The 71062-nt window shown below is 49.2% G+C and overlaps 1 long non-coding RNA gene across 3 annotated transcripts; it reads left to right on the forward strand.

The window, feature by feature from the left end:
• Positions 1 to 32725: 32725 nt before the first annotated feature.
• On the forward strand, positions 32726 to 57146 carry LOC108176360 (uncharacterized). Of its 3 annotated transcripts, none has more exons than XR_016230411.1 (3): positions 32726 to 33127; positions 49716 to 49867; positions 55136 to 57146. It is a non-coding gene; the product is annotated as an uncharacterized LOC108176360 (long non-coding RNA). The 3 variants fall into 3 exon arrangements; XR_016230410.1 differs by having other exon boundaries at positions 32728 to 33127; positions 49713 to 49867; positions 55131 to 57146; XR_016230409.1 differs by having other exon boundaries at positions 32731 to 33127; positions 49713 to 49867.
• Positions 57147 to 71062: the final 13916 nt, after the last annotated feature.

The raw sequence follows: 71062 nt of genomic DNA on the forward strand, positions 1-71062 counted from the left end.
TCTCTCATTAGCCAAGTTAGAGTTCAAGCAATTCAGCAAATGTTTTTTGGTGTTTGCATGTGAAGCGCAGAGGACACGTACGTGAGTAAAGCCGTCTGCCTTCACAGAGTCCACATTTGAATCCAAGTGTTTTGGCAGCAGGTGCAGAGGAAAGGACACTGTGCCAGTTGTTAGAAGAACTGAGTTCCTGTCCTGCGCTTCCGTTGTACCTTGGCCATTCACCAAACCTTAGCTTCTTGTCATTGGAGATAATTGCATATGCCCTGGTCACCTGGTAGGTGCTACAGAGCTGGAATGATGTAAGGGCTGTACAACTTTGAACACTCGCCAAGGCCTGCAAAAACAGAGGAGGGGATTCAGGAACCCAGTGCACATGGGCACTGCTGTATGGCTCTCTCCTCGGGCCCAGCAGACTCAGTCCGAGTTATTATCCTTGCAACGCCTGCTGCTCTCACCATGACCTCGCTGGCACTCACTTTGCCTGGTGAGAACCAGAGGCTGCCATTCATTCAAGTTGATACCTATCTGCAGCATGAAAAACCCATCAGGGGTGTCTGCTTTGCAAAGGAAGTTTACCCATTTCTCCTAGTGCATGCCTCCCTGATCAGATAATGCTGCATTTGGTGCTAACTTCTCAGTCAAGTATGCAAGACTCCAACCAACAATAACAAAGACAGGCCCACAGATTGCTGAACATGGCGAGCTTTTAAAATGTATCCAGACGGTGTGAGGATATTAATAGGGAGACACATATCTCATTTCATGCTACAAAGTGGATCCTGCAAGGACACAGAAATGTTGGGTGCTTCGAAGTTAACTTGAACAGAGGAGAGGAACTCAGAATAGAGACAGGCCCTGGCTGTGCTCCATGGGCCAAGCAGCCAGTTCTGGGGCACAGCCCATTTACTCGTCTTGAGAGGGACATGGCACTCAGCAGTGGCCCCCAAACAGCAGGTACCTGAAACTGTGAAGCCGGGTGTCGGCAGTGAAGGAGGCAGAGAAGGATGGGGCAGGACAGGCCCTTTTGGGGGTCTTCTTGACCATTCTTCCTGTGCTTTACAGGTGAGGACACAGGGCCTGCAGGTCATGTTGTGACCTTGCTGTGACGTTGAGGCTTACGTTTCAGTTTCCTGGATCCCGCTGCAGTGTCATTGTCACCAGGGGTACGTTTGCCTCCTCTGGGGGCTCAGTTTTCTCAGCATGTTATCCCTTGCTCCCCTTTCTGTTTGACTGTGGCCCTCTGGACCTAGGGCTGGTGGAGTGGACACTTGGAGCATTTGGCGGCCCACTGAAGGGCAGGACCGTGTCAGCCACGGTGGGAAGACATTGGATAAGGAATCTGAAGACCTGGGTCTGAGGCCTGGCTCTGTCCTTATTTATTGGGTGAAACTTATCTTTCTGTTTGTTTTCTCAACTGCAAAACATGAAGTGTAGCTAAGACAAAGTGTGCTGAAGGGCTTTGAAAACACAAACTAGCCACGTGGATTTCGTGACTGGTGTTTTCCATCTCTCTCGCAGATTCCAGCCTGTCATTCTGAGGACGTGGTTCTGAATTAGGGATGAGGGCTCTAAGGAGGGGATGTGGGGATGCTGGCTGTCTCCACGTGGACCCAGCATGGAGCCTTGCGCATGATGTAGCACGTAGGGCCTTCAGCGCTGGTGAGTCCCTCCAGCACAGCTCCCGTCACACACCCCCGCCCCCCCGACAGCCTCACTGCTCTTCTCACTGGTCCTCACGTGCTCCCTGCCCTGGAGGTTGCCTTCAGGTTTGCAAATGTCTTGTCTTTGCTGGGAGAACTCTTCCTATCCTTTAAAACGGCAGTATCATTCTTGCCTTAAGACCGTCCCCAACCCTGCCAGACTTACTGGTCGCTATCCCCTCTGTGTGGCAGTGGAGGCACAGAGCCAGACCATGGGGCTCTGAACCCCAGCGCTGCCCCTTCCCCTGGCCAGGTCATTTAGCCTCTCTGTGCCTCAGCTTCCTCATGTGTAAAATGGGGTAATACAATAATCTATATCACAAGGTTATTCTGAGGGGCGAGTTCATATACACTACAGCACGCAGAACCATGTCTGGATCATGATAAGTGCTGTGTAAGTATTTTCTGTTATTAGAGTACTCTCCATATGTGATATGCAATGTGTGAATATAATATAGTGTACGGATTATGTGTCTGCTTCTCCAGCTCAGACAACTATAGCTACAGTGGAGCCTCATTTTTCTGCATTTTCTCAGTGCCCAACACTATGTTGGGAACATATTAAATGCCCAGCAAACGCTTGTTGGATGAATGGCTGGAATAGGCTCTGTGGTCACGGCAGTGACATCCTTCATGTCATTTTTCCCCCAGTAGACTTCATAGGAGAAGCGGTCAGCTGTACCTCCATGGCCTTCATATGAATTGTCTTGTGGTTTGTAAAAATACCCAGCGGTCTCATTTTTGTTTACACAACAAAGGAAAGTTGTTCTGGAATTGTAGTAGAGCTGCAGTGTTAAAACAAGTGAAACTCAGTTGATAATAAATCTTTCCACTTGGAGTAGGTATCCCCATCACACTGTTCTTCATGCTGTTTCATGTATGGAGTTCAAGGCCGGGGTTCATGTAAGATAAGAGTATTCCCCCCACCCCGCCAGTTGCCACCACAAAGTGGTTGGGAACATACAGTGTGACTGTGACTGGTTATCAAGGACCAAGACAGGTGAATGCAGTCCCTGGAGAGAGACAGACGAGCTAGGAAAGTGCAGTGTGATAGGGGTGAGAGTGGAGCTGGGGTTGTCATGTCCTGAAGAAGACGGTTTTAAGCCTTTGGTTCCAGTTCCTGTTTTTATCCTTGCTATGCACAATGTCCTGAAGCTGACATCTAGAAGGCCGTCCGTCTGCCAGCTGGTTGTAGGGTAACAGTGCTGTGGGAGGAAACTGCTATTTCCCTAGTCTGAATTTCCTATTATATACAGCAAAATACAATTCCTCCGAGGAACTGTTGGATTAAAATTCAACTACTGTCTCCTACTGACAGTCACTGGTGAAGATATTAATGGAACTGTGATCACATTTGGTAATATTTATATATAAGCTGAGGCAGTGATGTAAATACACAAGTTTATGAATATAATATGCAGCATGTGATTATATCAGCATTTAAGCAATTTACGTTAGGGATGGATAATCATAAATATTAACAGATGCCCTTTGTGTTTTATGATATGACTTTCAGACCAGAAGGCAAACAATGGGATCCCTCAGATGGGCTGAGTCAGGGGTGTAGTAAATTGTGTGTGACCATGACCTCCAGCAGTGCGTCCTCTCCCTAGGTACCACGGTGGGCCTTCCATCTGGAAGTGGAGGCTGCCTCTCTCTTCTTGAACCTGGCTGCCCTCGTGACTTGCTTTGGCCCAAAGGCCCGTCAGCTTCCACGTTCACCCTTGTGGAGCTTAAGACGTCACACAGGAAAGGCTGACTGCCTTGCTGGACAAGGTGGCTTGGCCAACCTCCCCACCCCAGCTGTTCCAGCCTCCCCAGCCACGGCATGGCACTGGACATGGATCTTCCAGTCCCAATCACTATCCATCCCTGCCCACTTGGAACACGGATGAGCTGGCACTCACAGCCCCATCTAAACTGCACCATCATGAGCAGATGGTCCCCGTTTCAAGTCATTATGAGCAGCAATGTTTTGTTACATCGCAGCCCGCAGCTGAAATAAGGGACGGTACTGTTCTCCCTCAGGGTCTGCGGCCTCACCCACTGTGGTCCCCTCTTTGGATTAGGACAGGTTAAGAAAAATCTTGAATATCCGTCTCTCCCCATTGCTTGCGGCAGACCCTGCTAGTTGACCACAGCTCTTTCCCGTCAGCCCCGATGCTGCCTGGAAGCTCCCTGCAGATCCCTGGACAACCACGGCCAGGCCATCTGTAGGTCCTTGTCCTGGAACAGTAGTGCCGCTCTGGGATAAGCCATCATGTTTCCAGGGACAGTGCAAGGAACGGGAGAGGCACCCCAGTGAGCCATCGCAGTCCGTAGAATCGTGGACTATGAAAGATGGAACTTCAGAGATCCTCCAGCCCGTGGTTCTGAGCCCAGGCTGCAGATCTCAGAGGTCCTCCAGCCCGTGGTTCTGAGTCCGGGCTGCAGATCACAGTTACCTGGCTGCTCTGGAAGTTGAGCTGGTACATAAGCCTCTCCCCAGAGCTGCAGATTCAAATGGGCCTCAGCATTTTCAAGTACAGTAGCCCCCTCCCTTATCCACAGAGCTATGTCCCAAGTCCCCCCACTAGTACCAAGACCTACCTACGAGGGTGCATCAGAAAGTTTGTGGGAAATGGAATTAAAAGTTAAATTTATTTTAGTCCAAAAAAGTTTTGAAACCCGTGCATAATTTTTTGGTCATACACATTTTTTTGTGAACTTTTTGAAGATCCCACAAATGCATGGATTTCAAATCAAGTTATCTTGTTATTCCATTTTATTTGAAAGGCAGAGGGAGACAGAGACAGACAGACAGATGAAAAGAGATCTTCTATCTGCTGCTTCACTCCCCAAATGCGTGCAATAGCAGAATTGGGACAGGTGGAAGCTGGGAACTGGGAACTTAATCCAGGTCTCTCCAAAGGGTGGCAGGGACCCAAGAACTTGATCCATCACCCACTGCCTCCCAGGATGCACATTAGCAGGAATCTGGATCAGAAACAGAGAGACCGAGGCTTGAAGCAGGCACTCTGACTTGGGATGTGGGAGTCCCTAGCAGAGACTTAACCACTGCAAAGGCCCACCCCTAAGAGGAGCTTACCTTTCAGTCCCAGTTTCTGCCATCTTTTGAAGGCTCCTCATGGACTGTCTAAGGATTCCTGGGTGGTGGTGACACTGGACTTCTCAGCCGGGGCCTCTGGGCATGGCTCACAGCTGACTGAGTCCTGCAGGGGAGGCCAGGCTGGTGCAGCAATTGTTGGGAGGGTTCAAGGACACTGGGTACCAGCAGGCAGAAGAGGGTTCCTCAAGGGGAAATTTGAGGTGAGGACAAAGGAGGGGAAGACAAGCCCCAGGAGAGGCTGCTCCGGGGCGGGAGTTGGACATCCCCTCCTTTCCGTCAGGAAGCTCCCACTGCAGCCACAGCTGCAGATGTGAGTGGAAGGTGCACTCTGTGTTTGGAAGTCTTTCCTGCGGAGAATTTCTTTTCTTCTCCTTCTCCTTCTCCTTCTCCTTCTTTTTATTTGACAGGTAGAATTATAGACAGAGAGAAAGGTCTTTCTTCCATTGGTTCACCCCTCAATGGCTGTTACGGCCAGCGCTGTGCCAATCTGAAGCCAGGAGCCAGGTGCTTCTTCCTGGTCTCCCATGCGGGTGACCAAGCACCTGGGCCATCCTCCACTGCACTCCCGGGCCACAGCAGAGAGCTGGACTGGAAGAGGAGCAACTGGGAGTAGAACCCGGTGCCTATATGGGATGCCAGCACCACAGGCGGAGGATTAACCAAGTGAGCCACAGTGCTGGCCCTGGAAGTCTTTCCTGTGGAGAATTTCTTAAGTCTCACCCATGACTGTCAAGAAGAGCTGTGACAGGTATGATGGGTGTGAGAGATGCCTTTGACCCGACAGGGTCAGCAAAGTTCAAGGCCTTCTCTTGGGTGAGCTGGGCAGGAATGCTCACAGCCAAGAGGGCCTGGAAGCACTGGGATAGCGTGATTTTAAGACTTCATGTTTTGGGGGCCAGCACCGTGGCTTACTTGGTTAATCCTCCGCCTGTGGCGCTGGCATCCCATATGGGCGCTGGGTTCTAGTCCCAGTTGCTCCTCTTCCAGTCCAGCTCTCTGCTGTGGCCCTGGAGGGCAGTGGCGGATGGCCCAGGCGCTTGGGCCCCTGCACCCACATGGGAGGCCAGAAAGGGGCACCTGGCTCCTGGCTTCAGATCAGCGCAGCGCTGGCTGTGGTGGCCATTTGGGGAGTGAACCAACACAGGGAGGACCTTTCTCTCTGTCTCTCCCTCTCACTGTCTGTAACTCTACCTGTCAAATAAATAAATAAATAAAGACTTCCTGTTTTGATAAAATACGACTTGCTGTCAGGTATCTAAGTTGGTATCTTTTATATCTTTTATACAAATATATAAGAAATCTCACGTTTTTTTGTTTTTTTTTTTTTTTTTTTTTTTGCTGAAACCCAAAGAGATTTTCTGCATATAAATAAAACAGTGAGCAAGATAAAATTGCTTTTGATCACCTCACTTGAAAGGTGTCAGGAATTTTCACACTGTTACCATAATTAAAGTGCTGTGGGATGAAAAGAAAAAAATCTCACTTGAATATCTGTCCTCTCGCCCCTTCTTAACAGTCACTTCTGGAGCAAAGCACCTCAGCCACTTTGGTGTTGTTTTGACCTGAACTTTGCAGTCTGAAGAAAAGTTGCAGCTCTTAGTGACAACTGGAAATTGTCTTGCAGTTGACAACACAGCAAACCATGAATGATGACATTGGAATTTGCAAAACTGAGCCCGGTTTCTCCCCATAACCCTAGCAGAAAAGAATGAGGCTCATAGTGCTTGTTCTTGTGGGTGTCGGGTTCCCTGGGGCATCCCTTCAGCTTCTCGTGGGGAGTCATAGCCACTTGTCTTCCCAAAGTATCTTTTGTATTTGTTTTCTATATAACCACAGTTCATATTCCACAATCAAAGGCTACAAAAATGGTAGTGGGGTGGTTCCTCAGTGCACACTGCTGTCTCCTGACACATGTGGGAGAGGCACGGTGACTGCCTCGCTGGTTGCCATGGCTCCTGCCCATCAGCTCCCATCCATCCCACACTGTGTTAAGGTTTAGTAGTCAAAAACTCCACTCTCTGTTTGCCACTTTCCCATAAGAAATCATTAAGGGACTCCCTTTTGCTTACAGAATAGAACTCAAATCCCTTAGCTGGCTCTCAAAAACCTGGGCCAGCCTTGCTTCTGCCACTCGCCTAACTTGGAACCTTGGATCCAGCCTTCTTGCTTGATTCCCGCTGTTCCTATTTCGAGCACCTCAACACTCACGCTGCTGGAAATGTCCTCATCCTTCTGGAATACTACCAGCTCACTCCCTTCTCTGGGAATCTTTTCCCAGTTACTCCATCTAATGCCCCTAAGCTTTAGTGGAGGTTATTGGATACTTAGCATACCCTGACTTATATTTTTATCTCTATTTTATGTGTATACCTTCTTTTCCTTTATAGATGCTAAGATTTCATTCATTAGTCAATAAATATTTCATAAATAATAAATTATTCCTTGGGCTCCTTGTGGGAACTTGCAGTGAATGAGGTAGACATGGTCTCTGCCTCCAGAGCTTACAGTCTAGTGAGAGATGATAACCACACTACCTAGGGGATAGAACTGGGTGTCATGGAGAATATAAGGGACACTCAACTACACTGGGGTGGGGGGCAGAGTATAGTTGGTACATTTTTGCTAAAGCAATGCCCTAAGTGACACTTAAGGGATGAGGAGGAATAGCTAGGCAAAGATTTGAGGATGAAAGTTTCTGACAGAGAAGACAGCATGCACAAGCCATGGGGGCACAGGAAGAAGTCAGATGTTGCTGGGGCATTGCAGAGGTGGAGAGACATGATGAGAACTTTGCGGAGGGTAAGCAGAGGCCTACCCTTGAGCCTGGTGTTAATTCTGCCAATGGATGTTTTTTATGCATTATATTCTTTGGATAGCTTCCCTTATAAGAAACTAGACTGGCAACAGGGGTTTTTCATGATCTTATACAGTATGAAATCCAGTGATTGGTGATCTCACAGTTGACTTATTAAACAGTTCAATCGCATTAGGGCTCTGGATCAGTTTCTCTAGAGTCCCCTTGGTTTCCCATTATGGTCACGGCTGGCATCATAGCTTCAAACAACATGGCAGAAAGGTGACGAGGCTGGGAGGGGTTGAGGGTCTCTTCCACATTCCTCTTTTGTTGTCATGTAGGAGAACCTTTCCTGTACTCCTCCCTGCAACCTTCATTCTGTCTGTCATTGGTGTGAACTCAGTCCTATGCCGCATTAAACCCATCACTGGCAAAGGGGATCAGAATTCCATGATTAGCTTAAAATCAAACATGTGGCTCTCGCAAGGCATCTCCTGAACAGACTGACACAAATTCCCCTGTACGTAAGGCCTCACAGAGGAAAAGGCATGTTCATTTTCAGGTCAGTTCTAGGATCATATAAAAGTTGTTTGGCTTTCAGCAAAAAAAAAAAAAAAGAAAAAGAAAAAAGAAATGTAAAACAGCAAGGAAAAATAAAGTGCTGTCAAGAGACAAAGCAATCAATAGAATTAGTCTCAGATGCAACACAGATGTTGGAATAGTAAGACAGAGAATTTAAAATAGCTATTGTTTATGTGTTAAAGACTGAAGGAAAAAGAAGGCCAATATGCAATAGAAAATGGGTTTCTATAGTAGAGAGGTGGAAGCAGTAAGAAAAAAATCAAACGGAAATGGTAGAAACAAAAGACATAGCAATAGAGATGGAGCATGCCTTCAGTGAGCTCACAGCAGACTTGAGGCAGGAAGGAATCGATGAGCATGCAGCTAGATCAGTAGAAGTCACCCAAACTGAAGGTACAAAAAGGAAAAGAAATAAAACCACAACAGAACACGTAAAATCTTTGACAGTATCAAATAGTCTACCATACTTGTAAAGTACAGTTCTTGAAGGAGGGGAAAAGAAAAGAACAGAAGAAATACTTTTATAGAATAATAGTTGAGAATTTTCCAGTTGATCGTACCATGGATCTAAGAAGCTCAGAGAACACCAAATAGAATAAATGCAAAATAAAAACAAAGCAAAATAACCTATGTATATTGTACTCAGATTGTTGGAAAAACAAAGAAGAGGAAAGCTTGGAGGTGATATGGATAAAAAGGCATTATACACACAGAGACAAAATAAAAATTAAAGCAGTCTCCTTGTCAGAAAGTATGCAATCCAGAAGATGGTGGAGTGACATATTTAAAGTGCTGGGGGAAGAAAACTGTCAAACCAGCATTTTTTACCCCATGTAAATGTCTTTCAGAAATAAAAGAGAAAAAAAAGGTTTCTCAGACAAACGAAAATATCATTGAACACAAGCAAAAAATTTTTTTTCACTGTCATATAATCTATTGTGAGCAGTAATTTTTTATGTGTAGTACTAACTTGTAGTTTATCTTATATGAATTACCAGTTCCTATCTTTCACCCATTTTTTATAATTTGTCTTTTTCTTGAAGGTGTTCCTTATATATTTTTAAAAGCAATTCTTTGTTATGTATGAGGATACTTCAAAAAATTCATGGGAAGATGGAATTAAAAGATTGGTTTAGGGCAGGCATTTAGCCTGGCAGTTAATATGCCATGTGCCATATTGGAGTACTTGAGTTTGATTCCTGTCTCTGACTCCTGACTCCAGTTTCCTGCCATTGCAGATCCTGGGAAACAGCAGTGATGGCTCAAGGAATAGGGTTTCTGCCACCAGGTGGGAGACCTGGATTGAGTTCCCAGCTCATGGCTTCAGCACAGGCCAATTCCTTGTAGGCATTTGGGGAGTGAACCAGAGAATGCAAACTCTGCCTCTCACATTGTCTACTTCTGCCTATCAAAATTTTTAAAGATAAGTTTTTTTTTGCTACAAAAAATTTAAAATCCATAGTTTTTCATAATCCATATTTTTCCATGAACTTTCGAAGATTTCTTGTATCTAACAGATATATTCAGATATCTGTCCTAATCCGTTGCTTTTCTTTCAGTGTGCATATGGTGATCTATGTTGACAGAATTTTATGATTTGACCAAGTGAAATCTAACCACTCTTTTCTTTGTGATTTTTGCACGGGCTTTCCCTGCCGCATTCTCTAATACTTTCTCCTAATGTTTTATGATTTTGCATTGTGTTGAGACTTATCCTTCTGGAACTTTTATTTCTGACTAGTTAAAATTAACACTATAAGTTCATTTTTCCCAAGTGAAGAGCAAACTATTCCACTTGAATGGTCAGCCTACCCTTTCCTCATTGATTTGAAATGGCACATTTATCATACTGTCGCTCCCCCATTTGCGGAGGAACAACACTAAACCTTGCGCTGTTCTCTTTCCCCGGCGCTTCCTGGGTTAGCTGCCGTTCTCTCACTCGCAGAAGAACGATGTTGTCCCGGGTTAGCTGCCGCCCCCCCCCCCACCTCCATGGAGGGGCTGCACCCCCACCGCTTTCCCTGCTTCAGCTTCCGCGGAGGAGCGGCACACCTCCGGCCGGCTCTCTCGGGGGCTGCTCAGGTGTTCCTCAGATGTTCCTGGTGCATGTTGTCTCTCTCCTCCTTTATAGTCCTCTCCCACCAATCCATGCTCTGCTGCCCACACGACGAGCACGCTGCTCTCCTCCAATCAGGAGCAGGATCAGCTCCTGCAGCTTATCAGTCAAATTGGTGAGGCAGCTGCGTAGGAGTTGTTCACTCTCTCTCAGCGCCAAATTGTGGGAGATCAGATGCATAGAATTAGTCTTAGTTCCAGTAATTTAGTCTAGTCTCAGTTGCTCCCCACATCATACAATGCATTCCTATATATTTGTGCCTACCTGTGCATTCCCCTTTACACTCTGTTGAGCTATACTTCGTTTTTTTGTTTTGTTTTTATAGATTTATTCATTTTATTTGAAAGACAGAGTTACACAGAGAAAGAAGGAGAGGCAGAGGGAGGGACAGAGAGTGTGTGTCTTCCATCCACTGTTTCACTCCCCAGTTGGCCGCAATGGCTGGAGTTTCACCAATTCGAAGCCAGGAGCCAGGAGCTTCCTCTGGGTCTTCCCATGTGGGTGCAGGGGCCCAGGGACTTGGGCCATCTTCTACTGCTTCCCCAGGCCATTGAGCTATACTTTTAATCCTTGCACCAAGATCACAATGTTTAGTTTCCTGTTGTTTTATGTTATGTTTTGATTTTGTGGTAACCAATGGCCAGGCTTGTTCTGCTCAGCTCCACCCTGTAGATAAATGACTTGCCTGCCTGAAAATTGGAAAAGGAGGTTTGAAAGATAAAATCTGCTTTTCTGCACGTCTAAAGTAGTCCAGCACAGGATGGGCTTAAGGATGAGTCGTGAGGATAGCCAGGCATCACACAGGGCCTGTTAATGTTGTCTTAGTACAACTTGGTGCGTGAGATGCCTGGTTATTGTCATTTAATTTGTGCCCAGTGCAACAACATGGCATAATAGCAATAAAGCAAGAAATGAAACCTCAAAATAGGTCTGGATAATGTGACTCATCAAAAGTGGCTTTCTAAAGCCATTCTGGACATCTGACCTCCAGAAAATGCTGTTCAGGGCTCCCCGTCACCTGGTAGGTGACCCTGGCCAGCACTCAAGCCGGTCTGTTTTGGTAGAATGAGGGGAGACCAAGAAGCTGCATTCGCCAAGCCCCCCTGCTTTCTGCGGCCTCACATCCTTGAAGGTCCTGGCGATGCCTTGTGCTCTGTGCACTGTATGTATCTGGGAATTCCTTATTGCGCATCCTCAACTCATCCAGTCTTTATTGGACTACTTTAGAGATTTGGAACAGCCATGTTCTTGTGTTTAGAAATTCTTTTTCAAAATTCCCTTAGATATCCTTTCACATTTCTCTTCCAGAAGAATTTTAGGATCCATTTACAAGTTCTTTGAAAAATCCCACAGGGGACTTGATTGTGATTTCACTGAACTTACGGAATAACTTGGGGTGAGTGAATGTTTTTACAGTGCCAAGTCTTTTCAGCCAGACATGTGAACATTTCCTTTATATTCTTTAGTAAAATTTTATCCTTTTTTTTCATTTAGTTTTTGCACATTTTTAGTTTATTCTTAGGTATTTTGTAGTTTTGTGGCTTTTGTGAACAGACTCTGTTTTTCATGATATTTTTGGTAGTTATTGTGAAATAGAGGCAAGCTACAGTTTTCATATGTTAACGCCATACCTGCCTCCTAACTGAAAGAGCTCTGTGCATTCTGATGATTCCCTTCAGATGGTTCCCTCGGATTTTCTAGGTACACAATTATGTTGGCTGCAAATACTGACCCTTCTGTTTCTTCCTTTCGAATCTTTCCTCTATTATTTCTTTTCCTTGTCATTGAGTCGTCTACGCCTTCTCAGTCAATATGAGAAAATAGTGATAGACATTCCTATCTTATTCCCGAGATAGGAGAATAAGATCATCCTTAAGTGTGATGCTTTCTTAAGTTTCTAGCTGATATACTTTATCAAGAACAGAAAATTTTCTTTTGTTTCTAGCTCGGTAAGGGTGTGTTGGGAATGGGTGTTAAATTTCGTGAAATAATTTTTCTGCTTCTGTTGAGATGATCTTGTAATTATTCCTTTTTTAGTCCATTAATTCAATATTATTCTGAAATGTTGAACTGACATTGCATTTTAGGGAATAAACTCTATTTTATTTTTCCCATTTGTGGTTAAAAATGCTTTTTAAGTTTGCTCATAAATACTTAAATAGGACAAGTAGTCTTTTTTGTGACCTTAAAGTGACTGTTGGAAGGGCCTCCCCGATTCTGTCATTCTATTATTTTTGCTTCTGATAATTGAGTCTGTGGTTATCCTTTTCTAGGGTTTCATTGCAGGTTATTAGGGGAAACTAGGGATATTTGGAACATTTCCTCAGCTTTCCAAAGTGGACCTCATAGAGGACAGCTGGGGCAGAACAGCAGTGCTTGTCAGGAACACAATCCCGTGTTTATCTGAGGTGGACCAGGGGCTGCGTGGCCATGACTGTGCAGAGTTTTGTGTGGTTCATCTTTGTGCAAGGACATAGACAATGCCAAGGATTACATAAGAACAGAGAGGGTGAACCGCGTGGAGCAGACAATCCAGGAGCCAGGATACAGGCAAGAGGCTCACCTCTTTTGGTTTCCCTGGCAACAATGTGTGGTTTCATTGTGCCTCTGATGTCATTTAAGCTAAGCTTCAGGGGACTGTCACTGGCATGGGGCCCCTTCCAAGGCCCTGCTCCTCATTCTATGTCTGTAATTTTGTGTTCTTTTCCTGAAAAGGGGAGCGTGAGCTGGAAAAGCCTCAGACCCCATGAAATCTGGGAGTACCCCTCGTGACAGGCCCAGGTGTGGCTTACACACCAGCCCCCAAGCCCAGACTCCACGCTCCTTAAAGCTCTCTCTGTGTAGCAGTTAGAGTGGGTTGCAGATTAAATTACCAGGTTGCTTCCCAACCGGGCTGGGAGCACTGGGGCCTGACACAGAAGCTGGGGGTGTCGCATAGAAAGAGTACTCAGCTAGCTCGCACTTCTCTCACCACGGGGCCACGTGACCAAATTCATTATTAACGCCGAGCTGATCTGGTTCCCTTGATTGACACTAAGTGATTTCGGCCTGGGCTGTCTTTGTCTTCGTGGGGAAAAATGAGTGCGGCAGAGCTGAAAGGTTACTTCCCTCTTCCAGCACACTGGGGGCTGTCACTGCACAGTTACGCACCCTGACATCAAAATCGGACCCACGGGCTTTGGAAGACAGAAGATGTTATCGTGGGCCAAAAATGGTGTCAGCTTCGTTTTGGCTTTTCAGTCTCTTTCCCAACTCTGACAGCGAAGTCGTTTGTCCAGAATTTGCGAGGCTTTCAGGCGAGCAAAGAAGCATTAATGTGCGCACATGCAAAAAACAGTTTCTTGAGTATATTTCTCTGTCCTTGTGGTCCCTCTCTGCACTAATGACCTTGATTAGAACTTTTTTTTTTTTTTTTTGACAGGCAGAGTTAGACAGTGAGAGAGACAGAGAGAAAGGTCTTCCTTCCGTTGGTTCAGCCCCCAAATGGCTGCTACAGCTGGCGCTGCGCTGATCCAAAGCCAAGAGCCAGGTGCTTCCTCCTGGTCTCCCATGTGGGTGTAGGGCCCAAGCCCTTGGGCCATCCTCCACTGCCTTCCCAGGCCACAGCAGAGAGCTGGCCTGGAAGAGGAGCAACCGGGACAGAGTCCAGCACCCCAACTGGGACTAGAACCCGGTGTGCCGGCGCCGCAGGGGAAGGATTAGCCTAGTGAGCCACGGTGCCAGCTATGAACTTCTTTTATCTGTTAGGACAGTGGTCTTTAAAAAGCCTATCAATCTCTTACTAGGATGGAATATTATATAATATAACACTTACTTGTGTTTATAGTACCAAGAAGAAAAATACTAACTGCAAGAAACTCCATCCTCAACTCTGGAAACCCATTTCCATGATTGCCAGACTATGAATGCTGACAGGGTTGTGTCCTGTGAAGCTAAATGCATGTAAGAAATCTGTCAAACCAGAGCTGCTGCTGTGGCATACTGGGTTAAGCCACCACCTTCAGCGCCGGCATCCTCTATGGGTGCTGGTTCAAGACCTGGCTGCTCAACTTCTGATCCAGCTCCCTGCTGATGTATGTGGGAAAGCAGCAGAAGATGGCCCAAGTGCTTGGGCCCCTGCACCCATGTGGAAGACCTGGAAGAAGCTCTTGTCTCTGGCCTGACTCAGCCCTGGCTGTTGCAGCCACCTCTGTTGCTTTCCAAGGCACGTTAGAAGCAGGCTGAATTGGAAGTGGAGCAGCTGGCATGTGACCCATCACCCACATGGATGCCAGCATGCATGCAGCAGTTTGACCTGCTGTGCCTCAGCGCCCCCCCCCCCCCACTATAAGTCAGATTTCACAAGAAGTTATTGTGCTGCAGTGTTCTCTGGAGTGGGGGATAAAAAGGAAGCTCCAGCCTTTGTCATTGTCCTTGCCCTGATACATGCATCTGGCTGTCTTTACTGCTAGCATGGAGAGGAGGGCGACCCTCTTGCAGGGTTCCCAACCTGGTGAGTTTTGAACAGAGATGTGCTCAAGCCCCTTCCAATAATCAGCTGCCAGTAGAAATAGTTCTTTGTACGCCATCCCAGGCTGGGAGGGGGAAAGTGGCGCTACCACGTAGCTTTGAGTCAGAAGGTCTTCTCTTCTGGATCTGCTCCTCCTCTTGAATTTCTGCCTCCTTTCCAGGGGTGATTGACAGTGGGATGGGCTGGTGTCATGTGAAGCAGAAAAATGGGAAGGAGTGTCCAGTGACCTAAGGGAAACATCTCATGAAAACAGCTTCTTTTATATAGCAAGGCATATAAAAATGCGTGTAAACAAGCATTTTTTATTTGAGCATTAAATTTTATTGGTCCAGAGCATGTGTTTTGTTATACTGGTGACTAATGCCTTTTAAAAATGAGATTTTGCAATGCCATTCTGCTTATGTAACTGAGCTAAAGAGCTTTTAGGACATAGTTCTGGTGTGAACCCCGATAATAATAGCTGATGAGCAACAAGACAACTTGAGGTGCCAAAATCTTTTCTGCAGAACCTTCTATTAAATAAGAAAAGCTATTATTAAAGTGTTTTCCAAATGGTTTTTGTCTGGGCAACCTCTCTAACTAGACCTTAAAAGTTATCAGTTTGCAAATATTGCTATGCAGAAATCTTGATTTACATGGAGATACGCTGGCTGATCCCTATTTCTGTGTCTAATGGGGTCAGTAGGAGAGTGGTTTATTCAAAATCATCTCATTAAAGTTAAATTTATCTACAAAAAAAAAAGAGGAGGAAAAATCCAGGAATGCAAGTTAATAAACATAGCCAAAGTTGTTTATTACAGAAGAAGGAGTTATCTCACTGTGGACTCTGACGAAGCCTTGGTGATGGCTCTTAATCATGATCTGCCTTTTTGGGAAAGTGCTTTTTCGACTGCAGAGGAATTCCTGGGTGTTAGCCGTGAGGAGGAGGATGATGATGGTATCTGAAAGTATGCTTGTTCACAGAAGTAACAGGCAAAGCCAAAGAAGCAAAGTAAGTGAAGATACTTTCTAAAAAGGAAAAAATAAGTAACTGAAATAATGAGAGTGTTGGAAGTGAATGCTCCCTGGATTGGTAATGTTCGTGTTCCTCAAGGAACATGCGCATCTGAGTTCCCCCGGAGCCACAGGGGCCAGCCTTCCTGGGCTCCTCCAGGCCTCCAACCCTGCTGTCCGTGTGCATCGTAACAGCATCCTGGCCCCTGGAGGACTGACACCCATGCTGTCCGGGGACGTCTTCCCCCTTTCAGCTCTTGTGAAGGCCCTAGGGGTCTGAAGGCTGTATATGTTGAAAAGTGATTTGTTCTCCTCATGGTGATGCAAATTCAGTGTTTGCTCTGTAAAGCCCCATCTGTGTTCTGGCCTGAAAACAACAAAAACCACATACTGTACAGTAGGAAAGCTCTTGGGGGTTGAAAACTGACCCCCTTGAATTTGAATCTGGGTTCTACACCTGGCTGGCTGTGTATCCTTGAAAATGGAGGAGGGGCCGGCACCGTGGCTCACTTGGTTAATCCTCTGCCTGAGGCACCAGCATGCCATATGGGCGCCAGATTCTGTCCAGTTGCTCCTCTTCCTGTCCAGCTCTCTGCTGTGGCCCGGGAGTGCAGTGGAGGATGGCCCAGGTCCTTGGGCCCTGCACCCCATGGGAGACCAGGAGGAAGCACCTGGCTCCTGGCTTCGGATCAGCGCAGTGCCAGCCATAGCGGCCATTTGGGGGATGAACCAACGGAAGGAAGACCTTTCTCTCTGTCTCTCTCTCTCTCTCACTGTCTAACTCTGCCTGTCAAATAAATAAAAAAGAAGAAAAAAAGAAAAAAATGGAGGAAATTATACCTTCTTTCCCTTATATTGTGGAGATTAAATGAGCTAGTAGGTGGGACCCATCTGGTACATAATAGAATCCCAGTAAATGTTCAGCCTCTTCCCTCCATAGCCCTTTTGGGAAACCCTTTCCTGCTTGAACAAATGCAAATTTGCTGGTGACTGAGGGCTCTGACAGCTGTCACTCCCTCACAGACAGTTCTCCAGGATTTTGTATATGTCTGTATTGCCAGCTCACGAGGGTGGTGTTTTCTTGGCGATCGGTCTCCAGACCTCTGCAGTTCTGCACAGCTCGAATGTCACCCTCAGGGGAGGCAGAGCCCAGGTGTGATGCTCCAGACCTTCGGGTACCCAGTCCCCACCTACCCCAAGCATCTGTCCTTAACTCTGGAGCCCCCCCTAGAAGGAGAAGAGGGCCCCATAGACTCAGGCACCCTGAGCTCTTGCTTCCAAAGGATGTTGTTTTAATGGTAGAGTTTTAGGGCTTGAAGGCAAATTGTTGGAAGTCGATGTTTTTGAGAAGCAGAGCATACCCTGAACCCCACAAATGCCATGATGCCAGGGGCTGGGAGGGCTATGGCTGAGGGCTACTATGTGGGGTACCAGGGAGTACGGGAAGTAGCCATCGGCAGACATGGAGATCTTGGCCTCATCGGACGTGGTCATTCATGAATCTGACACACACTTCCTGGAGCACCCTGCTCCCCAAGCCTTTTGCCTGTGGTTCCATGGCAACCACTTAAAGGGACCCATTCAAGGCTGGGAACTTCTGACCTGAGAAATCATTTGGCCTGGCTCTGCCAAGCCAACCACATACAGGACACAAAATCCAATACATCTTCAACAGGCAAATTTTTAGGTGGATCATTTTGTATGACCTGCAAATGATGTTACAGATGTCCAAATGGCCCTTGGTAGGAAAAAAAGGTTACCCACCCCTGCTAGGTCAAGAGCGGTGCAGGTGCACATGGATGGGCTTCTGAGAGTAGGCGATGCCCTGAAACTGTGTGAAGCAGACATGAACCGTGTGTGTCTTTGTGTCTGGCCGCTTGGAACTCAGGAGCCGCCCACAGGTTGGAGCTGCATGTTCTCCCTGCACTCCGCCTGGGTCGGGCTCCCCTGGGCCTCCAGATCGGTCCAATATCATGACCCATGGTGCATCTGCCATTCTGAGGAGGCCCAGGCCGAGTGACTGAGCACTGAGGGGTATTTGTGGGACCTCCTTCCAACCACCTCCCAGTCACATCACCCAGCACTCAGCTACAAATAAAGCACTTTCCAGTCACCTGGTCTAGAATCACATTCTGGGCTAAAACTGTAGGAGGAGCACTGAGCCAGGCCAGAGAGGCAGCGCGCCAGGCTGTCCAGGTGTTGGCCCTCCTGTTGGGATGCAGGCTCCTGGCTGCCGGGCTGGGGGCGTCCTCCCTCAGTCATGTGCTCTGCCTGCTACCCCACAGGTGCTCAGTTCACATTCCTGGAGTTGAAGTGAAGAAGGGCTGATCATCTTTGCCCCCATCTGGGAAGAGACATCAGGCCCCACATATGTGACCACAAGGGAACTGCAGGTCAAGGGCCCAGAGGATAGCAGATGACCTTTAGCTCAAGGGACCTGATGAGGAATCAGCAAAGCTTTTGTGGAGGTGAGGCCATAGAGGTAGGGCTTGAAGGGATAGTAGAAGGCAGACAGTGCCCGCAACAGCCATGCCTAGCATAGGCAAACTATAGGCATTTCAAGAAAGGAAGTGGCCTGGGCAGGAAAACCAGGGTCTGGGAGCTGCAGGCTGGAGCAAGCAGCTCAGTTAAGCTGGAACAAAGAGTGCCTGGAATGGGGCCGGTGTTATGGTGGGTTAACCCACTGCCTGTGTTGCCAACATCCCATATGAACACTGGTTCAAGTCCCAGCTGCTTCACTTCCAATCCAGCTCCTTGCTAATGTACCTGGGGGACAGGACACCCAGATGGAGTTCTAGGATCCTGGCTTCAACCTGTCCTGGTCATTGGGCAGATGAAAAATCGCCACCCCCACCTTCCACCTCCCACCCCCAACTCTCCCTTCTCTCTCTAACTCTGCCTTTCAAATAATTACATAAATATAAAAAAAAAGTTCTTGGAAGGGAGTGGCCAGATCAGATGGCAAAATCAGCAGATGCCAAGCTGCTCTGTGCTCCCCTCACATGGGCGAGGAGGCTGAGCAATGGGCTTGGCTGTTCCTCTTTGGCCGTGCCACTGAGCCAGGGCTGGGCCCAGATCGTTGGCCGAGGCCCTGAGCCAGGGCCAGCGACAAGGCTCACTGCCATGCATTGCTGTACCTTTACTGCTGCGGCGTCCTGCGTCTTGGAGGAAGGTGCACCTGCCTGTCAGTTCTCAGTGCCCACGCAGACCAATGTGGTAGTCTGTAATTATGAGGCAGCTGATATGCTCATCCCAGGGCATGGCGTTTTGGCTTACACTGTCCTCACTTATAAACCCCATTCAATTACAGTCATGAAGTGAAGCAAGGCAGTGTTGTTGGATTTGAGATCAGATTTACTTTTCTTTCCTCACATTCCAGCCCTCTCCCTAATCTTTCCCTATTCCAGGTTATCTGTCACCCATTGATCTCTGCTTTTTCAATGTTACAGCTCCTGACCACAGAGGGAACATTCTAGAAGACAATAAACATGGGAATTGTTGCTTAGTAGCCTCCACAAAACTCAGATTTCCTTTACAAAGTGGTTTAGATATTGCTCTTCCTCCAGGCAGTCATCCTGGGTTGCCTATAAGACTTTACTTTCTTTTAGATGGCCTTGCTGTTTACATAGGTGATTCTTTTCTGTTGTAGCCGGTCCTGAAGGAACACTGAGACTCTCTCTGGACCTGGACCCTTTAAAGCACTCATTCTTTTTTAAAGAATTTATTTTCATCTAATTGAAAGGCACACACACACACACACACACACACAGAGATACAGAAAGACACAGAGAGATCCTGTATCTGCTGGTTTACTTGCCAGCTGGCTGGGCCAGGCACTGCATCCAGGTCTCCCACTGTGGGTGGCAGGGCCTCAAGTACTTGGGCCATCATCTGCCCCCTCCCATGATGAACTGACAGGGAGTTGGATTGCTTGAAAGTGGAATAGCTTGGACTTGAACTGGCGCTCCAGTCTGGGATATAAGTGTCCCACGAGGCAGTCTTGTCACCACCTCGGCTCTTGGGGTACCCATTCTTTAAGGACAAATATCCCGTGTGGGGGCAGAGGAGGGATTCTGGTGTCCACTCCCATCTCCTCCATCAGTCTGGGGGCATCAGTCCTCCCTCTCTTTCTCTCCCGTGTGCGTATCCATTGCTTACTCCAGGAGGGAGATGGGTGGGTGGTTGTGTGTGTCTGCCCCAAGGCCCACCTCCCTGGAGGAACCCAAGTATCTCTGATCAGGGCAGAGGGCCTGGAGGGGTCTGAGGCCTGAAAGTCCCGGGGCACCTGTGCTGTGTGGACAGAGAGCGCAGTCCCTGAGGGAGGCGCAGGATTTCCCTCTGCTTGGTTCTGGGGAACGTGCAGAGAGGGCAGCAGGGACAAAGCTGTGCTGCAGGCAGTGAGCCCTGGGCTCCTGCACCTCTGCCCTGTGCCTCCTGCACACCAGTCCCAGGCCCTTCCGACCTGTGCACAAACATTCTGCAGTTAAGCTGGAACAAAGAGTGCTACAGGCTTGTCATCACAAACCTAAATGGAAATTTCAAAGAGTGAAACATTGGGCATATTGAAAATTTGACAGTTATAAAATAAAACTGTAACATTTGCTCTTTTAATGCTTCCAATGGAATATAAATACCATAGCAAGTTGAGACCCACCATCACCTGTTTAAAAAACACATGAATAAGCTCTTGAGCCAGAAATTTTACATTGTTCTTACTTCTCCTTGAATCTGCATTTTCATTTTGCTCCTCCTAAAGAATTTTTTTAAGATTTTTAATTTATTTATTTGACAGGTAGATTACAGACAGTGAGAGGGAGAGACAGAGAGAAAAGTCTTCCTTCCATTGGTTCACCCCCAAATGGCCGCCACGGCTGGAGCTACGCTGATCCGAAGCCAGGTACTTCTTCCTGGTCTCCCATGTGGGTGCAGGGCCCAAGCACTTGGTCCGTTCTCCACTGCCTTCCCGGGCCACAGCAGAGAGCTGGACAGGAAGAGGAGCAACCGGGACTAGAACCTGGCACCCATATGGGATACCGGTGCCACAGGCAGAGGATTAGCCAAGTGAGCCACGGTGCTGGCCTCTTTCCTGTTTTTTAAAAGGAGTTATGTATTTATTTGAAAGTCATAGTTGGCCGGCTCACTAGGCTAATCCTCCGCCTTGCGGCGCCGGCACACCGGGTTCTAGTCCCGGTCGGGGCGCCAGATTCTGTCCCAGTTGCCCCTCTTCCAGGCCAGCTCTCTGCTGTGGCCAGGGAGTGCAGTGGAGGATGGCCCAAGTGCTTGGGCCCTGCACCCGCATGGGAGACCAGGAGGAAGCACCTGGCTCCTGCCTTCGGATCAGCGTGGTACGCTGGCCGTAGCGCGCCGGCCGCAGCAGCCATTGGAGGGTGAACCAACAGTAAAGGAAGACCTTTCTCTCTGTCTGTCTCTCTCTCACTGTCCACTCTGCCTGTCAAAAAAAAAAAAAAAAAAAAAAAAAAGTCATAGTTACTGAGAGAGGAGAAAGAGATGGAGGGACAGAGAGAATCTTCTATCTGCTGGTTCACTTCCCAAGATGGACCCAACAGCTAGGGCCAGGCCAGGCCAAAGCCAGGAGCCAGGAGCTGCAGCCAAGTCTCTCATGTGAGTGGCAGGGGCCAAAACACTCAGGCCATCTGCTGCTGCTTTTCCCAGGCCATTAGCAGAGAACTGGATCATAAGTGGAGCAGCTGGGAAGGAACTGGCACCCATATGGGATGCTGCATCGTAGGCGGTAGCTGGACCTCTTGCCACAGTGCTGGCTCCCGAGGTCTACTCTTGATTCCTGCTTCTTCCTAATGTTCATCCTGGAAAGCAGCAGTGATGGCTCGTGTACCTGGATCCTTGCCACCCATGTGGGAGACCTGGACTGAGTCCTGGGCTCCTGGCTTCAGCCTGGCCCAGCCCCAGGCCATTGTGGGCATTTGGGGAGCAAACAAGAAGATGGGAGGTACCTATCCCTGCCACACATCCACCTCTCAAATGAAAAGTTAAGATTAAAATTTTTAGCAGATTGTATATATTGAAATTAATTGGACAAGCCTCCTGTGATCATAAGCTCTCAGTGTAAGAAACCAATCTCTGGATTATCCATTAAAATAGTTTTATTATATAGTTGATCAAAATGCCATAAATAAAATATACATTTTAATAAATAGCTATAATGTCCCAGGAAATACATCTTTTATTGACATGGTAGGGCTTGGTTTTTTCAGTTTATTCTTCTATCTGTGGATGAATATTGCTTATTAGCTGAATGAAACAGTGTTTAGCTTTAATGCTATTCCTGGTTTTCTTTTCTTGTAGATATATATGCTGAGAAAACATGTTCAGGGGCCGGTGCCGTGGCTCACTTGGCTAATCCTCCGCGGCACCAGAATCCCATATGGGCCCCGGGTTCTAGTCCCGGTTGTTCCTCTTCCAGTCCAGCTCTCTGCTGTGACCCGGGAAGGCAGTGGAGGATGGCCCAAGTGCTTGGGCGCCTGCACCCGCGTGGGAGACCAGGAGGAGGCACCTGGCTTCTGGCTTCGGATCGGTGCAGTTCTGGCCGTAGCGGCCATTTGAGAGGTGAACCAACTCAGGGAGGACCTTTCTCTCTGTCTCTCCCTCTCACTGTCTGTAACTCTACCTATCAAATAAATAAAATGAAAAACATCTTAAAAAAGAAAAAGAAAACATGTTCATAGAAATAGGATGAGATAGGAAGAGTCATGCTAGAGCAGTGATACACAATTCTTTTTTAACTTCTCGTATGTCAAAATCACATGGTGACCTGTCATCAAAAATTGTTTTTAGTGATCCACTGACAATCAAATTATGTCTTCCATCCACTTAGTTAAATGAAAGGAATGGATAATCTACTGACCAGGGACGTTTATTTTTAGTCATTGCATTTATTCAGACTCCAGATTTCTAGAAAATACAGTGGAAAGGCCCTACCCTACCATGCCTTCTGGAATGACACCTATGTCGGGTCACTGTTTCAGATAGAAGTGCATTTTTAACCGCATATGTGTTGAAAGAGCTATTAAAATATCAAAAGGTTATTCATTTTAATTTGCCTTGCTCATGCAAAGTTATTTTTAAATAGAATATATATATATATATATATATAAACACTTTTTTGGAGCTGCAGGTTACACTCATTCAATTCATGAACTTTGTCTATCTTTAAACAAAAGCAGTCAAACCAAAACTCACCATCAAACCAAGTGGCCAAATCAGAGTGACTCTCAGTCAGAAAAAGTCAGGCTTCACTTTGTAATTCAGGCAAGCATGTTGGCACACGTGCTGCCTGCAGTCCCGTTCGTGAACTCCAGCTCTAGTGAAAGAGCAGGGACAGAGGTTTGCCGTGAGTTTGTCACCTGCAGGAAGTAAGGGGCTGCCACCTTCACTGTTTCTTCTGGCACCCTTTCTGCTTTCTCGGGACCCCTCCCCCAGAAGAGATTGTTCTTTGGCAGTAACACTCAGGGATGAAGGGTCGAGATGGTTCATTAAACAGGTCTCAAGTTTCCCCTTAGTCGGATGCCCGGGCAGTCTGTCTCCCGGGAACGGTCCCCGGCAGTTACTACCGCTCAGGACGGGGTTGTGGGGAGGTCCCTTTCTTTGGTAAAGTGGGATTGTGCAAACAAGTCGGGAAGGGGAACCCATGAGACCTTCTCAGGCAGATGTTTTAGGAAAAATAGTCATGGACGTTGAAACTCTAGAATGTGGATTCCCTTAAAACTCTGTGTGTACACATATCTGGGAGGTTTTGGGTGCCCTGGCTATCCACTGTGACTCACTGTGAGGACCATAGACCTAACACAGAGAGCGGCAGCATGGCCAGACTTGCACAAAAGGGCTGCATCTGCCTTCACCTCTCACCTCTGATGTCACTCAGCAAACATTATGGAGAGCCAGACCCTGGGCTCTCCCTCCTGCCCACAAGGAGTTGAAGGAGTTCAGGAGATTGGCCCACAACATGCTGCAGGTATATTGATTATTTTGATCTTAAAGCATTTGAAAAACAGCCAATGCAGGAAGAAACTCTCTCTGAACCTGTCTGCTTGAAGACAAAGCTCCCAAAAGCAGCTCAGTTGTAGGAAATCCCCTCTTCAGGAGTTTCGCTGACTAGGGAAACCTGACTCTTACCACAGGAGAGGATACTAAAAGTTGACACCACACCCAAACAAACTTTGTCACAAACTCATACTCCCCATCCGTTATTCTCTCCTAAAAGTCATTCATACTCCCCCAAGTGGCCTTCGTCCTACCTTCCTTTCCCCTAATAAGATGATACATAAGCTCTCAAATCTTATTGCTGTTTATAAAATATTCATTGTATTTATTTGAAATCTGGTCTTTGGGTGGTAGGGACTCAACTACTTGAGCTACTGCCTGTGACACAGGCATCCCGTTGGGCACTGGTTCGAGATCCAGCCGCTCCACTTCTGGTCTGGCTCCCTGTCGATGCGCCTGAGAGAGCAGTGGAAGATGGTCCATGGGACATGGGGTGTTGTGGAAAGGACTCTTTAGGGTTGTCAGATTCTGTAAGGTCTTGAGTTTTGCATTATTTCCTTTCCTGGGTTTTATTATAACTGTAATATGTAGTAAACCGGTGGAGACGGAAGCCATTCTTGTCCTTGGGAATGGGAAAAGTAAGGAGGGAACCACTGAGGCCGGAGAGAGGCTTCAGTGTGACCTGGGGGGATGCAGTGTTTGCAGAGAGTGTTCCCAAAATCCTACCTTTCCTCCAGCAGCCCCTTTCCCGAGGACTGGCCCCATGCCTGGCGAGTTCCTTGACTTCTCTCCAGCACCTTGATTGTCACTCGTAAGGGACTCACTGGGTCTTAGTTGGCTCAAGCATTTGCCAAGGTGAACAAGAAGAAGAAGGAAAAAAAATGGTTCCTGGCATTGCAGTATTTTAATCACTGCTCCAGACTGGTTCTGGGAGCTGAGAGGTGCTGCCTGCAAAAGGCTTTTGGAAGAAAGAGGGAGGGAAGGGAGTGGGTGGAGCTGTCAGGGAGAAGAATTTGTCCCCAGATCCGTTGGAGCACTTGACCTCCATACCCCTAAGCTGAGCGTCCACTATGAGGAGAAAACCATCTCGCTGTGTCTTCACCAAGCCGAGATATTTTAACTTCACTTCCAGGGCTGCCCTTTGCCACTCCTCCCTTGATTTATTTTCTGTTTCTTTGGCTATTGTCACAGGAAAATCTGTTCACTTTTCAAACAAAGACAGGGCAGGAAAAGTTCTCACATAGAGTCCAAGTGAGAGCAAAGCTTCCAGAAGGCAAGTTGCTTCTTGCACCCCTGGGTGGACCCAGGGGCAGGCAGGCAGGAAGAGGGACCTTAGCCTCTTGACACATGGTGGCATCGAGTTCTACCTTCTCAATGCTAGATTTGGATGAATTCTCTGAGCCATACAATTTCCCAGTCATGAATTGTTCTTTTTCCAGCTTTATGCTGCTTAGCACAAGGACCCTACACACTGCTTCCTCTCTGTTCTCCTCAGCCCTTACTTAATGTGAAGCTGGACTCTCGGGGAGAGCTTAGCAGTTACTTGACTTGCTTGGATTCAAGCTGTGGCCTGGCGCTAGCAAACCTATGGTGTGATTTACATTTCCAAGTCTAGGTGAAGAGTGCTGGGGGTGGTCTGCTCATCAGAGGGAGTTATTCCAGTCCCCAGAGCCTCCAAACTCCCATGCAGGGCTGGGTCTTGGGGAAGTGGCCCCTTCCCATAGAGAACGTTGCTTGATTTACTTTATGTCCACGCATTGTAGAACATCTCACTGTGCTTGGCTCCCCCAGGCCAGTGTCTCTTCCCCAGTTCCTCAGTCCCTCATTTTCTTCAAGTAAAGGTTGATTTCCTCTTGGACCTCTGCCACACCCCCATTTCCCTCTCTTGTGTTCTCTGGATTTGGGAGAAAGTCCATCCTAACAAGATTTGTCTAAGTACTATGGTTTGAGCTTGTTTCCCAAGCTCACATGGGAATTTAAATGTCAAAGTCATGAGTTAATGAAACTAGGAGGGCTGACACTTAATCCAATCACAGTGTTTGGGAGGTGAGCCTAGTGGGAGGTCCTTAGGGCATTAGGGTTGTGACTGCAGAAGGTAGTTCTTGTAGAAGAGTTGATTATAAAAACCCGAACAGGGGACTGTGTTGTGATGCAGCAGATTCAGGTACTGCCTGCAGTGCTGGCATCTCATGAGCATGAGTTCAAGTCCTGGATTGAACTGGTTCTGATTCAGTTCCCTACTAATGTGCCTGAGAAGACAGTGGCAGATGGTCCAAGTGCTTGGGCCCCTGCTATGCATGTGAGAGACCTGGATGAAGTTCCAGTCTCCTGACTTTGGCCTGGTCATTTGAGGATGAACCAGCAGATGGAAGATCTGTGTCCCTCCCTATCTCCCTTTGTCACTCTACCTTTCAAATAAACAAATAAATACATCATTAAGACAAAACACAACACAACACGAACGCTGGGTTGGGCCCAGCTGCTCTGTCTGCGCCCTGGCTCACCATGCATGTGATCCTTCCTCACCTCCCACTGCTACCCTCATCAGGGGTCAAACCCATGGGGATGCCCAGTTTGGACTGTGGACCCCAAAACTATGAGCCAGATAATTCTTTTCTTCTTATAAAGTTAGTTGCCTTGGGCACCTGGTTATAGTAATGAAAAACTGACAAATACACGATGCATCACCTCCCCTTCGCTTCGACCTACTTTCAAATCTTCCCTTCCGCAGAATGTCCTTCCTGACTGGGAGGCGAATAGAAGGGAATGTCTTCCTTTCCTTCTCGTGCAAATGATTCTGTTCCCAGGGACACATACTGAGCTTAATCTGTAATGCAGTTACTCTTTCATAGGGAAGGATACTGACTGACTTAACTGCAGTTTGGGTGTATGTCTAGAATCTTCTGAGTTTCCATTTGTGTTGTGGGCTGGCTCAACAGGGGTGATGCTGTCAGAACGGACTCTCTTGGGCTGAGCTATCCGCACTGTTTGGTTTCTGTCTCCATCTTCTCTTTCCTGTGTCTTCATTCACCCTTTCCCTCACCCTAGGGCCCCTCCTTCTGCTAGATCCCTGCTCCCTGTCTTCTCCCTTCTCCTTTCAGACTGGCTCCTAAGTGAGTATCAGAGTGGAGCCGACACGCAGATACGTTGCTGACTTCTCTAGGCAGGTGATTGAGAGAGAAGTCCAGTCAAATCAATCAATTAAACCCCTAGAGCAATACCAGAGACAGAATCGGGGTAAGGGTTGGACCACTTTTAGCCAAAGGGATTTCCTCGAGTCTCAAAAGCTCACAGACACAGCTAAACACTCTCTTAGGTGCTTTGCCAAGCTCAACTGCCCTGGACATGGTACCAACTAAATCTGGAGCATTTGAACTAATAGTCTTATGACAAAATTAATCAGAGGATTGTAGAGCTGAAAGGAAGATTAGACATCTACTTTAGCCTGGGTGCGTCCTTTGGCTGGTGAGGAAGCTCATGCCCCAACTGAAATGTCGAGTGGTCCTTTCGTTTGTTAGGGCAGAACCGGGCCTGCAGTCCTGCTTTCTCGATTCTCACCCCAAAGCTTGCTTACTTCTCTTCTTTCCCCAGCTTTCATGCCTATACTTGGTTCTTTTTCAATATGAACTTTAGAATCAACTGTTCTGGTTCCAGTAAAAAGGTCCCCTGGGTATCTGTAGAGAGAGTGTTGGGTTGGTAAAATAACTGAATAGAGTTGACATTTGCAGGATTGTGGGCTACTGTCTAACTATATGGCATACCTTTCCATTTTTTCCAAGTCCCTTTTGTGTCTTCAAGAATATTGGAAAGTTTTCTTCAAATATTTATTACACATTTTAAGGCTATTTTATACTTTGTTATTGAAAATAGGATCTTCCACTGTGTCTTCCAACTCATCCATATTTTTATGTATAAAAGCAGTTGTTTATAAACTATTAATTTTCCAGCTGGCTTCATTACTGAATTCTCTTGTTGATAACAGTGGTTCAGCAGGTTTTCTGGGGTTTTCAGGATAAACTACCATATTATCTATAAATTGTGATCGTTTTGCCTCTACTTTTTATGCCACTTAGAAAAGTTACTAAGAATGGCATCACAATTAAAAGTTTTTCTGCTTTGAAGGGAAATTTTTTGCAAGTCATATATCTAATAAGGTACTTGTAGTTAGAATATATAAGTAACTTACGACTCAATAATAAAAGATAGGAGCCGGCACTGTGGTATAAGCCGCTGTCTGCAGTGCCAGCATCCCATATGGGTGCCGGTCTGATCCTGGTTGCTCCAGTTCTGATCAAGCTCCCTGCTAATGCACCTGGGAGATCAGTGAAATATGGCCCAAGTGCTTGGGCCCCTGCACCCTCACGGGAGACCAGGATGAAACTCCTGGGTCCTGGCTTAGGCCTGGCCATTGTGACCATTTGGAGAGTGAACCAGCAGATGGAAGACATCTCTCTCTCTCTCTCTGCTGCTGCTGTCTCTGCCTTTCAAATAAATAAATAAATAAATCTTTGAAAAGAAAAAGAATATAGATAATAGTGGGGGTTGGCAAGGATGTGGAGAAACCGTATTTTGCTGGTAGAATTTAAAATGGCACCACTGGTTTGAAAAAACATTCTGGCAGCCGGCACCGCGGCTCACTAGGCTAATCCTCCGCCTTGCGGCACCGGCACACCGAGTTCTAGTCCCGGTCGGGGCGCCGGATTCTGTCCCGGTTGCCCCTCTTCCAGGCCAGCTCTCTGCTGTGGCCCAGGAGTGCACTGGAGGATAGCCCAAGTCCTTGGGCCCTGCACTCCATGGGAGACCAGGATAAGTACCTGGCTCCTGCCATCAGATCAGCGCGGTGCGCTGGCCATGGCGGCCATTGGAGGGTGAACCAATGGCAAAAGGAAGACCTTTTTCTCTGTCTGTCTCTCTCTCACTGTCCACTCTGCCTGTAAAAAAAAAAAAAAAAAAAAAAAAAAGAGAGAGAGAGAGAGAGAGAAAGAAAAACATTCTGGCAATTCCTTAAATACTTAACCATAAAGTTACTATGTCACATAACAATTCTGTCCCTGGGTGTCTACCCAAGAGAAATGAATCAGTATCTACATGTGAATGCTCATAGCTGCTTTGTGCATAGTAGTCATTGAGAAATACTATATGCTATATGCATACAATGGAATATTATTCAGCAATAAAAAGAAATGAAGTGCTAATATATGCTCCAACATGGATGGACTTTGAAAACATTATGTTAAGTGCAAGAAGTAGGTTAAAAAAAGAGGGGGGGGGGCAGGCGCTGTGGTGCAGTGGGTTAACACCCTGGCCTGCAGTGCCGGCATCCCATATGGGCACCGGTTATAGTCCCAGCTGTTCCACTTCCAATCCAGCTCTCTGCTATGGCCTGGGAAAGCAGTAGAAGATGGTCCAAGTCCTTGGGCCCCTTCCCCCTGCGTGGGAGACCTGGAAGAAGCTCCTGGTTCCTGGCTTCGGATGGGCGCAGCTCCAGCCATTGTGGCCATCTGGGGAATGAACCCGCGGATGAAAGACCTCTCTCTCTCTCTCTCTGCCTCTCCTCTCTCTGTGTAACTCTTCCAAAGAAATAAATAAATCTTAAAAAAAAAAAAAAAGTAGGTCACAAAGGCACATGTTGTGTTACTCTTCTTATTTTTTGTTTCTGCTAAGAATTTTTTAATTTATTCATTTTATTTGTGTGAAAGGCAGAGAGGGATAGAGAAAGAGATATATACACGCACTGACACAGAGAAACCACTGGTTCACTCCTCAAATGACCACAACAGCTACAGCTGGGCCAGCTGAAACCAGAAGTCAGGAACTCAGTCTGGGTCTTCCCTATGGATTACAGGAACCCAAAGCACCATGTATGTGCGCCATCACCTGGTGCCTCCCACGGGACTTAATTTCAGAAGATTAGGATCAGGATTGGAATGGGACTTAGACCCAGGTACTCTTATATGGCATGCAGGTGTCCCAAGTGGTGTGTTCACCACTGAGCCATATGCCCACTCCTATATGATGCATTTAAACAAAATGAATAGAGGCAGAAAATGCATTAGTAATTGCCTATGGCTGGACTTGGAGGGATGGGGAATTGGGAGGTGATGGCTAAAGGATATTTAACGGGATAAATGGCTAAGGGGTATCTAATGGGATTTTGGGAGGAGCCATGAAAATATTCTAAAATTGAGTATGGTAATGGGCATACAGCTCTGAGTATACTAAAAGCGATTGTACTGTACCCTTTAAATGGATGGACTATATAGTATGTGAATGATGTATCGATAAAGCTGTTTAAAATTGCGTGTGGGGAAGCCAGGAACCAATTTGGGGTGTGAAGCGCATGTGTGTGGGTGTGGATGTGAGGGGGTGAAACTAGCACTAGAGAGGTCCTAGCTCAGAGAGGGAGACAGGCACGAGATGATAAGTGAAGACAAACAGGACAGTGGTTGCAGGTGCAAGCAGTATTGGCATCGTCTCTATTTTGTACGACTTGCTTGAGGTCAGGTGAATGGTGAGTGGCAGAGTCATGGCCCATGCATCCTTGCTGTGAGTGAGAGCGACTCTCCTGAGAGCGTGGGAGCCTGTGCTTTCAACCCAGCTTCTGGTAGCCCCGGTCCTTCCTGGGCACAGTTAAAGGGGAGGCTGCTTAAAAGCCTTCCCCCGACACTGTGCCTGTGGCATGGAAACCTCACAGACGTCATTCCTTGGGTTGTTGTTAGCTGTGCAGGATTCCCTGAGAGGAATCTCATCAGGCGACACCTTCTGGGATGGACAGTCACCAGCTGGGCACAGGGCCTGGGGGAACAGAATGCAGAAGACACGCCCCGGGAGAAGCAGGTGGTAAGTGCAGCAATCCCACAATAGCAGCTTTGGCATCCGGCGGTTCTGCCGGAGCCCCTCGGTGTGTGGTGTTCTGAGGGCCTGTGGGGCTGGGTGCAAGCCTTAGAGGCTGCAGCTAGACCTGGTGAGGTGACGTGGATGCAGGTGTGCTTGGCTTTCCTGGGTGTCCTGGACACAAAAACCATGTGCCTCTGTGGGAACAGACACTTCTCGGCTACTTAGGAGGCAAAGGCAGCTAGCTCCCTGTCTGCCTGCTCACAGAGGAGCTGAGCTGAGACCAGATTAAACTAGAAACCCACCAGACCGTGGCCAGTGTGAGGCTCCTGTGGGCCCAAGTATCAGCCAGCTGCCCCTGGTCCGGGCAGGACCCCCTGGAGAAGCCGGGGAGCTGGGTGAATGGAAAAGCGTCCAGGATCTCCCTTAGAGACCCCAGCCTTCCTCTCCCTCATGTGGGCCTCCTCCCACCTCCGAATCGCAGGGGCTGTCCTACAAGGCTGGGGGTGGCGGTGGAGAGGGGGTCTGGAAAGAGAGTAGGCAGAGCAAGTGATCCATGGAGTGAGGCAGGAAGATGAGGTTGGATATAAAATGGGGGGAAACGTAACAAATGCAGGAGAAAGGTGAGAAAAGGCGTACCTGGGATTTGCAGAGTTTGGAATTTATAGTGCGTGCAGGTGGGGGTGCAGGTGGTCTACTCGTAGACTTCTCAGACTTCCCTGCCCCCTGTTCTGAATTGGCGCTCACCACCACCCATTTTTTATGCATCAGCTCTGCTGCCTACTACTTGTGGGTCCCTAGGGAATTTATTCTCTGGGCCTCTGTCCCCTCACCTATACAGCAGGTAGCATGCAGGACAAGGTAGCCTGGACCAGGGTTGCTGTAAAGGTTAAATGAGGCAATGCACAAAGCACCTGTGTCATAATTTCAACCCTTCTGAAGGCAGAACGATAGGCCACTGAATTAATCCACTTGTCTGTTGTTGGGCATTTGGATTCTCGCCGCCTTGTGGCCATCGCATCTCTGATAGGTACTCTTCTGAGAAAAAGTGCTTTGGTCTGGGGGATCAGAGCTTAGGTTTGGAGCAGCACTGCCAAGGCCCCATCCCGTCACCTCCCGCCCTGGGCTGTTGTGCCTTGGTTTCTTACCTGTGAAATGGGCAACCTGGGCTTAGGGCTGTTGCAAGGAGGAAATGAGTCAAGACATTTAACGGAGCCACAGTAGTTTCTGGCTCTTGGTTACCATGCAGGAAGGCTAGAGGTTATCGCTGTGTTGGGAGTTGATGTCTTTACTTGGGGTTTGGGGCTTGGCTAGGTGGACTGGAGTTTCTAAACTCGGAGACCTGGTGGTCAGAGATAGAGAAACGTTAGAGGGGAAAGACTTCCAAAATCATGTACCCCAAATCCTCCTCTTACCGATGGGGAAACCGAAGCCCAGATAGACGCAGACCTGGAGCCAGGCACCTCTGCCCAAGCTCTAGACCTTGGCCTCAGCTCAAACCTGGCTTCACCTCCCCCAACTAGGTCTCCCTTTCCAAGGTCACCCCGAGTTGGCATGGCGAACTGCTTCACCCAGCTGACTTCTGCTCCCTTCGGGGGACTCAGTGACCCCCCTACCCTTTCAGCTTAACTCAGACACAAGGCCAGATGCCCCCTGTGCTCCGCATACTGCTACCCCTGTCTCACCTCCTCATGCGAGGCTGGGGATGAGGTGGGAATATCACAAAGCAGAGCAGGGCTGGGCAATGGGCCGAGACCACCCAGCCCCTGGTGGCCTGTTGGAGACAAGACTTTGGTTGCTTTAGGACCAGGTTCCTGCACTCAGTAAGCACCTCTCTTGTCCGGCCACTTCTGTTCTCTTTGTTCATTTCGTTGATTTTTCCGTGGGGTTATTTTTGGAGAATTCCATCCTGTCTCAGCTCTGCCAGTGGGGACAGACAGGGTGCCGCCCTCACCTGGGCAGGCAGGCAGGCAGACCTGAGCACTTGGGGGCAGGGAGGACAGCAGGGAGGGTAAGGGACCAGCTGCCAGCTGTCCCTCCCCCTGGAAGGACTCGTCTCTCTCTCGAGCTCTTTGCTGAAAGAATTGTTTATTCAAAGCAGCAATTTCCTCCACACCCCTTCTAGCGACTTTAATGGAACACGAGGAAGTTTTCTGACCTGGTTATGGGGGGAGCAGAATCCGCGGCTCAGCCCCCTGCCGGCCTCAGGAGGAGAGGAGAAGAGACCGCGGGCAGGAGGGGCACTCCGGAGAAGCAGGCAGAAAGTACAGATTTCGTACACGCGGAGTTTCCGCAAACCTTGCTCTGTCCTCCTCCATCATTTTCCTCTCCCCTCCCCTGTCTCCGGGTGCTGCCGCGCAGGTCTGGTTCTTCAGTCCAGCTCCTGCTGCGCCCGGCACGGGCTGGACACCGAGGACCTGGCCCTGCCCACCTCATTTGCCAGAAGTGAGTCGGCTTCCAGCTTTGAGAGGTGAGGGCTGGTGTAGGGGGTGGGGGATGGGGTGGGGGTGGGTCTGAGCAGGGTTCCCTCAACCCCCACCCCGCGACAGTCCAGGTCGGTGTGAAACAAACACCCAGCAGTGGGGCGGAAGGATCCTGCCCCTGATCCAGCAGCTGAAAGTGAGAAGCTGATGACAGTGAGAAGCCTGAAATGCACCCAGGGTAATGAAGCCGCGCCTGGCAGAGGCCGCTGTGAAAGGAGGCCACATCCGGCCTGCCGGCGCCTGGGGCAAAGGTGGCGCACGCCGCCGGTCACGGTCAGCTGCTCGTTCCCAGCCGCCCTCTGGAGCCAGGGTGGAGAGGGGCGTCCATTCGCCAGGCCGGGCAGCCGAGTCTCACCTTTGAGAGTGAGGGCGAGAACATCCCTGGCCCCGGGTCCGGGGGACTCAGCTTTGCCGGAGAGGAAGGTCTCGGAGCCACACGCTGGGCCTTTTGCGAGCTCAGATGGAGATCCGAGCACTTGGTGGAACCCCGTGCCCCAAGACTGAGGACAGCCGGCTTCACTGCACTTCCCCCGCGCGCCAGGCTGCACTTGGTGGAACCCCGTGCCCCAAGACTGAGGACAGCCGGCTTCACTGCACTTCCCCCGCGCGCCAGGCTCTGTTCAGAGAGCGCCTGACTCACCTCCTCACAACAGCCCTACAGATGGGAGGATGGGGCAGAGCCAGGCTCCAGAGGGTGGCCCCATAGCACGTGCAACAGTGGGGATTCGGCCTGAAGCGTCCACTGAGGAACTTGGGTGTCTGGCTGCTGGTGTTTCGAGCCACAGGTGGCAGCGTCTCATCAGAACTCAGGCCAGCTAACCTCACGCAGGGAGGGCCCTATCCAACCTGACGGCCTCCTAAGGTTAGGACAGCCACAAGTGAGAGGGTGCCTGGGGATATGCGGCAAAATGGCCAAAGGGGGATCAGATCTGGGGTCTCCTGACAGGATCCTTTCAACTGTGCTATGGTTTCCCTCTTTCTCCAGGAAAATAAAGGCTGTGCCTCCATTTCTTGCCCCAGCCCCACCCAAAGCCCCCAGTGGAAGGCAGGGTTGGTGGGTGGTTGGGGTCTGGCTCCTAGGGACCCCTCCCTTCAAGAAGGAGGACTAAGGCCTGAAGAAAGCTTGAAGTCTCACCTCTCCCTGGGCTGAGGCCTGGCCAGTGTCCTGGGGCTTTTGGCCTGGGAACCCATTGAGGCAGGCTCCCCTTGGCCCCTGCCCAGAGCTTAGCTTGGGTTGGGATCCAGCACCCTGTCTGGTCGCCGAGAGGAGTCTAGGACCTGGGAGAGATTTCTCTCCAGATGGAAAGGAGCTTGGCTGTGTAATCCCAGCAAGTAACAGCCAAAGCTGTCTATAAGTGTCCGAACTGGTTTAACACGTTGGGCATTTCTCTAATTTAGTAGATTTCTGTCATTCTCCTAAGGACTTGTCCTGCTTTTATCTCTGTTCCCTGAAGCATGACAAGATAGGGTTTTCATTTGTTTGTTTATTGGTTTAAGGGCTATACTGTCTCCTGCGCTGGGCTCAAAGGGGCTGTAATCTGGGGCCAGCTCACAGGCTCCCCCGCTGGCAGACGAGGGAGAACCCCAGTGATGCTTGACCAGAGGTGCAGAGTGCGTGTCAGCTGTTAGGGTATGAGGCTCAGGGGGAGGTCTGAGTGCCTAGAGGAGTCGGGGGACAATTCCTTGACCCCAAAACATCCCTGATTCCTAAAGCCTGAGATCCTAAATGGCACTAGTAGATATAAGACATTTTAACCACTGACAACTTATTATTGTTGTGGTAAAAATGTTACAACTTAAGTGTCCAGTGCCGTATTGTGAATCGTATGCACAATATCGTGCAGCATATACCTAGAACTTTCTCATCTGGTGTGCAGAAACTCTACACCCATTAAACTCCTCCCACCTCCCTCCCAGCCCCTGGCAACCACTCTCTGCTTCTAAAAATTTGACTACTTGGGTACCTCATATGAGTGGAATCATGCAGTATTAATCTTCTGAGACTGGCATATTTCTTCTTAAAGACTGATTGGTTTGAAAGGTAGACTGACAGAGAGGGTGAGACAGAGAGAGAGAGAGAGAGAGAGAGAGAGAGATTTTCCATCTACTGGTTCACTTCCCAAATGGCCAGGACAGCCAGATGTGGGTCAGGCTGTAGCCAGGAGCCTGGAACTCCATCCAGGTTTCCCATGTGGGTGACAGGGGCTCAGGCACTTGGGCCATCTGCTGCTGCTTTCCCAGGCACATTAGCAGGGAGCTGGATAGGAAGTGCAGCAGCCACAAGTCAAACCATTGCTCTGATATGGAGACGCCAGTGTCACGGGTGGCAGCTTAGCCCGCTGCACCACACTGCTAGCCCCTGACTGGTTTATTTCACCTAATAACATCTTCAAGGTTCATTCACATTGTGGCATAACATATGACAGGATTTCCTTCTTTTTAAAAGATGGAGTAGTATTCCACTGTAGGATGTACCGTATCTCCTTTAGCCATGTATCTATGGGCATTTAAATTGTCTCCGCCTTGCCTATTATGAACAATGCTGCAGTGAACTTGGGAGTGCAAATATCTCCTGGAGATCCTGACATCAGTTCTGTGGCAGTATACTTAGAAGGGGGATTGCTGGATCATATAATACTATTTTTAATTTTTTTGAGGAGACTCCATGCCATATCCCACACAACTGTACCATTTTGCATTCCCATGAACTGTGGTAAAGCATTTTCATTTCTCCTCCATCTCACCAGCACTTATTATTTACTAGATTCATTATTATTATTATTGTTATTATTATTAGGGCCACTCCAGCAGGTATATCTCTTTGTGGTTTTTATTTGCATTTCCCTGATGATTGGTGGTATTGAGTATCTTTACACGTTTAGATGTCTTCTCTCATTTATATGTCTGTTGAGCTCCTTTGCCCATTTTGAAGTCACATTATTTTTATTTTTGTTGTTACTGAGTTGCAGGATCTCCTTATTTACTCATATTTAGGATATTAAGCCCTTATCAGGCATATAATTTGAAAATACTTGTCCCAGTCCTTGGGTTACCTTTCCACTCTGCTGTGCAGCTTTGTAGTTTGATGCAGTCTCACTTGTCTGTTTTTATTTTCGTTGTCTGTGCTTTTGGTATCATATCCAAAAAATCACTGCCATGTCCAATGCCATGAAGATTTTTCCTTATGTTTTGTTCTAACAGTTTCAAATCTTCTGTGTAATTATTTAATTCATAATGTAACATAAGGGTCCCGTTTATTTTGCATGTGGGCATCCAGTTATCCAACACCTACTGTATAATCTTTTTGCTATTGTGTGGGCGTGGCACCCTTGTTGAAGACCAGTTGCCTGTCTACACATGGGTTTATGTCTGGGGTCTCTGTTCTGTCCCACTGGTCTATGTCTGTCCTTGTCCCAGTACCATATCATTGGTTTTTTTTCTTGTTGCTTTACATTTTGAAACAAGGAAATATGAGGCCTACAGCTTTGGTCTTCTTTCTCAAGGTTGTTTTGGCTATTCAGGATTCTTTTTGGTTGTGTGTGAGTTTTAGGATTGTTTTTTCTATTTCTTCACCCAAAAATGCCATTGGGATTTTTATAAGAATTGCATGGAGTATGTAGGTCACTTTGAGTTGTATAGGCTGAAGCTAAGTAAAGCTAAGTCTTTTAATCCATGAACAAGATGTGTTTGTTTGTGTTGTAGTTCATGTCTTTCAACAATACTTTGAACATTTCACTGTACAATCTCTCATCTTACTCCTCAGTATTCTATTCTTTTTTATGCTGTTGTAAATGGGATTATTTTCTTAATTTATTTTTGGAGCATTTATTGTTACAGTGTGAAAATGTAACAGATTTTTGCATACTGATTTTGTATCCTGTAATTTTGGTGAATTGGTTTATTAGTCCTAAGTTTTTGTGTGTAGAATCTTTAGGTTTTCCATGTATAAGAGCATGTTGCCCATGGACTGAGATAATTTTCTTTCTTTCTGATTTGCATGATTTTTATTTCTTTTTTCTTGCCTGATTGCTCTGATTAGGATTTCTAGTGCTATGTTGAATAGGAGTGGCAGGAGTGGGCATCCTTGCCTTGTTCCTGATCTTACAGAAGGATTCAGTGGAAAAGTCACTGAATTGACAATGAATCCATGAACCTACAAAGAACTAACTATGTTCCATGCTAACCTGCTTACTTAAGCACTTCATTACTCTGGGCCTTTGTTTTTAATGCCTATAACATAGGGCGCTGCATTAGATTATAAGGGCCTGTCCAAATTTAGTGCTCCTGCTAAACTTGAGGGCTCTAAGATTATGTAGCACCTACTATAAACTCAACCAATGGTCAGTATAAGAGAAGAAATATTCAATCAACAGCCTGTTAGCAGCCCTTATTACATACAAGGTGTCCTTGTTTGCTGCCCGGGAGGAGTTTACAATGTGTAAGAGAGGTAAAGCACACACATGTGAGAAGTTTAGTTTCAGTAAAAGGACAGACCGGTGCCGTGGGAGAAGGCAGTGCGAAGTTCACTGCCAAATGAAGGATGCAGGAGCGGCTCCATGTGGAAGGGGTTTCACAGAACACACAATATCATGGCGTCACGAGGAATCGTGTCAGGACTCCGGGGTTCGGGGGCTTTGGTATTGGGGAAGATGAGTGTGGTGGATACTTTGACCCCCTGTGTCCATTATCCCTTATTTGGGGAACTACCCTGCCTCCTTTCCAGGGAGCTCCCCGTCTTCTCCATCAGCCCATGAACTGCAGGTGAGGCTGCAGGTGGGAGCACCACGTTGCTTCATCCCGGGGCAGGCGTGTGACCCAGAACACCGCAGAACACACGTCAGGTCTGCAGGGGTTACTAGGAAAGAGGGAAGTTCTCCGGCTCACCGGGCCTGGACCTAGAGTTCATTTTATGTGCAAACCTCTTGCCACTAGGAGTGTAGAGTCTGTAACAGTGGAGCCAGTGGGAGGAAATGAGACCAAGGGCTGAAAACAGGTCCTAATGACTTCATGTGAACCCTGAGTCAAGCCAAGCCTGAAGCCAGACCCCTGGGCTTTTCAACCTTGTGGTTAATTCATTTGCTTTCTTTGTGTTTGAACTGGAGTTGGTAGAATTGAAACTGAAAACATTCTGTTGAAAGTAAATCTTGCTGGCGCCGTGGCTCACTAGGCTAATCCTCTGCCTTGCGGCACCGGCACACCAAGTTCTAGTCCCGGTCGGGGCACCAGATTCTGTCCCGGTTGCCCCTCTTCCAGGCCAGCTCTCTGCTATGGCCAGGGAGTGCAGTGGAGGATGGCCCAAGTCCTTGGGCCCTGCACCCACATGGGAGACCAGGAGAAGCACCTGGCTCCTGCCTTTGGATCAGCGTGGTGCGCCGGCCACAGCGGCCATTGGAGGGTGAACCAACGGCAAAGGAAGACCTTTCTCTCTGTCTCTGTCTCTCTCACTGTCCACTCTTCCTGTCAAAAAAAAGAAAAGAAAAGAAAAGAAAAGAAAAGAAAGAGAAAGAAAGAGAAAGAAAGAAAGAAAGAAAGAAAGAAAGAAAGAAAGAAAGAAAGAAAGAAAGAAAGAAAGAAAGAAAGAAAGAAAGAAGGTCTTGAGGTAGCTTTGGGTGGATGGAGGTGAATGAGAGGGCAATGTAGGCAAGTGTGTTGGTGAGGGTCAGGGTGCAGCATCCAGGGAGCTGTGCAGAAACTAACTGGGAAGGAGGGCCTGGGTGGACAGAGTGCGAAATTCTCTGCAGAAAAATGCATGCTTTTGTTTTTTGGAGCAAGATCAATTTATTTGAAGAAATCCAGTAGGACTGTCAAGAAGTAGGATACGGGGACCGGTGCTGTGGCGCAGTGGGTTAATGCCCTTGCTGGAAGAGCCAGCATCCCATATGGGCGCCGGTTTGAGACCTGACTGCTCCACTTCCAATCCAGCTCTCTGCTGTGGCCTGGGGAGCAGTAGAAGATGGCCCACGTCCTTGGGCCCCTGCACCCACGTGGGAGACCTGGAGGAAGCTCCTGGCTCCTGGCTTTGGACTGGCGCAGTTCTGGCCATTGTGGCCATCTAGGGAGTGAACCTTCTGATGGAGGACCTCTCTCTCTCTCTCTCTGCTTCTCCTTTCTCTGTGCAACTCTGACTTTCAAATAAAATAAATAAATCTTTTAAAAAAAGAAGAAGTAGGATATAATTGGACAAAGGCAAAGACTAAGAACTCTAAAAATAATGGAATAGCACCAAACATTTACTAAACATCACACATGAAGCACTGCACTATGCATTTTTCCTTTTAATTTATTTATTGAGATTTATTTATTTATTGAGAAGCAGAGTTACAGAGAGAGGGAGATACAGAAAGAGAGGTCTTCCATCTGCTTGTCCACTCCCCAAATGGCTACAACAGCCAAAGCCGGGCTGATCAGAAACCAGGAGCCAGAAGCTTTTTCCAGGTCTCCCATGAAGGTGCAGGGGCCCAAGCACTTGGGCCATCTTCCACTGCTTTCCCAGGCCATAGCAGAGAGCTGGATTGGAAGTGGAGCAGCCGGGACTCGAACCAGCACCTAGATGGGATGCTGGTGCTGCAGGCAGACTTAGCCTATTATGCCACAGTGCCGGCCCCTTGTTGAATCTTTTTTTTTTTTTTTTTTCCACTCCATGGAGTACTATGATTTCTCCATTTTGTAGGTGAGGAACCTGAGGCACAGAGAATTTCCCCGTCAGCAAGGGCCAGAGCTGGGATTGTAACCTGAAAACCCAGATTGTCTGACTGAAACCTGCAATCTTAGAAAAAATAATAATAACAGATTTATTTATTTGAAAAGCAGAGTGACAGAGAAAGAGGGGGAGAAAGAAAGATCTTCTGTCTGCTGGTTTATTCCCCAAATGCCCACATCAGCCAGGGCTGGGACAGGCCAAAGATAGGAGCTAGGAACTCTGCCCTGGTCTCCTACATGGCTGGCAAGAACCCGAGTACTTGGAACATCATCTGCTGTCTCCCAGGAGCATTAGCAGGAAGCAGAATTGAAAGTGGCGGTGGGACTCAACCCCGGGCACTCTGGTAGCATCTCCAGTGGCATCCTAACCTACTGTGCCATAACACCTGCCCCTAGAACCTGTATTCTTAATCTACCTTCCTCCGCTTCTGTCGATGTGGCCTCTGCCTTGGGCAGCCAGGAACCAGCATTGTGGTGGGGAGGAACAAAGCCAGCAGCTGTTGTTGAAAGGACCATGGGAGAACACAGAAGTCAAATCGTTTTGTCGGGGGGGTGGGAGGATGGGGGACTCAGATTTGACTGTTTGTTCATTTGCACTTGGTTTTTCAAAAACAAACTTTGTTGCTGCCCTCTGTTTTCCCAGCCTAGATTAGCAAGTCATTGGGACTAGCAGAGGACACCAGTGGCAGGCCTGCTGACCTCCTGGGCTGGCTGAGACACTCACCGAGAGCAGGTTCCTCCAGACGTGCCCTCTTGCAGCCCGCCTCCCACCCTCATCCCTCCCCTGTCTCTTTCCCTCTCTGTCTCTTCTCTTGGATTGCCCTGAGAAATGGAAAGAAGACATGTTTTTTAAAAAAGAAGTTTAATGAAACCAAATACTTGTGTTTCCAGCTATTGGCACTGGATTTGTGTTTCTCCAGCCCTGCCACTTGGGACAAGTCTTTCTGTGCCTCTCTTTGCCTGATGGTGTAATGCAAACAGACCATACACACACACACACACAGACACACACACACACACCCTCCCTCCGCCTCCCCCCAGAATTATCTTAGGCCTTTTGACTCCTTGAACTGTGTCTGTAGCAGGGAAGCAAATGGAGCGTGGGTTTTAGTTTGTACCCGGCTGGCTGCAGAGGCCCCTGTGGCCGGTATGTTCTTCCTGGTGTGGCCTCTGCTTTGGCCTTGTGGTCTCCTTCCCAGAGTGCTCAGGGTATGGTCACGTCCATGGTGCCTCACACAGGCCATTCACAGCAGTTCTCTAATTCGTGGTCATTCATGTGCAGAATGGGCTAGTGACACCTACGTGTCAGATTGCTGTAAGACAGAGAAGACACAGGCAGGGGCCCTGGGAACACAGGGCAGGGGTAACACTTGTACCACAGGAGGTGATGGGCTGTGGTCTGACTGAACAGCTTATGCCCTCTACATACATACAGTCTTGTTGAGCTTAAAGACAAAGCAAACCAATAAGCAAATACGCTCCGTGTTGGCCACAAGACATGACTGCAGTGACGGTTTGGGCTTGAGGCTATTTGTTTTCAACCCCAGAGGATCAAGTGAGAGATGGGTGATGAACACAATGTACATTCTAAGGTGGGAGACAGTGAGGACTTCCCCTTCCTAAGGTGGGCTCTGCTGGGTGGGAGGTGAAGAGAAAACCCGAGCAGGCACTGGCCTTGGGGATGATGTAGCAGGGAGGAACCGAGGTTCGCCAGCCCTGGCCAGCCTGCCTGACAACCCTGGCCAACCCTGCACGCAGTCCAGCCCATGCTGTTCAAACCACTTCTCCTCCCTGCACCCCTCCAAGCCCCCTCCCACCTTCCAAGTAGCGGAAAAGCCAACTTCCACGGTATTGCAACTTAGAACCAGCACCAGCTAGAAACAGCCAGTATGTCTGCGGGCTGTGCCCTCACAGTGGCGTTTAGATCATTATAATGTACTTATCATGAAATGACTGTGGCTGACAGTCCCACTGCCATCATACACGTGACACTATGACACTTCTGAGATTTCCAGAAAGGCAAAGAAATGAGAATGGCACTCAAGCCCATCTCCCTTAGACTGTTCAATTAAGCCCCGCCCCCCATACCACTTCCTGTGCCTCCAAATTGTATAAAAGGATGGCCCCAGTCCTAGTGGCTTGGAGCTCTCTCTCCTGAGTGTGCCCACACTGCCTTCTGAATGTGCACTTTTTCTTTGGGTGTAAGCAAGTCTTGCTTTGCTTCTCTGCTAACCTCTATCTTGCTTCTCCTCCTTGAAGTTCTTCTGACAAGAGAAGAACCTGGACCCAGCCTAGCCAGGGGCCACCCCACAACAGGTGAGCTCTCAGGGAGACAAAGGACCTAGCAAGAGAAGGCTGGGCTGATGGAGGCCAGCTTGGCCTTGACAGTTTTGCTGAATTCAGGCCTTGTTAATTTATCTGGATGTGACTGAACTTTAAGATCAGAGAAAACAAATATGCAAGCATTTACTCTGATTTTTCTGTTTGAACTGCGTCACCAGTGACCACATAGTAGAATAAGGGATACTTGGGTTAGTATCTCGCTATTCTAGGGGCTAGCATAATGGCTCAGTCAATTAAGCTATCACCTCCCGTGCTGCCGTCAGTTTGAATGCCAGCTGCTCCATTTCTGGTCCAGCACCCTGCCAACATGCTTGGGAAAGCAGCAGAAGATGGCCCAACTCTTTGGGCCCCTGCACTCGTGTGGGAGACTTGGCTGGAGTTCTGGGCTCCTGGCTTTGTTCTGGCCCAGCTCTGGCTGTTGCAGCCATTTGAGGAGTCAGCCAGCAGATAGAAGATCTCTCTCTGTCTCTCTCTCTCTCTGTCTCTCTCTCTGTGTGTGTGTTTGCTTGTATGTGTGTCTGTCTGTCTCTCCTTCTCTCTCTGTAACTCTGCCTTTCAAATAAATAAATAAATTTTTTTAAAACTCATCATTATGAAACCCCACATGAATAAATGGATAGAGTTGAACATATATGGCTGCTCATAAACTCAACAAAAACATCATTTTGTGGATGATTATGTATGTTTTAGTGAACAAATACACTACCATCTATGCTGATGTCTTGCCAAAAATAATCAAAGCAAAACTGGGTCAAGCCTATAGACCCAACAGGCAATTGACAGGAAATGCAGGAAGCACATGGACGACATAATGGGAATCCAAGCAGCAAAATCCATGCTGTGGGAAACCTTGCAAATGACCCAGTTCCTTCAACAAATAAATTCACAAGGGGAAAGGAGCAGGGTAGAAGGGAAGTCTGTACATTAAAGAGACTTGAAAATATTTAAAAAGTAAAACAGACTACAGCATCGAGGGCTGCCCGTGAGGACTGATAGCACCATCAGAAAGGAAGCAGGGTATTATCACAAGAGGCAGGTGAGGAGGGTGGGGGCTGGTGGGGGCGGGGGCAGTGGGATGGGGCACAAGTGGGGTTTCTTGGGTGCTGGCTGAGGCTGGTTCTTGACTTGGTAAAGGTTCTAGAGTGCTTAAATAATTCTTATTAAGCTGTGCATCTATTTTCTGTATTTGTGCTTTTAAAAGATCACATAAAGATTTTCTGTCTACTTCAAGTACGTGCCCCTGGTTCTCTCTCTTTATTTCTCTCTCTCTCTCTCTTTTTTTTTTTTTTTTTGGACAGGCAGAGTTAGACAGTGAGAGAGAGAGAGACAGAGAGAAAGGTCTTCCTTTTCCGTAGGTTCACCCCCCAAATGGCCGCCATGGCTGAGCACGTTGCAGCTGGCACACTGTGCCAATCTGAAGGCAGGAGCCAGGTGCTTCCTCCTGATCTCCCATGGGGTGCAGGGCCCAAGGACCTGGGCCATCCTCCACTGCCTTCCCAGGCCACAGCAGAGAGCTAGACTGGAAGAGGAGCAACCGGGACAGAATCCAGCGCCCCGACCGGGACTAGAACCCCGGGTGCCAGCGACGCAGGCGGAGGATTAGCCTAGTGAGCCGCGGTGCCGGCCCCTGGTTGTTTTTCTATACTTGCCCCCACCAACTCGGAACCCTTTAGACCCTCAGCTGCCAATTTCTAGGTTCTGAAATCTGTCTCACCATCCTCCTTTCTTTGATTCTCTCCTAATTATAGTTTGCACCAATCGGAATGGGCTGTTATGTTTCAGAAGCAAATAGCCCCAAGGTCTCAGTGTCTTAAAACAAAGGTCTACTTTTTCCTTCTTGCTTGGGTTACATGGCCAGGCATCTCAGTAGGGGCCTCTGCTCATCTTAGTGGCTCAGGGACCCAGGCTAACGGAGCATTCGCCTCATCAGGTGCCTTCAGGGGCTGTGTCAGAACCACCTGGCCAGCATGTGCTTTGATGTACTTAACTTCTACTCACAAGCCGTTGGCCACGCTGCTCACATGCAACCTCTCAGACACAAGAAGAGCCAGAGTTCTGTGCTACAGATGTGCTCAGAAATATCTGTAATGTTGAAAGCCATGTGAGTAAAGCAGTCCTTGCTGGGCCTGGCACAGCTTTGATTTAGTTAAGTAGTCTCTAGTCCCGCAACAGCCTGGCTCAAATGTCCGTCACCACAGGATATTCACCATCAACAGCTCAAGTACAGACCGTGCTGGAAATGGAAGGTATGTGTTGTTTACCCCTTACTTCACTGTCAGTCCACAAATCACTACATAAACGGCAGGTGCACATATGATGTGGCCAATAACATCACTCCATTCAAAGTCTGGGACAGGTCCTGCACGTGTGAGAGATACTCAGTTCATGCACAGACAGCAAAGCGTGGAGTTGTGCTGCCTTCTTGTCTCCCATGTGATGTTTCATAAACATGGACAGTGGATAGAGGTGAGCTCACAAAGATAAAAGAGCAGCAAGGAACCAGCAATAATGCTGGGCCTGCGGGTGACTAGAAGGCTTGGAAATGGCAGCACCGGTGCAAAGATAGGCAGAAGCATGGTCTGCATGAAGCCCTGGTGTATCAGAAGAGTCCAATGAGTGTAAAACACAAGGAAAATCCTCTCCGTCGTCTTTTAGTTTCAGTTGCACTAGGAACAGAAAGCTCTTATGGTTGAAATGGAGTGTTTTCTCCCATCTGGACTGAAGACTATTTCAAAATCCTGATTAGTTTGGCTAGCATTCAGGCCAAAGCACTGAAGTTAGTTGCCACATCAAAAGAAAATGATGATTATAAGGAGACGAAGAAGAACCTTTTACTGACAGCCAAGGCTGATTTCCTCATTTCAGGATTGAGCATGAGTTAATTGATGGCAAGGTACTGGAGAAGCTTCTAGCACAGATAATGGTGCTGCTGTGATATGTGTGCCTGGATTCCAAGGAAACGGTGTCCCAGAAGAGGTGGCACCAGCAGGAAAGAATCTCACCTTCAAGGAATTCTCAGTGATAGGTTATGACATTGTAAGAGCAAAAAATAAAATGTTGGCAGCTGATCTAATCTTAGGAGTCTAACAGTTCACCAAGGCATAGAAAACGTGTAAGCTCTGTGTCCTAATTATGCGATGAGAAGAAAGAGGCAAGGGCTGTTCAAACTTTTTTTTTTAAAAGATTTATTTATTTATTTGAAAGGCAGAGCTACAGAAAGGCAGAGGCAGAGGGGGGCGGGGTGTCTTTCATCTGCTGGTTCACTCCCCAAATGGCCACAATGGCCTGAGCTGGGCTGATCCGAAGCCAGGAGCCAGGAGGTTCTTCCAAGTCTCCTACACGGGTGCAGGGGCCCAAGGACTTAGGCCATCTTCTACTGTTTTCCCAGGCCACAGCAGAGAACTGGATTGGAAGTGGAGCAGCCAGGACTTGAACCGGCGCCCATATGGGATGCCGGCACTGCAGGTGGCAGCTTTACCCGCCTCGCCACACCACTGGTCCCCAGACTACTTTTGATAAGTTTTTTTTTAACCAAGAAATAAAATACTATAGTTCTCAATGTTTCTAATGTTTTAAATTGCAGTGTAATAAATAAATATTAGTTTTACTAATTTTTCATTTCCCTTTGCATTTATAACCAACAGTAAGAGTTTTTAATGTTTTGACAAAAAATTTTAAAGGGCGCAGAACAATTGTAATTTTCCCCCTTGATTATTAAGATCGCTCTGCGTGGTTTCAGTTTACACAGCCCTTTTTATGGCCCTGTGCTATGTGCTAAGCAAGGACTGCCTGTGTACATACCTGGTTTATGTGGAGTTAGATTTCGATTTCCTCACATCTGTTTGGGTCAATTTGCTTATGTGGTGAGTGAGGAAACTTCTGGAAAAAGAACTTGAGCCACTGGGATTAGGGAGGAATAAAGCTTGCAGGTAGTGTAGTTTGGAGGCTGGTATTCGACCCCAGTTGGAGGCAGCCACCTTGATGGGCTGTGTGTAATCCTGAGATGGGAAGAGCTTTGTGGGTAAAATGAGTCAGTGTGCCCACGTAGGGGCCACTACTCAGCATGCCAGCCAGCCAACAGAATGGGTCGGAGACAAAGAGGACATGTTACTTTATGGGATGGGAATGGGGGAAATACATCAAGCTCTGACCTTTAGAGACTGAAGGCCTGCTCTGGGCTGGGCGTCTGTGGGGCCTCCTGGGGCCATCTGGGTCTGTGGCCATGGTGAAGCTGGCCTGCTGCTACCTGGGAGCTGCAGTGCGGAGGGAGCCATAGCTCTAGGGAGCAAGGAGGCCATCTACCCCATGGCTGAGCCACCTGGGCAGGGGGTTGAGCGTCATGGTTGGCAGCAGTGTGGCTGCTGAGAGTGAGGCATCCTAGGGCTGCTCGGGTGTTTCAGGGAGGAGAGGGTGGGACCAATGGAGAGAGAGCCCTGCAGGGCAGTTGAGAATCCAAAGTTTTGCTCACGGTGGGGCTCCAGAATACAGACTGTGTCAACACAACCTTATTCTTCCAGGCTGAGGGCTGTTTGCAGCTAGGGTAGCTAAAGAATTTGTTCAAACTGGAATATTGTGAAAGTAATAGGCACTGCTACTAATAATAACATTTTTTAGTAGTTAAAGTTGCGAACAGATGGTCCCAGGCAGGTGATTGCAAATTAGGGGTCAAATTAGAATTAATGAAACAAATAAACTTGTCCACCTGAAGTGGTGCTGAAGTCTGGGTTCCTTGGCATTGGACTTTGAAATGGAGAGGAGCATGCTGGATGTTTACCAGGTCGAATTCCTGGGATTGACACCTGGGAGGAAAAGGGGGAAGGCAAGGTGGGGCAGAGGGAGAAGCTGGACCACCCCTGGACTCGCTGAAAACCGCAGCTGCCCCCCTAGGAAGCTCTGAGGTCAGGATGACCTCCAGGGTTGTCCCAGGTTGAGGTGTGGGGAACGAACCTCTGAGCTGCACATCAGCCAGTCACTGGACGTGGCTGGTGCTAGCACTCCTTCCAGCTGGGGGACAGGTTTCTGGAGAGGGCTGGCAACTGGCCACACTCCCAACAGTCCTGGAGGTCACATCACAGCATCTGTAACCCCCAGGGAGAGGAGGTTCAAATAAATGGCATCTATACAGATCCAGACAGACAGTCATTAGTCATTAGTCAAATCCTGCCGGAGAAACGGCTGCATGCGTTTGGAAGAAGAGTTGACCGTCAGTGAAATTAGTCCCGCAAGTGCTTCCAGGCCAAGGACACTGCCGGAAAGGGGAGTTCAGTTTCTCAAATCAACACACTAGTACCAGAGTTCTTGGAACCACTTAGAAAATGATTTCTCTAAGATAAATTTTCACCCCACTCTATTTGGTGATGCTTTTATTTAAGACACCTATCTAAGAGATTACCCTAAACCAGGCACAGTTTGAAGCACTATAGAGCTATTAACCCATTTAAGTCTCATGACAAACCCGTGGCACGGGCCCTCCAGACAAGGCCACAGAGACCATCTCCTCCCCACAAGTTGCATAATCTACCCAAAAGCATGAAGCCAGCATACTCTGCTTCCAGTGGTGACATTGCACTGGCTCTAGTCTACCATTTGACTAGTGTTACTGTGTCATTGCAATGAAATTTAACAGGGACTTACTAAGCTCTGATCAGCTGCCCATGCCCAGTCTTTGAAGAAAGTAACCATCTCTTCTCTGGGGTGATGCAAGGAAGTAAAATAATAATAGTAATAGCAGCAGTAGCTGACATATACTGCACTGTCACCACACACGAGGCTGTCCTGTCACCTTTTCCGGCATCACACCCTTTGTGCAGAGGCTTAGAGGCTGCCTGGGAGGAGGTTCTAATCTAATCGGGAAGTAAGACAGGAAGCAGTGACACTAGCATACGTGAGACACACCTGAGTAAGGGCCCTGATGTGCAGAACAGGCAGTCACTGCCCGAGGTGGTAGAGAAGGGCCAGGCTGGCTGCAGAGCTGGGGGACCAAGCCCTGAAAATAAGATGGGTATTATGGGGTACCCTCCCCTTGTAATTACAAAATAATACTAGTGGGGCTGGTGCTGTGGTGTAGTGGGTAAAGCTGCTGCCTGCAGTGCCGGCATCCCATGTGGGAGCTGGTTCGAGTCCTAGCTGCTCCACTTCTAATCCATCTCTCTGCTATGGCCTGGGAAAGCAATGGAAGATGGTCCAAATCCCTGGGCCCCTGCACCCTTGTGGGAGACCTGGAAGAAGCTCCCGGCTCCTGGCATTGGATCAGCCCAGTTCCGGCCATTGCGGTCATTTGGGGAGTGAGCCAGTGGATGAAAGACCTCTCTCTTTCTCTCTTTCTCTCTCTCCCTCTCCCTCTCCCTCTCCCTCTCCCCACCTTTCTCCTCTGCCTCAGCCTCTCTGTGACTCTGCCTGTCAAATAAATAAATATTTAAAAATAAATAAATAACACTTAAAACCAATACTATAAACAATGAAAGTAAAGAACTTAGAGAAATTTCATACTTTGCTCCTTGTGATTATTTCAGTACTTTTAAAGTCAAACTTCCGAGGGCTGGTGTTGTGGCGCAGAGGATTAAGCTGCCGTTTGTGATGGAACTTGCAACACCAGCATCCTGTAGTGGAGTGCGGGGTGCCCACTCCCATGTAGGAGACCTGGCTGGAGTTCCAGGCTCCCGGCTTCAGCCCAACTCAGCCCTGGCTGTTGTGGCCATTTGGGGAGTAAACCAGCTAATGGAAGATATTCCTTCCCTCCTTCCTTTCTTCCCTCCCTCCTCTCTCCCTCCCCACCAGCCTATACTCACTTTATCTTTCAAATAAGTACATATTTTAAAAAATAAATAAAAAGAAAGCTGCTGTTAAATCCTCTTCAAACAATGCTGTTAGTCCCTCGTGCTCTGCTAGTGCTGAGTCGAGTGTGGGCTGCAGCTTGGGTAGCCCCGCCCTGCAGCCAGGGGAACTTGGTGTGGACCTGTGGCCTCTGAAGGCTTTATGGATGCCGGGGATGGTAGGATTAGGACAGAGGGGAGAGGAGGAAAGGGGTGCCTGGGTGGAGGACAGGACAGTGAGGAACTGAGAATGCTCGCCTCTTGGAGCGCGTGGTGTGTTGTGCAAGGGAGCAGTTAGCTGGGTAGATGGATTAGGGTCATATTTTTAGGCGTCGACCTCCTGGTCACAATGGGTTTGTAATGCACCCCAAAAGCTTGGGACTCTATGACAAGTGACTGCAATATTGTACCTGGTGTGGTTGCTCCTTCCCTTAATCTGAATTCCCAGGCAACTACGGTGCTCAAAGCCCTCCTGGGAGTAAGTCCCAAGCAGTAGGGACTGGGACCCCTGGCTGCCCTGTTGGCAGCTTTGTCTGTGCCGTGGCTGTAACTCTACAGTCACTGCAGACACCTGGGGCTTCCTCGTGACTCGGCTGCCCTCTCAAAGGGGCCCAACCTACCAGAGGTTCTGGACAGCTGCGTGGAGTTGGGGGATGACCCTGAGGGGCTAGGCTTCCCTCTTGCCCCACTGCCCAGCCCCTCTCCTTTGCTCTTGCAGCAGGCGTCCTGTGGAGTCAAAGTGTCCCAGCCTTCTTGGTGTCGTCTTCCCTCCAAACTCTGCCAAACTGCTGGAGCATCACCAGCACATCACCAGCAAACGCAGCCGTGCAAGTGCTCTGACCTCCTGAGCCCGTCTCTGCCGAGGAGTGGCAGGTGCGCAGTGGGATAAGTGTCGTGGTAGGGTCAGGGCAGATAAGCCCCTGGCCCCTGTCTTTGGCAGGATGAAATCCCCCTACCTGGCTGAACTCGGGATGGAAATGTTTGTGGGACTTTGGGCAGGTGCAGGTAAGAGAAGCACGCGCTGGAGAGGCCCTGGCTCCCAACCCCTGCAGGCGTGGTCGTGTGTGCATTTGTCCAGGCCGCCGCTTTTCCACCCTGGCTTTTGTTCATGCTCTCTGGTCTCACCTTATGGTCCTGGCCCTCAGGCCTGGCTCAGCCTTTCCGTGAGCTCCTCCAGGCCACGGTGCCCTGTGCAGCCCCACACGGCAGTCAGACCATGTACAGCATAGTCTGGGGTTGAGCCATATTCTCTCACTGCTTAGCTGTGATACAGGACACCCCCGAGACCAGTTAGAGGAGTTGCTGTAGAACTCCCAAAGCCGGTCCACTTGCCTGCTGCACAGAAAGCCCCTCCCTGACTGAAGGTGGCAGAAGAGGGGAGGGCTTTATTGCCGGGCAGCTATCGCTGAATTCCTGGGCTTCTCGAGAGGTTAGGGGTGCAGGTTCTTCCAGCCAGAAGTTGGGGCTGAGAGGCGCATGGTCAGCTCGTGTCTGGGCTCCTGGCTGCTTTGCAGGGCTGTGGCCCTCCCTCTATTGGTTGGCAGCAGAGTGCCCTTGAGGAGTTGTGAGGAGGGTAAAGTGGGCTTTGGTCAGCCTAGGGGCTACACACAGGTGGTAGTTACTTGCTCTGGGCCTAGAGTTCCTGGAAAAGAAACCCCTTGAGATGAGGCCCAACACCAAGATACTATCTGTTGGAGAAACGAATGACATTGTGACTGCAATGATTAGAACCTTAGAGGACCTGTTGTCAGGGACCTTGTAAGGCCAGTGGCACTACTGCCTGCACTCAGGGGTTGATTTTAGCAAGGGATTGATTCGCAACCATGAAACCAGGGCAAGGAAACGTGACGATGAGGCAGGGAGGCTGGGACCTGAAGGAATCCGGCGTCTGCATCCAAGGCCCGGTGGGGCTGGGTTTCAGCCGAGCCTTTGCGAAGATGCATTGCCTGCTGAAGGCAGGCTGTGTTTCCTTAGCCACAGGCCTCGTATATGAGGGGTCTTCAAAAAGCTTCGTAATGTGTATTATGAAAAACTGCACAGTTTTCAAAAATATTTTGCACCCAAATTTTCGTTCCATTTTTTTGTGAGCTTTCTGACACATCCTCATACATACTGGATTCTCTCAGAAAGGAGAGGGGAAGCGGCTGCCTCGGGTTTTGATCTGTCTCCTAGGGAAGTCGGGTGGGACAGAGAGAGACCCTTGAAGACATTCAATCAGCAGTCACTCCGCACTGGCCGGCAAGACAGAGGGAGATGGAGGCACAACGTCTCCTCCACTGGGCAGAGTGTGGCATGGCCTTCAGGTGTGAGGAGGGCTGGCCTGGTGCGTTTGGCTGCCTTCTGAAATGCCATGGACTGAGTGGCTTCCAAACAGTGCAGATTTATTTCTCACAGCTCTAGAGGCCGGGAAGTCCAAGTTAAAGGCGCTGTCTTGCTCTGTGTCCAGTAGCACACAGTGTCTTCTCCATGAGTCTTCACACAGCGGGAGGTGAGGGATCTTTCCACAAGGACATTGACCCCTTTGGTGAGGGCTTCACCCCCTGAGCCAACCATCCCCCATGCCCAGGGCCCCACCATCCAATATGTCACTTTGGGATTTTTAACAAATGGATTCTGGGGGACACATACGTTCAGGCCATAACAGGCAGCAAACTGAGAGCTCGGCCCAGCACTCCTGGTTCTCTAGCTGGCCTGGGAGCCTTCCTGGAAATGTAGTGTATGAGGATTTTTAATTGACCTTTTGAAAATAAGTGACTGCACACAGGGAATGCAGGAGGAAAGTGTTCTCGAGGTGTTGTTCTTGTTGAACTCTCTCTTGGTTGCTAGGGAAGGAGAAGCTACTGATGAGAACTTCAGTTCTCGAGTCTTCCTAGCCACAGTGTGGTCATGAACAGCTTCAGTGCTTTTTGGAAGCCTGCTCATCTAATGGTCTGAGTTCTGGAGTGCTGAGTTGCCAATAAATCCCTAGTGTGAATAATGGCGTCCACAAGCCTTCTCTCAAGCACACGTCACTGTATGGAGACCTTGAAGGGCCATAGAGCCACTGATGGGGTACAGTAGAGCCCTGCTAGGTGCTTAGTCCCAGGAGAGAAAGACTCAGAGGCCTGGACTGCAAGCCAGCACCCACGCTGCAGAACTGCAGCCCCAAAGCCTGCCCATCCCGTCCAGCACAGGCCCTGACTGCTGGGCAGGCGCTGGTCTAAGGCTGCATTTACTGCAGCAGCGCCCCTGGGGTGACACCAATCACACAGACAAGCCTGGCTCTCAGCAGTAACAAGCCTTCCAGATTGAGCTAGCAAGTCTTCAGGGAAGGCCCAGGCCTCAGCTCCTTCATAACATTTTTCTTTGGCAATGAAGCATCGCTGCATTTGTTGAAAGCTCATTCAGCATTGCTACAGCGCAGGCACTCAGGCCTTCCCAGGTCCTGGTGGAGGATGGGGGCCGCCCCGTGATGGGTTAGCCCGAGACACAGCTGCGCGGCTGCAGGCGCTGCCTCTCATGCACTGCCTGCAAATGGAGCTGTTTTAGGGCACTGTGCTGGCCCTCAGTACCTTTCTAGGCGCAGCTTGTTGGTGGCCACGTGACTTTATGGAAGCATCAATTTTCAGCTCTCACTAAAGCACTATTTTGCTTCCTGCTCAATTTGAATGAAGTTTAATTTATCTTATTTTTTTTTCTATGGATTGCATTGTTGGTATTGTCTTAAGAAAGCCTCCTCAGACTGTCTTAGTCCATTTGAGGCTGCTCAAACAATATTTGAGACTGGTGAATTTCGTGAGGAACAGACACTTCTCCCAGTCTGGAAGCTGAGAGCTCCCAGGTCCAGGTGTCAGCTGGTTTGTGCTGACAAGGGCTCTGGCTTTGAGCAGTGCATCTTCCAGAAGGAAGGAACTCTGATCTGTCCATGGCAGAAGAGCAAGAGAGGGAACCCACTCCCGCAAGCCCCTCCTTAAAGGCAAGAAACCCACACGGCCTTGTCACGTCTTAGAGGTGCTGCTGCCCAATACCCTTACATTGGCAATTACATTTCAACATGAGTTTGGGACGTGGGGAGTAGGGGGCAAACACTCAAACCAAAGCACAAGGTCACCAAAAGTTTTCTCCTTTGTTTCTTCCTAGACATTGTGTAATCTAAGGATTTATATGCAGGCCTGTGATCCTGTTTAGTTTTGAACACACTTCAAAGTAAAAAGAGTCAAGGGAGGTGGTCAGGGCCAGCCTTGTGGCACAGTAGGCTGAGCTGCCGCCTCCCATGAATGCCAGCATCCCAGATGGGTGCCAGTTTAAGTCCCAGCTGCTCCGCTTCAATCCAGCTTCCTGCTAATGAGCCTGGGAAGCAGCAGAGGATGGCTCACGTGCTAGGGCCCCTGCACCCCTGTGGGAGACCCAGATGGAGTTCCTGACTCCTGACTTCAGCCGGGTCCAGCCCTGGCTATTGCAACCATTTGGGGAGTGAACCAGAAGATAGAAGATAGATCTCTTTTACTCTCTTTCTGTAACTCTGCCTTTCAAATACATAAATCTTTTCTTAAAAAGGGAGATTGTCTTCTCTCTCTTGTCCCCCCATCCTTTCTTCTTTTCTTTTTAATTTCTTTCTCCTTCTTTCCTTTCTTCCTCCCTTCCTTCCTCCCTGTCTTTCTCTCTTCTTCCTGCTCCCTCCGTCTGTGCCGTCTTTCCGCCCCTCCCTTCCTTCTCTCTCTGGTGTGTGGAGGTATAATTTCCTAGTACCATTTATTGAAAAACCATCCTTTCACTATTGAATTGCCCTTGCTTCTTTGTTGAAAGTCAACTAATAGATTTGTGAATCTGTTTCTGACCCCTTTGTTCTGTTTTATTGATGTAACATTTGTCTTTTTTTTTTTTTTTTTTTGACAGGCAGAGTGGACAGTGAGAGAGAGAGACAGAGAGAAAGGTCTTCCTTTGCCGTTGGTTCACCCTCCAATGGCCGCCCCTGCCGGCGCGCTGTGGCCGGCGCACCGCGCTGATCCGATGGCAGGAGCCAGGAGCCAGGTGCTTTTCCTGGTCTCCCATGGGGTGCAGGGCCCAAGCACCTGGGCCATCCTCCACTGCACTCCCGGGCCACAGCAGAGAGCTGGCCTGGAAGAGGGGCAACCGGGACAGAATCCGGCACCCCGACCGGGACTAGAACCTGGTGTGCCGGCGCCGCTAGGCAGAGGATTAGCCTAGTGAGCCGTGGCGCCGGCTGATGTATACATTTGTCTTTTCACTAACATTACATTGTCTTGATAACAGTAGCTTTATTATAAATTTGAAGCCAGTAAGACTATCAATTTGGTCCTTTTTTATTATAAAATGTATTGGCAATCCTAGGTCGTTTGTATTTCAATGTACGTTTTTGAAATTTTTTATTTTTCTTATTTATTTGAAAGGCAGAGACAGAGATCTTCTATCCTCAGGTTCACTCCCCAGCAGCCAGGCCAGGTCACAGTCAGGAGCCTGGAACTCAACACAGGTTTCCCACGTGGCTGGTAGGGACCCAGCCACTTGTGCCTCACCTGTCGCCTCTCACAGTGGAAGTTAGCAGGAAGCTGGAATTGGAAACAGCTAGGACTCAAAACCAAGCACTGTAATATGGAATGTAGGCATCCCAAGTGGTGCCTTAATCGCTGTGCCAAATGCTTGCCCGCCTCCCCCCCCATGTAAATGTTATAATTGACTGGTTAATTACTACCAAAAAAAAAAAAAACCTGAAATTTCAAGTGGAATATATAGACAAATTTGCAGAGAAGTGACATCCTGACAATGTGGGATTTGGGCTGTTCTAATCCATGAATATTGTATATCTCTTTCTTTATATCTTCTTTAATTTATCTCAGAAATAATCTGTGATTTTCAGTATATAGGTCTCACACATCTTTTGTAAAATTTATTTGTATTTTGTCATCCTTATAAATTAATGTCTTTTTTTCTAATTGCTTGCTACAAGCTTATAAAATAGAAAATTATTTTTGTATATTCATCTTTTAACACGTAACCTTGCTAAATATTAGTCCTAATATTAGTTTTATAGATTCTTTAGAAATTTATATGTAAGAAATCATGTCATGTGCAAATGGAACACTTCTATTTTCTGGCTTCTTGCTATTTAAAAGTTTACTTCTTTTTCTTGTCTTAGTACAGTGTTGCACAGAAGTAACAAGAGCACCCTTATCTTGCTTCTGAGCTTGCAGAGAAGGGTTCAGTATTTCGTCATTAAAGATGCCTTCACCATATTGAAAAGGAATTTTCCATGCTGGACTGTGGGAATTTTTTCTTCATTATGAATATATGCTAAATTTTCTAAAATTTTTTTCTGGATCTATTAAAATGATTATATGGATTTTCTCTTTTATTTGTTAATGTGAATTATACTGTTCAATTTTCAAGTAGTAAACTAACATGTGTTCCTGGGTTCGCCCTTCTTGACCATGATGAATTACCCTGCTCTATACACACACTGTTGGATTTAGTCTGCCAACCTCTTGTGAAGGATTTTTGCGTCTAAGTTCAGGAGGGATGCTGGACTGTAAAGTGAAGTTCCTTTTTATAAAGTCTTTGCCCTGTTTTGGTGTTAGAATTTCGTGGTACCATAAACCAAATTGGGGTGGGTACTCCAGCCTCCTCTATTTTTTGAAAGATTATTTGTAAGTTTGGTATATTTTCTTTCTTGAGTGTTTGACCAAAAAAAAATATTACCAATGAAATTAGTTGGATCTAGGATCCAGATTTTCTATTGATGATTTGTATTTTTTAAATGAATTTATCCATTTCATCTATTTTGTAGATTATTGGTACAAAGTTTTGTAAAATATTCTTATGTGTTCTTTTTGTTTAAAAAAGATTTTATTTATTCATTTGAGAGGTTGAGTTACAGACAGTGAGAGGAAGAGACAGAGAGAAAGGTCCTCCCTCTGGTAGTTCACTCTCCAACTGGCCGCAACAGCCGGAGCTGCGCCCATCCGAAGCCAGGAGCCAGGAGCTTCCTCCCAGTCTCCCACACGGGTGCATGGATTTGGACCCAAGGATTTGGACCATCTTCCACTGCCTTCGCAGGCCATAGCAGAGAGCTGGATTGGAAGTGGAGCAGCTGGGACTCAAACCAGAGCCCATAGGGGATGCTGGCACTGCAGGCAGCAGCTTTACCTGCTATGCCACAGCGCTGGCCCCATCATAATATTTTAAATAATTGAACACTTTTCTCTGATATCTTCTTTTCCCCATGGATTGTTTAGATGTACATTTAATTTCTTGATGTTTGAATTTTTCATGGTGAACTTTTTTTTCTTGATTTCAAATTTAGTTACATTATAATCAGAGGATATATACTGTTGCTACTTAAATTCCTTGATTTTATTAATTATATTTATTATAACTTAGCATATGGTCTCTCAAGGTGTGTACAGTTGGCAATGTGCATTCTTAAGTTGTTGGGTAGAGCATTTTGTAAATAATAAGATGTTGATGAAACTTACCAGATTTTCTATGACTGCTGGTTTTTCTGTACTTTGTATTATTGATTGCTGTGAGCAGGTGTTGCAATATCCAGCTCTAATTGTAAAATTTTCTATTTCTTCTTTTATGCTGCCAATTTTTGCTTCATGTATCTTGAGGTTCTAATATTCTTCGGCACATATGCACTTATGATTATGTCTTTCTTATTAGTTGACCTTTTTTCTTTAAAATGCATCTTTTGGGGCTGGCGCTGTGGCACAGCAGGTTAAAGCCTCCAGACTGCAGCGCTGCATCCCATATGGGCGTTGGTTTGAGTCCCGGCTGCTCCACTTCTGATCCAGCTCTCTGCTATGGCCTGGGAAAGCAGTAGAAGATGGCCTAAGTCCTTCGGCCCCTGCACCCACAAGGGAGACCCAGAAGAAGCTCCTGGATCTTGGCTTCAGATTGGTGCAGCTCTGGCCTTTGCGGTCATTTTGGGAGTGAACCAGTGGAATGGAAGAGCTCTCTCTCTCTCTGACTCCACCTCTCTCTGTAACTCAGTCTTTCAAATAATTCTTTTAAAAAATAATAAAATAAAATGCATCTCTTTGAAGCACAGAGTTGAATCTTGCTTTTTTGAGAAAAAAAAGCTATTGTAATTTCTGCCCTTTAATAGAAATACTTTGTTGATTAACATGTAATACAATTATGCATCTGGTTATATTGATTGTATTCTGTTGTCCACTCTTATTTTCTCTGTTCCCCATTTCCTCTCCATAGTTCCTCTCCTCTTACAGATTGTTTGAATGTTTTATAATTTTGTTTTAACTTATTTACTTAAACTTACTTTTTGAGATTTATTTATTTATTTGAAAGAGTTACACACAGAGAGAAGGAGAGGCAGAGTGAGTGAGAGAGAGAGAGGAGAGAGAGTGAGTGAGTGAGTGAGAGAGAGGAGAGAGGAGAGAGAGAGGAGAGAGAGAGAGGAGAGAGAGAGAGGAGAGAGAGAGAGGAGAGAGAGGAGAGAGAGAGAGGAGAGAGAGGAGAGAGAGAGAGGAGAGAGAGGAGAGAGAGAGAAGAGAGAGAGGAGAGAGGAGGGGGGAGAGAGGAGAGAGAGAGGAGAGAGGGGAGAGAGGAGAGAGAGGAAAGAGAGAAGAGAGAGGAAAGAGAGGAGAGAGAGAGGAGAGAGAGAGGAGAGAGAGGGGGGAGAGAGAAGAGAGAGAGGAGGGGGAGAGAGGAGAGAGAGAGGAGAGAGAGAGAGGAGAGAGAAAGGAGAGAGAGGAGAGAGAGAGGAGAGAGAGAGGAAAGAGAGGAGAGAGAGAGGAGAGAGAGGAGAGAGAGAGGAGAGAGAGGAGAGAGAGAGGAAAGAGAGGAGAGAGAGGAGAGAGAGAGGAGAGGAGAGAGAGGAGAGAGAGGGGAGAGAGAGAGGAGAAAGGAGAGAGAGAGGAGAGAGGGGAGAGGAGAGAGAGGAGGGGGAGAGGGGAGAGAGAGGAGAGAGAGAGGGGAGAGAGGAGAGAGAGAGGGGAGAGAGGAGAGAGAGAGGGGAGAGAGAGGAGAGAGAGAGGAGAGAGAGAGAGGTGTCTTCCCCCCACTGGTTCACTCCCCACTTGGCTATAACGGCTGCAGCTGGGCCGATCTGAAGCCAGGAGCCAGGAGCTTCTTCTGGTTCTCCCACGTAGGTGCAGGGGCCCAAGGACTTGGGCCATCCTCCACTGCTTTCTCAGGCCACAGCAGAGAGCTGTTAGGGAAGTAGAACAGCCGGGACTTGAACTGGTGCCCATAGGGGATGCTGGCCCTGCAGGTGGTGACTTTACTTGCTACGCCACAGTGCCAACCCCTACTTAAACTTTTAATCATACCTTTTTACATTACTTTTTTAATGATTGATCTAGTGATGACAATAAACATCCCTGGATTTTTTTAAGAGTTATTTATTTAAAAGGCAGCATTAGAGAGAGAAAGAGAGAAAGGGAGAGAGGGAGAGAGAGAGAGAGATATCAATCTTCCATCTGCTGGTTCATTCCCCAGATGGCTGCAACAGCCAGGGTTGTGGTAGGCCAAATCCAGGAGCCAGGAGCTCCATCCTGGTCTCCCACGTGGGCGGCAGGAACCCAAGCACTTAGGCCATTTTTCTGCTGCCTTCCCAGGTGCATCAGCAGGGGTCTGGATCAGAAGTGGAGCAGCTGGGACATGAACCCGCGCTCACATGGGATGCTGGTGTTGCAGGCAGTGGCTTAACCTGCTACACACCACAGCACTGCACAATCTTGATCTTTATTGACTTCCCCCTGCCAAGTAGAGTGCTCAGCAGACGTAAGTCCTCAACAAATGTGTGGCTAAATGTCTATAACTGAAGCTGAAGGTTTTGTTATCAAATCCCTGTGTCACACAGTGGGGAGATGGTCAGGGGTGGAGGATAGAGGTGTCGAGAGGAAGTCCTCTGTGCAGGGGCCATGCCCTTGTTGTGAGTCCGCCTGGAAGGAAGAGCCCTCATGGTCCCTGCAGCTCCGTAGGGACAGGGAGTGGCTTTGCCTTTGAGAGTGGCACTTTGGGTGGGACATGCAGCTGGCCCACTCCCCGGGCACCCTGTGCTGTGTACAGCGGGGTTGGGCCCTGCACCCTCTCCATGATGTCCACGACAGATGCCAGCACATTCAGCCTTCCTCTCTTCTGGCTTCTGAGCCACACGAAGAGCCTGGCTGCCCACCCCCTCTCCAACCGGACTGCTAAGAATCCCTGACCCCAAGAAAAAAAGCAGTCATTCTGGAATTATCCATCACCTTGCTGGATTTTAAAAACCATTTCTGGTTCTAAAGCCAGGCTTCATTTTTGGAACTCTCCTTCCTGAAACCCGAGCTGGGAGCATCGTGTAATTAGGAAATGCACACTCAGCAGAGCTGGAAGCCAGGGAGCACACCTTCCTGCTCCCCAAGCCCTGCCAGGGGAGACCTGGGAAAGGCACGTGGCCTTGGCAGGGCGTCCACTGAGAGGTGGGATATGCAGAAGGTCCGCCGCCCACACCGGGTGCCCAAGTGGCGGCGCACTGGGAAGCGGCGCACTGCCAATCAGGTCCTTTCTCCGCACCCCCACCTCCTTGCTTAGCGCAGGCAGTGCAGGGAGATCTCTCCGCACTCTTGACCCGCCGAGCGCGCGCATGCTGTGCAGCGTTGCTGTTTTCTCTGCTGGGACACTTGTGATAACAGGATGGAGGCCCGCTCAGTCTGGGACTTCCTCCATTGGCAGGACTCCATTCAAATGCCAGTTCTCGTAGAATATTAAACTGCGCCCCAGTGGCTCTCCCCCGCCTCGCCTTCCGGCTTCCTCCTGCCCTCCTTCCTCCCCTCCATGTGGCTGATGATGTAGAGTCTGCTGAGAAAGGGGCTGCCCCCTGGCGCGGGGAGCGACTCTGTTTTTCCTGCTGCAGGCTCCCAGGCTGTGTGGCCGGGTCGCAGGCAGCGGGCTGGGGCGCACCACCACTTCCAGGGTGGCTGCTCCTAGTGGTTGCCAGCCTTGGCTCCCAGTGGGTGTGGGGCAGCTCAGACAGTACTATGGGCACCCCACCCCAACACGGGGAGCCCTGCGTGGTTCTGCCAGGGGCAGCACAGGCCTGCAGACCCTTCTGGAACATGACTCCCTGCTGGGAAGGAAGGACCCTGGCCCAGTCACACAGGTCTGCTCCTGGGCGTACTTTAGTGACAAGAGCAGCAGGCGACCCCAGTACAAGAGCAGCCGCGCTCTCTCTGCCTCCTGTTCCCCCGTCAAATGCTGCCTCCCAGGAACGCTGCGGATTCATATCCTCTCCAGGGAAATTTTTTAAAAATCAGGAAGGTCTTGGCTTTCCAGATTCCTCCTGGGGGGACTGCATGAGATGTCGTTGAGCAGTGGTGGGGCGATCGCTCAGACAGGGAGGGAAAATGCACTTTAAATTGACAAATCAGTCCAAACCACTAAGGCTATAACTCTTCCCTCTCCACCCTACCCCCCGCCCCCTCCACGCTTTCCAGCAGAATAGTAAAACAGAGTCGTTATTGGCAGCCCATTAGTGCTAAGGAGAGGCAGCCTCCAGCATGACATCAGCCCACCGCTTGACCCAAAATCTAGCGTTTCACCAGAGAGCTGCGCGCTGCCTGCCGAGCCCTGGCTGCGGCTGCGGGGAGGACGGACCTGGGGAGAGGGAGGCTGGCATAAATAAGATACAGATTGGAGACTTTTTGATGTGTTTAGCACATTTTTGTGACTTCCTTTAATACCACAGCCCTTGCATTCTTGCATTAGGAGAACAAAAGAGGAGCCTGAGCCGGGGTGAGGCAGAGGAGGGAGGCTGGCGGGGAGACTCATTCAATAAAAAGTTCTGTGCGTCTCATTAGCATTTTTAATTCAGACGCACAAAAGCAGAGGCAAAAATGGGCAGAAGAGAGCAGCGACCACAGCCGAGGAGCCTCAGCTAGAAGAAGTGCCTTCATTAACTCAGTTGTTTTTTAATCCATAATTGAACTTAAATAAAGAGGACCCATAGGCAGCTGTTTCTAATATGGAGTCCCCGCTTCACATGAAAGACGCATTGATTCCGGCAGCAGCTCCCTACCCTTGGGTGTTATCAGCTGAACATGTTTTGAACCTACCTAATGCATTTGAGGTAGCTTGGGTTTATTTTTCTTTCAATAAAATAAATGGTTTTGTAATTAAATTTCTGCACTGCCCGTGCTTAATGGTTACACTGACAAGTGCTAATGTATGGCAAGAGAATGAGTTTGAAATGAAACATGCTGTGTTCCAATCTGCAAGCAATTTTGCAGTGGGGCAAGCAAACCCCTCGTGCCAGCCAAACGTTTCCATCAATCTGCTCAGGACGCCCCTGCCCGCTGCAGCGGCCGGCCAAGGGCTCTCTCCAGCTCTCCCGGAGGCCCGCCCCTGCCCTGGCCTCTTTCTCACACACACACACACACACACACACACACACACGCACATGCATGCACGCACACGCACAAATATCATGAAGCGAGCTGTTGTTTGAAACCGGCCTGTGGTCTCTGGCAGGCGGGCCCGTGGAAATTCGCCGACTTTACCCGTGAAACGTTGCAGCTGCCCCTCTCCTCCCAGGGGGATGGCTCCTCCATCTTTCACTCGCTGGCAGCCAGTCAATGGGGAAGATCTGTCCCTCTGCTTGTCTTTTTTTTTTTTTTAACTTTTCCCCCTTAGGTAAATTTATTTTTGCATCAATCTTCTTATAGAAAATAGAGCCCGGCTCTTACATTTCTGGACGCGGTCCGTGCACAGCACCTTAAGCTGGTGGCAAGAGAGGCGGCCTTCCAGCCTCGCACTTGTACAGGCTCCTGAATGGAAACCTGGACTGGCCGATTGGCGGGCCGTGGGCTTGGCGGGAAGTGGCTGGCTCCACTACTGCCTGCAGCAGCCTGGGGAAGGGGCCCTGCTGCTCTTGCTCGCAGACTCAGGCAGCGGACACAAGGCCTTTGGCTCTGGCCTTTCCCTGAAGGCCTGCGTTTCATCTGACCGCCAGCGGGGTAGCCTCCCAGTCTGCCCACAGCTCTGGAGCCTGCTAGGTCCCGTGTCCTAGGCCGAGAGGGAGGGTCTGAGGCCCACGAGCTGGCTGAGGCCTGGGGAGGGCGGCTGCCCACGAGGTGTGCCACTCAGCCTTTTCTTGCCGAGCCGGGGGCCAGGAGCCAGAGGCCGACTGCGTAAATGCTGACTCACCCAGGGGCACGGGCCAGAATCACAAGCTCTCCTACCAGGCCGGGCTCTCTGTGCTGTGGCCTGGGCTGGAGCCTGGGCAAGGGCTTCCGTGGGGTCCCGGCCTCCGTAGGACAGTGGATGATAAAGGAGGGGACCCATTTCCCAAGCCCCAGGGTGCCTCAGATAGGGCACAGAGCCCTTCACTGCAGTCAGCGGAGCAGCCTCTGCGAAAGCCCTCGGAGAGGAGACATGGGGACTGGCATCTCCACTCAGGCGGCAGCCAGGGGCAAGGCCACAGCCAGCAGGCCGCCTGCCCTCTGAACAGTAGGCAGCGGCAGGTGCAAAGGAGTAGAGAGACAAGCATGGAAGCCAACGGGCACCCTCAGCATGGCGCCATGAAGCCGGAGAATGTTACTTGGTTAAATGGCAGCTATTGGGGCTGGAGTTGTGCAGTGGATTCAGCTGCCCCTTGCAAAGGCTGACATCCCGTATCACAGTGCCAGTTCTAGTCCTGCCTTCTGACCCAGCTCCCTGCTAACACATCTGTGTGTCTGGGCCTCTGTCCCCATGTGGCAGACCTGTGTGGAGTTACAGGATCCTGGCTTTGCTGTGGCTGTTTGGGGGAGTGAACCAGCAGACAGGAAATCGATTCTCTCTCTCTCTCTCTTTCTCTCTGTGTGTGTATGTGTGTTGCTCTGCCTTTCAAATAAATACACAATCTTCATTTTAAAAATGGCAACCATGGGGCCAGCGCTGTGGTGTAGCAGGTAAAGCCGCTGCCTGGGTCCCAGCTGTTCCACTTCCAATCCAGCTCTCTGCTATGGCTCGGGAAGGCAGTGGAAGATGACCCAAATGCTTGGGCCCCTGCACCCGCGTGGGAGATCCAGATGAAACTCCTTGCTTTGGATTCGGCCCAGCTCCAGCCGTTGTGGCCATTTGGGGAGTGAACCAGCAGATGGAGGACCTCTGTCTTTCTCTCTCTTTCTCTTTCTCTCTCCCTCTCCTTCTCTGTAACCCTACCTTTCAAATAAATATATCTTAAAAAAAAATGGCAGCCAGTGGATTTATGGGAGAAGTGGATACTTCATGCTCTCTGGTGCAAAGGGGCAGAGAAGCCCATGCCCCAGAGAGAAGACTGGAAAGGCAGTGTGGATGTAGAGTTGCAGATCACTCCTGCGCAGAGATGGGGCCAAGATCCTGTTGCAAGTACAACAGGAAAACCTGGAAGCTCTGAGATCATCCACTGACATTCTAACAGCTGTTACAGCACCCCGACTCCGCGCTGTGGCAGGGGAACAGTTTGTTCACTCATTCATTCATCCGGCAGCTCTCAAGTTCTCATGTGTGCCAGCCATGTTGCTAGGCCCTTTCAGGAGGCAGGGACACACAGAATGCTACAGACAGCAGGGGAGGAAGGAGCACGTTGTTCCAGGAGGAATGGAGAAAGTTGCATGGAAGAGGAGAGCCTTTGAGGATGAGTAGGCTATCCAAAGGGGAGGTAAGGAGCCAGCAAGGTGTATCCGGAGAATGCTGAATGGTCCCAAGCAAATGGGGGATAGGCAGGTACCTGCGCCTGTGTGGTGTGTGTGGGGGGAGGTAGGCACTGGAAGGGAGTGGGACATGGAATGGGAAAGAAACATGGGACTGTCTTGACAGCCTGCATCAGCAGGCTACAGAGGCCATGCTCTGTTTTCCAAACCAGGAGCACCCACTACAGGTGCTGGAGCCTTGAGGGTGGGTGTGAGTGGGTGAGGGATAAGGCGGTGATCTCCTGGTGTATTCAGAACAGACCCTGTGAGCCGTAAGAAAGGGGAGGTCGAGGAGGGGAGGCACTGGAGGCTGCAGGGTGGAGGGGACTTCAACAGCTCAGGACAGGGAGGAGGGGCCGGTAGGGCACAGGCAGTGTCTCTCAAGGGAGGGGTGGACGCTGGGGACCCTGAGGAGTCAGGGCAATTGGCCAGATTGGCAAGGCGGTGGAGATTGGCCAGGGAGAGGACAGTGGCCATCCCCGGGAAGACAGCCCAAGGGAAAGGGGAGTTGGGTCGGGCGTGAGAAGTTGAGGCAGCAAGAGGGGGCACTCACAGTGCTGATGCAAGGAGAGTTTTCCTGGGTGGAGGAATCAGCAAGGAGGGAGAAATGAAAAAGGCACCAGAGGGGCCGGCGCCGTGGCTCACTTGGTTAATCCTCCGCCTGCAGTGCCAGCATCCCATATGGGCGTTGGGTTCTAGTCCCGGTTGCTCCTCTTCCAGTCCAGTTCTCTGCTGTGGCCTGGGAGGGCAGTGGAGGATGGCCCAAGTGCCTGGGCCCTGCACCTGCATGGGAGACCAGGAAGAAGCACCTGGCTCCTGGCTTCGGATTGGTGCAGTGCTGGTCATAGAGGCCATTTGGGAAGTGAACCAATGGAAGGAAGACCTTTCTCTCTGTCGCTCTCTCTCTCTCACTGTCTATAACTCTACCTGTCAAATTGAAAAAAAAAAAAAAGAGAGAAAAGAAAAAGGCACCAGAGAGGGCCCTCTGAGGGAGCAGGATCCTGGAGAAGCAGAAAGGGGCTGGCCTTGGAAAGCTGCAGGAAGCCAGGTGATGGCACAGACCGGGGAGAGTGCTGACAGCCTGTCGGGAGAGGAAGCAGTGAGACCGTGTGCAGAGAGTGAGGGATGGGAGAGTGGGGTGGCCTGCACACGGGAGGCGGGCAGGCATGGAGAGCGGAGCAGGATTGAGGAACGGGCATGGAGCAGCGCTGGGAATCCAACTGCAGACGGAGCCCGGCTGCACGGCCTTGCACTTGCTCAGCCTTTCTTGGCAGGCTGGAAGCAGAAAGAAAAACCCCAAAAGTAGCAGTGAGATGGCTCTGGCCGTGGATGGCACTGCAGCTGCGGGGAGCAGCGGAAAGAATGGCCCCGAGGCATGGCGGCCCCTCCCTGCCAGCCAGGGAGACAGTCTACAGCCGGAAGGTCTTCTCTGGGTATGTGGGAGCTGCATTTGCAAGACTTGGGTGTCCTTGTCAGGGGCTGAGATTTTAAGTAAAACCACACCCCTCTGCCCGAGAGAATTGTGAACTGGAAGCTGGAGAACTGCCTGCTGCCGTGCCTCCGCCTCCCCGTGCGTGCGGTGTGACCCGGGTGGGTGACTCACCCTCTTCACGTCATTACCCATCTACCTTGAGGACACCCTCTGTTGATTTACGAGCTTCCTGGAAAGAAGGTGCTACTTAAATAAAGACCACCCTGCTAAGAAAGAGGGTGGGTTCCACACAACTGGGCAGTTCTTGCCCTCTCATTAAAGCTGCAAAACAAACCCAGTCTAGCTAAACCTCACTGCTCTTTGACTGATTCCGGATGTGGAATACAGTTACCACAGGTGCACAGATATTGGGGTGGGCGAATGGCACAGCATTTTTCACCACTTAGGATGCCCGCATCCTCTAGGAGAGTGCCTGGGATGGAATCCTGGCTCTGCCTCTGATTCCAGCTTCCTGCTAATGCACACTTGGGGAAGCTGCAGGTGATGGCTCGTGTGCTTGGATCCCTGCCACCCTTGTGGGAGACCTGGGTTGAGTTCTGGGGTCCTGGCTTCAGCTTGATCCAGCCCTGGCTATGCAGGCATTTCAGGAAGATCCTCTCTCTCTTTCTCTCTCTCTCTCTCTGCCTTTCAAATTGTTTAAATAAATAAATAAACATTTGTCTTTAAAAAAAAAAGCTACACAGATATTGAACAGACTCAGTTTAGTTTTGGAAATTCAGTGGGATCAGAGCTGCTGTGAGGTGTGCACTCTCCACAGGGATGGAGAATCCTGGTGTTAGTTAACACAGCTTTCAAAGGAGCCGCTTCACTTTTCCCATCCTGAATTGGATGAACATTCACAGGCAAGCAGAAGGAAGGGATTATGACTGGGAGGTGTGCTGAGTATTGCCCTTTGCCAGTGGTTTCACGGTGCACCTTGATTTGGGTAACTTTATCCCCATTTGACAGATGGAGAGCTAGACTGTGGAAACTGATGGAAGCCTTAGCCTGTTCTCCACCTTTCGTCTTCCTGCCTACTTCCTCGTATGGTGCCGGAGCATCAGTGCCCTGTTCTCTGCTGCATGCTGGTGGCTAGACAGCAAAGCTTGCTGGCTGGAGACCGGTGAATCTTCCCCCAAGTGTAATGGCCCCGAGGCAGGGCAGCCTCCCTGCTTTGGAAGGAATACGCAGAAACACGTGTGCACTTTCCCGAACTCCCTTGCAGCCATGCCCCAGAGGCACAGCTGTCATTTCAAGATGCAGCACGAACAGCAAGAGTAACTCTGAGGACACAGTGGGTCCCTGGGGTCCCGTCCCCTGCCAGGGGCTCCTGCAGCAGCCCCCTCCGTGCTGGCCAGGGTGCCAGTGGGAGGAGGGCACTGTTCGAGCTCCCAGCTGAGCACGCCTTGCTTTGCATCCTGGGTGGAGGAAGATGCTAACGTGGGAAGGGAAAAGTGGGGTGGCCTGGTGCATAAGCCGCTTAGCCGTGCTCGCGGAGGTGGCTCACGCTTTCTGCAGGGGCTCCCCTCGGCCTGGAGCCTCTGTTACGACTTCCAGGAAGGCCGTTTCACAGAGGAAGGAAAGGGGAGAGGGAGCGAAGCCAGGGTAGTTCCCACAACAAGAAGGTCCCTGGCCTGGCCTGGGGGGGCCTGGCCCTGAAGGCTGCCCACTGAGAGGCGCAGGGAAGCCTGGACGCTTTGGGGCCTGAGTGCTGCTTATGAGACTTTCCTAATGACCGTGAGTCCTGAGGGAGGCATGTGAGCAAGGCCTGGCGCCAGCCTGGCTTACACGGGGGCTCCTGTCCAGATGGAAACTGTGTAGGGAGTGGTGGGGAGGATGGGAGGAGATTAGGGCTGCTAAAGGTGACTGAGGGTCTCAGGACAGCAAATGGACAGGCTCCTGGGGATCGGGTTTTTCTAGAAAGATGCACAGAGGTGAGAAGGAACCCCAGTTCCTGCAACAAAGTGTCCTCGTGGTCGTTTGGGTTTCGTTTGTGTTCCCCACTTCCAGACCTTAGCTCTCGGCGTTTCTTCCTTCTTTCCGCGTTTGCACGCCCTGTGGGGTTAGCACAGGCCTGGCCATCTCCAGGGAGTCACCCTGACGGTCTAACTTGAAATCACCCTCGTATAACCTGGGACCTGCCACAGGCGGGGGGGAATGAGTCTGAAATTCTCCAGCAGGGATAGGTGTTTATGTTGATTCTGGGAGAATGGATTTCCCAAGACTTCACATGCATTCAAACATCCTGTGGCACGAAATGCAAAATTGGCAAGAATGTCCAAATGTTCACATGACGTCCCGGGAATGTCCTGTGGCTTTGGGCCACACCCAACTGGAGCCCTGCTGCTCACTCTCTCCTGGGGGTCAGGTGCTCTGAACTCAGGTGACATAGGTGGACTGCCTGTCTTCATGGGGGCGGGGCAATGGGGACTGGAAGCCCTGCTAAGGAAGAGCACGTGGAAATGGTTGTACAAATTGCAGTTAAAAAACAACTACGCCAAATACTATTTATCCCATACTTGCTCCGTGCCAGGCGCCATGCTAGCTGCATGACACATTTCATTTCAGCCAGCGCTCACCACGAGCCAGTGAGGGGTACATTGCTCCATTGGACTGCTGATGAAACAAGCCACAGACAGGTACAGTAACAGAAAGCTAGCTAGGAGGCTTGCATTGTGCATTATGCTGCTGTTTGCAATGCCAGCATCTGGTATGAGCTCCGGTTTGAGTTCCAGGTGCTCTGTTTCTGATCCAGCTTCCTGCTAATGCCCCTGGAAATGTAGCAGAAGATGGCTCAAGTACTTGGGCCCCTGCCACCCATGTGGGAGTCCAGGATTGAGTTCCTGGCTCCTGGATTCAGCATGGCCCAACCCAAATCCAGCTGTTGAGGCCATTTGGGGAGTGAGCTTGTGAATGGAAGAGTTCTCTGTGTGTGTGTGTGTGTGTGTCTGTCTGTCTGTCACTCTGACTTAGGAAGGAAGGAAAGAAAGGAAGAAATCATTTTTGAAAGAAGCTAGTGGGGCCGGTGCATGGCACAGTAGGTTAATCCTCCACCTGCGATGCCAGCATCCCATATGGTCACTGGTTCTAGTCCCGCTTGCTCCTCTTCCAATCCAGTTCTCTGCTATGGCCTGGGAAAGCAGTGGAAGATGGCCCAAGTGCTTGGGCCCCTGCACCCACATGGGAGACCGGGAAAAAGCTCCTGGCTCCTGGCTTCGGATCGGCGCAGCTCTGGCCATTGTGGCTATTTGGGGAGTGAACCAGAAGGAGGATCTTTCTCTCTGTCTCTTCCTCTCACTGTCTGTAACTCTGCCTCTCAAATAAATAAATAAAATCTGAAATAAATAAATAAAGAACAAAGCTAGTAAGAATAAGTCCAGATTTGATTACAGGTCCAGTGAGTGGACTATTAGCTGCTAGCTGAACTGCTATGGGTGCATTAGGAAGAGATCAGCGCGTGTCCATAACCCATCGTAAGCCTTCTCTGTAGTTGTGTCATTCTTGTGCTGGCTCCAAATGCTGAATTGTGTCACAGGTACAGACCCAAGGTCAAATGGAGCACTCATTCTGTCCTAAGAGTTCCTCCCCATCCTGGGGCTCTGGGACCAGGTGTGTGGGGACCTTACCCTTGTACCAACATCTGGAAGATCTCAGGGGGCCCCAGCTTGCCATATCTAACCAGGGATGAAGTGCTGATCTGGTCCATTTCTGTCTACTTTGGAATTGCCAAGTCAGATCTCCAGGTCCATACGGGGGATGATGGTCACCTAACTAGGGGCAAGGCAATGGCTGGTTGTGAACCTCGTTCTGCACAAGGGAAGCTCAGCAGGAGACATCCAGCCGAAGCCCCTGTGCTGAGCCAGTTCATCATCACAGACTTTTCCGCCCAGTAGGTGTCCCGGTGGATGTTTGTCAGGACATTCGCAGTGAGGGGCCCTGGCTGTCTTTGATAACAAGCTGCCCCACCACAGCATTTTACGGTGCATTGGACCCAGGACAGGTGGTGCCCAGGTCTGGGCACCAGGGTCTTTGTTCTCTGCCCTGTGTTAGCCTTCCCTTCCCTGACACTTCCCAGCTCAGGGAGTGGATTTCACATCCCATTTGCCCCATCTCCCAAAAGGCCCTTTGACCTTGACACTGCAGATTCGTGGCTCAGGAACTTGCCAGATCTTGAAAAGGCCTAACATTTTCCTTATCAGGGACTGCACCACCTCGATGAAATGGACCCAGGGAGTCCACTGGGCCTTGGCGCTGCCACTCCAGGTACCAACGTTCTGATGGCTCCTACCTTGCAGGTTCGGGAGGAAAGTTCACTCACCCCTTCCATCAGCATTGAGAGAGCATGCTTACAACCATGTTCACTGTCCTTGGCAATACTGGCTGGACTTAACAGTGAACAAAACAAACAAGCAAACAAAAAAAGCCTTGTCCTCATGGCACTTACATTCTAACTCACCTAATGGATTTTTTAAAATGAAGATGTTAGGAATTTAACGTTTCTCCACCCGGGATGTCTCCTTTGTACAAAGAAAGCTGGAGAAGGATTGTTCAACCCAAAGGAATGAAGCACTAATGCTAGAATTCCAGCTATCTGTGGGGACAGCATTTTTTTTTCAAGATTTTTTATTATTTATGTGTGAGAGAGAGTGACAGACATAGAGAGGGAGAGACAGAAAGAAAGGTCTTCCACCAGCTGGTTCACTTCCCAATTGGCCACAACAGCCAGAGCTGGGCTGTTCTGAACTCAGGAGCCAGGAACTTCTTCTGGGTCTCCCACATGGGTGCAGGGGACCAACCACTTGGGCCATCTTCTACTGCTTTCCCAGGCCACAGCAGAGAGCTGGATCAGAAGAGGAGCGGCCAGGATACAAAGCAGAACCCACATAGGATGTTTGTGCCACAAGCCAAGGTGGCTTAACCCACTACACCACAGCGCCAGCTGCAGGGGCAGTATTTGAGGCTGAGAGTCTTCGTTGGTCTTTTAGAGTAGAGATTAGCACTCTACTACCCAGCGGCCCAACCTGCTCTGTATAGGCCACAAGCTAGGAATGATGCTTACACTCTCTAGAAGCTGAAAGAAATCGACGGAACAGTGTTGAGTGACACGCGAATGAAACAGGCAGCTCCGTGTCCATACACTTGACTGCAGCACGGCTGTGCCCATCCCTGTACATGTTGTCTGGGGCCGGTTCAGCAGCTGTAACGGAGGTGACCTGTGGCCCGAAGAGCACGTTTACTGTCTGGCCCGTGCAGAGCTTGCTGATCTAGAAGCACACGGTGGAGACGGCTGTCTCTTCTGTGTGCAGGGCCCTGGCCCAGCCTTGTTCTGTCTGAGGAAGAGAGCTGTGTGGACTGTGTAGGAGGCTGAGAACCTGTCCCCCACATCTGTTTTCTCTTCACACCGAGACAAGTCCTCCTGGGAAGCGTCCCGCCAAACACAGAATTCCTTCCCGGCACAGTCTTGCTATTTGCCAAGTTCAGAAGCAGACCTCCACCTTGGGAGCTCTTGGGCTCCTCGGCGGGGGAGCTCATCCGTGCTTTCGGCTCTGGAAACTTACTTATGCCTGTGGAAAGAACGCAGGGCTCACAGTCAGAGGAAACGGGTTCCAGTCCCCCTCTGCCACTTGCAGGTATGGGGCAAGTTCTGTAGCCTGTGAAAAGAAGCCTCAATGCACTCATCTGTGAAGTGGGCAGCCTTGCCTACTTCAGAGGCCGTTAAGAGAAACACATGCAATCATGTATGTGAAGGCGTTTCTAAGTTTGACAGCTGCTGCAAATACATCACCTCTCCTCTTCATAGGTGAGGAGCCACCTCAGCTCATCTCCTGGCCTGCCTTCCTCTTTGTAGGGACTGAGTCAGGGTGCAAGACGCCTGGAATGATGTTGTTCTTGCCTTCAGCCGGGGGCTCTGCCTGCCCCAAGCCCCCACCCCACACCCCAGATGCT

Source organism: Oryctolagus cuniculus, chromosome 2 (genome assembly GCF_051225735.1).
Source record: "Oryctolagus cuniculus isolate XC-2025 breed Fujian yellow rabbit chromosome 2, ASM5122573v1, whole genome shotgun sequence".
Taxonomy (NCBI): domain Eukaryota; kingdom Metazoa; phylum Chordata; class Mammalia; order Lagomorpha; family Leporidae; genus Oryctolagus; species Oryctolagus cuniculus.